The sequence below is a fragment of the Hyperoodon ampullatus genome, assembly GCF_949752795.1.
Source record: "Hyperoodon ampullatus genome assembly, chromosome: 4".
In the NCBI taxonomy this organism is placed as follows: Eukaryota; Metazoa; Chordata; class Mammalia; order Artiodactyla; family Ziphiidae; genus Hyperoodon; species Hyperoodon ampullatus.
The window spans coordinates 50312808-50384896 of NC_136917.1; the positions used below are offsets into that span (position 1 = coordinate 50312808).

Sequence of the window (72089 nt, forward strand, 5' to 3'; positions counted from 1 at the left end):
GGCAAGGAAATGACTTACTCTTTCCCACATGCATCTGTACTTTTATCGAAGTACAGAATTACCTTCTCCATTGAAGTAATCCAAGTGCACTTTTCATAAGCTGCAAGATACTCAGTCCTGACTTGTATATTTCAGTAGCATGGCATGAAGTTTAGGAGAAAACTCTTTAGGAACTGGTGTTCTCAGTGGGAAGCTTCCCCACTATCCCAGTGATTCATTAACACTGGTATATTCCCATTAATTTGTCTTCAACCCATTCATCTGTAGCCCCTTCTCTTTGGGAGAGGCAACAAGCAGCTAGCTTAAAGACTACGTTCTGGAGCCTATATTCCCTAAAGAGACTTTTTCCCTAAGAAAAAGGACATATATAAACTTGTTGCCAAACATACAGAGGTATGTTTTACAACTGGCATCTTAGACTTCAAGATATACATTGCCATATGCATCATGGAATAACTCCATCTCTGGCCTCCAGTGTTGTATGGCTTCAAGTCTGCTCTAGCTAGAGATCATCATGAAGAAGAGATTGGGAAATGTATGCCCCTGCTCCATGGAGATGAGATTTCTTTCCAAGAGGAATATGCATTTTGATTAAGTATCTATTATTATTTCATTGTTCCCCCCAAACTAGGCGCTAGTATGGTGTTTTAGACTTTTAACTGGGACCTATTTCTTGGCCCCTTAACTTCTGCTACCCACTTGCTGACCACGACTTCACCTACTCTCCTGCACATGTGCCCCTGGTATACCTATGAAGAAAATGAAGCCACACATAGTCTTCTGCTGAGTCCTTGATCAGAATTCTTGACTCCTGCCTTTTCCTTACTACCTATATTCTTAGAAAAAGAAAAAAAAAATGTTTGTAACCCAATGTATAAAGAAATGAAAGAGCACTGTGGAGGGCAGTGGGAGGGACAAATTAGGAGGTTGGGATTAAAAAACACACAACTATATATAAAATAGATAACCAACAAGGACCTACTGTATAGCACAGGGAACTTTACTCAATATTGTGTAATAACCTATAAGGGAAAAGAATCTGAAAAAGAACATATATACATATATATCTGAATCACTGTGCTGTATACCCGAAACTAACACAGCGTTGTAAATCAACTATACTTCAATTTAAATAAATAAATAAATACATGAAAGAGCAATGTATCTGCATTGAAGAGGGAATAGAAGATTCTGACTTGCTGGGCCTGCTTTTTCCTTATTGTGCTGTTTGGGCAACCCCAGAGGCTCCCAAGAGTTCCTTAGAATGCTGTTTGAGCTAAGGTTAAATAAAATGCAGAACTGTGGTTGTCTCTTGGAAGAGGAGGAGAGTCTGGGGGTAATTTTCTGGGGAGGTGGAAATATTCCATATCGTGAAAGGGTTGTGTTTTACCAAGGCATGTCCAGTTGTCAAAATAGTGCAGCTAAGATTTGTGATTTCAATTTATGTAAATTTTAACTAAAAGAAAAAAATAGTAAAATTAAAAGTGGTATGGGAAAAAAAAAAGAATACTGTTTGAGGACCACTGGTCTTCATGAGTGGTTCTTAAATGCTAGTACCTGGTTCAGATGAGACTTTTGGCCATTCTAAGGCAACATGAGAAAAAATAAGAACCATTTAGTAATAAAAATAGTGCAAAATTACAACTTATTATATTTCATATTATGAAATATATATTATGAAACAATTATGAAAGTGGATTATAATTTTTACCAATGTCTCTATAGAACAGAATTGGCAACCCTACATTAGTTTTCCTATTTTTTTCCCAGTTAAATTTTTTTAAGGTTACTGTTTATACTGGTCATTTTAGGAAGATGGGGGGGAAAAAAAAGAAACAAGAAAAATCAAAAATATTCTTATGGTATAACATTAAACAAATGGAACACAAAATTGTATTTATGATACTACTGCCCATATAGGAAACTCTATCTATATACAGATAAGTGATAAACTGATAGGCTTCCTAAAGATAGTGGGTGATTTTTTTTGTCTTGGATTTATATTGTACTTTTTACTTTAATTTGCGATAGATAATTATGAAAAAAGAAATTTAACTGGTCTGTGATACCCAGAAATCTCTGAATCACTGGATCAATATTTGAGGTCCTTTTTTTGACCAACATTTTCTGTCACAAGATGCCCTTGAGTCTTTGCTTTGCTTCTCGTGGGAATTTTCACAGAGAAAGCAGAAATATTCAGGCCATTGAGTAACATAATGCACTACTGCAGCCTGCATCACTTTCTCTATAAAGTGGGCCTCTGCCTTGGGTTAGTTTCCTAGTCTATTTAGGACTGTTTTTGGAGAGGAGTCAGTCTCTGTCCTTGAGAAAAAAAGTGTCAAAGAGGCATGTAGATATTGGAGAAGAAGGAATGCATTAAAGGTAAACATGTTGATCCTTTTCACTTAGCAAATCTCAAATTCAGAGCCAGTTTATACCTGAGAGCATCTACTTTTTTTTCTCTTTTTCCTCCTTGTCTTTTCTCTCTTTTGTCATATATCATACATGCAAGTGTATGTAATACACAGATACAGTTTAAAGAATAAAAATATTAACAACCACAACACAAATGCTCATATATCTATCACACAGTATAAGAAATAGCACAAGCTGTATTTTTGAAATCTTTTATATCTTATATGAAATCCTATAAAATAAGTCTTTTATATGCCTCTTTCCTAATTTCCATTCTTTTTTTTTTACTTGCTTTGAAATTTAGAAACAAAGTTTATTTAAGATCTGAAATACAATTCCTAAAATATCAACTTCTCAGGAAAACCGTGGCTATACAGTAATGCATTGCCTCTATCATGTGCATTAGACTCAAATACAAAAACCATGAAAAAAACCCACCATCCTTCAACAATTTGAGCAGAGATAGAATGCCTAAGAAACAACAAAGACTTACAGAGGATGGGCTGTTTTACTTCAAGCACCATGAAAAAAGAGCACAGATGCATGGGTTTTCAGGTATATACATTAAGTTGAACCTTTGGTACTAAGAATCAGGGCATCTTTTCATGTAGCATTAACACATATTAGAAAATTGTGTAGTGTCAAAGGGATAGAACCACCAGCATTCAAGCAGTGTTGTCAACTAGGCAATAAAATGTTCTAGTGAATGTTTCTTCTTTGTCGTAATTACTGCATACACTAGTAGCAACTTTGAAATGAGAACAGGAGCTTTCACTCCTTTTATTTTCTGTTTAGAACAAAACAGAAAACAAACTGAAACATAAACCCTGTTATACAGGAACAGTCTTAAAGGGCACCAATTACATAAGAAAAAGACTAAGAACAAAAAGAGTGTTTACAGATACCAGACTTAACAGTGAGTGGACAGTAGACACTCAGAGGGCTTTGCGGTGGTACTCAGCAGAAGCCACTTTATAATCACTGGCAGTAAACAGAGACGCAGCATTCTTTGCCACCAGATATTTTAGGAAATCATGAAGATAGCCCAACAATAATGCAAGGCTCTTCTCATCAAGGGGTGGGTATGCCAACACTGCTCCAGTTCTTACAAATAATCTCAATAGCTGTGGTGCCCCATAAACCTGGGACATCGGCACAACAGGGTGAGCCAAGAGGATTTCAACATCCTGGGGCCTCTCAAATCTGTGGAGTAGCTGAGTGCCCAGCATCACATTGAAATACTCTTTTGTTCCTGCCACAACTTCATTAACTGCATACTCCTTATTATCAACATTTCCCTGTGATTTCTTACAATTTGCGTACTCTTCCAGAATGGCATCTACATTTTTATCAGCAGGGAGTTGAAACAGCTGCTTCTGCCTGGTAACTAAGTCCCAGTCCTCAACAAGCCATGGTTTTAATTCTTCTGGAATCCTCGCTTTAACTTCCGTTCTATTCTTAAATGGCTCCTTACTTTGAACAGTGGGGTCTGCCCGGGCCATTTTCTTCTGAGGTGGCTGAGGTGCTTCACTGATGCTGCCACCACCTCTGTCCCCAGGGGTCCTCTGTCCTTTCTTGTCTTCCTCACGGACCCTGAAGGGGGTTCTCTGCAGAGCGCTCCCCGCCATCTACCTGGGAGTGCTGATTCCAGATTTCTGCTGGGGACCAGCTGTCTTTTTTTCTTGAGGAGGCCCCCTTCATCTTACTTCTCTGCATGTTGCTTCTAGTTGGTTTTTTGAAGTTGTCTTCTTCTGCAGTTTGTTGTCCACGAGTTTGAGAACCCTGCTTTCTGGAACTCACTCAACACTGTGTTTATTCCAACCAGTAATCCTCTTCCTTCTTTCCCTTCCAAGAACTCCTAACGTTTTCCCAGATGGAAACTTACAGATCTTCTGGGACGGTCTGGAGAGATGAGGTGAGAAACACAGCCCAAGACTCTGTAGTAATCAGGGATGTGATGCAATCAGGATCAGATCTTCTGATCCCCACTATACAGCTTACTTAGCTTTTCTGATGGTAGCCATTTTGTCCTGATCTCCAAGCAGAGTGCTCTTCAGGCAAGTACACACTCAGTTAATTTTCCAGAAAGTTCTCTGGGTGAGGATTATACCTTTTGAGGTTGCCACGAGATGCCCCTAATTCCCATTCTTTACTGCTACTCCTGCTGCCAGCTCCCACCTAATTCAACCAGCCTTCCCCTCCTCCAGCAAAGACAGTTATGCAGCCACAGACTCTAGAAACGTTTCTCTGTCTGTGGAGGAATTTAGTTCTCCTGTTCTCTGCCCTTTACTAATATTGGTTTCTTTTGTTATTTTCCGGCAGAGTTTAGTGTGGGACCCCTAACGCCATTAGGATGTTGAGTATGTGGCCTTGATTATATTCACCCGAAGTTTGTTCTAACATTTTCTTTCATGACAGGTTAAAAATGACATATATGATGTTTGTCAGGCACTGCGTACTATTTTTCAGGTAGTGGAGAAACAAATAGACAAATATCCATTTTAGACACAAGGATGAACAGGACCCAAACCCCTGCTCTTGGGGCTCAAAACCAAAAGATGTGGTTTTCTTTTTTTTCTTTTTTTTTTTTAAACCAAATATGAGGACCAGTTTTAAAAAGGTTTTTTTAAAGTCCCTGATGGAAGACTGTGTGTTTTTATTTCACTGCAATCAGAGCTACTTGGCTGACTTCTGTGGCTGTAACAGTGACGCTCTGCTCTAACAGGAGGTTCGTAATGCTGACTCTTAGGATGTGGTCAGGCAGGGGTGATACGGTGGGGCTGGGGAGAAGACAGTGAGGGGCCAGAACCTGAAATAGAACCACCCATTGTGCTTAGGGGACAAATTTAGGACAACCACATGTTTCTGTTGTTATTATTTTTTAACTCATTCATTTATTTATTTATGCTAATCATGTCCCAGGCACAATATTATGTACTGTATGTACATTGGTTTATACCAGTCTGTAAGGAACTGCTGTTGCCCCCATTTTGAAATGCAAGAACTGAAACTCAGAGGTTAAATCACTAACTCAAGGTTACTCAGAAGTAGCAAATCTAGATTTGACTCCAAAGTTCTCTATCTCCAATGCCCTGCATCTTTTTCTTTTGTTTCCTTAGGTTTTTTTTTTTTTCATTTATCTGTATTTTCTTAAAAACTGAGATATAATGGGCATATAATATTAGCTTCATATGTACAACATAATGATTTGATATTTGTATATGCGATTTTGCAAAATGATCACCATCTTAACCATTGTATCAAATAATTTCAGTCTGACAGGGAGGACATGTTCATATCTAAAGGGTGTGGCAGCAAGCAGATGGTAGTTCAGGCAATCTGTGGGCCTCAGAGATAAACAGGAGATACCTGGAGCCCGGACAGGCAGTCTAAATAGAGACAGGGGGACCAGGGAGGTGAGTACCACAGCAGAAGTCTGCCACTATTTTGGGGTGTCTGCCACTGGGCTTCATTTCTAGGAGAGGTAAAGCAGAGAGGAGGAGAGAAGCAAGGAGCACAACCTGGAACTGTAAAGAGCCAGAGGGTCTGGATGCTGGGCCAGTTACAGAGGTGGGGCCTCAGGCTGGGGTCTCCCGCATGAGGAATGTGATTCAGGAACTGGGAGCAGGGAGATTGAAACCCCAAAGCCAAATTGTTGCTGGATGAGTCACGAAGGACTTGGCTGGGCCTGACCTTAGCTGTTTTAACCTCAGAGCCTATTTTGAGTGTTAAATGCCTCACGTCCCAGGAAAGAAGTGCCTAGGAGTCTGGCAACTGGTAATGATCCAGTAGTTTCCAGAGCTCTCCATAAGCAACATTCAGAACTCTAGTTCTTTTCTAGGGTTTTTTTTTTTTTTTTTTTTTTACATCTTTATTGGAGTATAATGGCTTTACAATGTTGTGTTAATTTCTGCTGTACAACAAAGTGAATCAGCTATACGTACACATATATCCCCATGTGCCCTCCCTCTTAAGCCTCCCTCCCAACCTCCCTATCCCACCCCTCTATGTCGTCACAAAGCACGGAGCTGATCTCCTTGTGCTGTGCAGCAGCTTCCCACTAGCTATCTGTTTTACATTTGGTAGTGTATATATGTCCATGCTATTCTCTCACTTAGTCCCAGCTTCCCCTTCCCCCTGCATGTCCTCAAGTCCATTCTCTATGTCTGCATCCATATTCCTGCCCTGCCACTAGGTTCATGAATACCATTTTTTTAGATTCCATATATATGCGTTAGCATACGGCATTTGTTTTTCTCTTTCTGACTTGCTTCACTCTATATGGTAGACTCTAGGTCCATCCACTTCATTATAAATAACTCAATTTCGCTCCTTTATATGGCTGAGTAATATTCCATTGTATATATGTGCCACATCTTCTTTATCCATTCATCTGTCGATGGACATTTAGGTTGCTTCCATGTCCTGGCTATTGTAAATAGTGCTGCAGTGAACATTGTGGTACATGACTCTTTTTGAATTATGGTTTTCTCAGGGTATATGTGCAGTAGTGGGGTTGCTGGTTTATATGATAGTTCTATTTTTAGTTTTTTAATGAACCCCCATGCTGTTCTCCATAGTGGCTGTATCAATTTACATTTCCACCAACAGTGCAAGAGGGTTCCCTTTTATCCACACCCTCTCCAGCATATATTGTTCATAGATTTTTTGATAATGGCCTTTCTGACTGGTGTGAGGTGATACCTCATTGTGGTTTTGATTTGCAGTTCTCTAATGATTAGTGATGTTAAGCATCTTTTCATGTGTTTGTCGGCAATCTTTCTTCTTTGGAGAAATGTCTGTTTAGGTCTTCCACCGATTTTTATATTGGGTTGTTTGTTTCTTCGATTTTGAGCTGCATGAGCTGCTTGTGTATTTTGGAGATTAATCCTTTGTCAGTTGCTTCGTTTGAAAATATTTTCGCCCATTCTTTGGGTTGTCTTTTTGTCTTGTTTATAGTCTCCTTTGCTGTGCAAAAGCTTTTAAGTTTCATTAGGTCCTAGTTGTTTATTTTATTTCTCTAGGAAAAATAAAATATTTTCATTTCCATTTCTCTAGGAAGTGGGTCAAAAAGGATCTGGCTGTGATTTATGTCATAGAATGTTCTGCTTATGTTTTCCTCTAGGAGTTTTATAGTGTCTGGCCTTACATTTAGGCCATTTTTTTGTATGGTGTTAGGAAGTGTTCTAATTTCATTCTTTTACATGTAGCTGTCCAGTTTTCCCAGCACCACTTATTGAAGATGCTGTTTTTAATCCATTGTATATTTTTGCCTCCTTTGTCAAAGATAAGGTGACCATATGTGCATGGATTTATCTCTGGGCTTTCTGTCCTGTTCCATTGACCTATATTTCTGTTTTTGTGCCAGTACCATACTGTGTTGACTACTGTAGCTTTATAGTATAGTCTGCAGTCAGGGAGCCTGATTCCTCCAGCTCCGTTTTTCTTTCTCAAGATTGCTTTGGCTATTTGGGGTCTTTTGTGTTTCCATACAAATTGTAAAATTTCTTGTTCTAGTTCTGTGGAAAATGCCATTGGTAATTTGATAGGGATTGCATTGATTCTGTAGATTGCTTTGGGTAGCATAGTCATTTTCACATATTGATTCTTCCAATCCAAGAACATGGTATATCTCTCCATCTGTTTGTATCTTCTTTGGTTTCTTTCATCGGTGTCTTATAGTTTTCTGCATACAGGTCTTTTGTCTCTTTAGGTAGGTTTATTCCTAGGTATTTTATTCTTTTTGTTGCAATGGTAAATGGGAGTGTTTCCTTAATTTCTCTTTCTGATTTTTCATTGTTGGTGTATAGGAATGCAAGAGATTTCTGTGCATTAAATTTTATATCCTGCTACTTTACCAAATTCACTGATTAGCCCTAGTAGTTTTCTGGTGGCATCTTTAGGATTTTCTATGTGTAGTATCATATCATCTGCAAACAGTGACAGTTTTATGACTTCTTTCCCAATTTGTATTCCTTTTATTTCTTTTTCTTCTCTGATTGCCATGGCTAAAACTTCCAAAACTATGTTGAATAATAGTGGTGAGAGTGGGCACCCTTGTCTTGTTCCTGATCTTAGAGGAAATGCTTTCAGTTTTTCACCATTGAGAATGATGTTGGCTGTGGGTTTGTCATATATGGCTTTTATTATGTTGAGGTTGGTTCCCTCTGTGTCCACTTTCTGGAGAGTTTTTATCATAAACGGGTGTTGAATTTTGTCAGAAGCTTTTTCTGCATCTATGGAAATGATCATATGGTTTTCATCCTTCAATTTGTTAATATGGTGTATCACTTTGATTGATTTGTGTATATTGAAGAATCCTTGCATTCTTGGGATAAACCCCACTTGATCATGGTGTATGATTCTTTTAATGTGCTGTTGGATTCTGTTTGCTAGTATTTTGTTGAGGATTTTTGCATCTGTGTTCATCAGTGATATAGGCCTGTAATTTTTGTGTGTGTGTGACAGCTTTGTGTGGTTTTGGTATCACGGTGATGGTGGCCTCGTAGAATGAGTTTGAGAGTGTTCCTCCCTCTGCTATATTTTGGAAGCGTTTGAGAAAGATAGGTGTTAGCTCTTCTCTAAGTGTTTGATAGAATTCGCTTGTGAAGCCATGTGGTCCTGGGCTTTTGTTTGTTGGAAGATTTTTAATCACAGTTTCAATTTCAGTACTTGTCATTGGTCTATTCATACTTTCTATTTCTTCCCGGTTCATTCTTGGAAGGTTGTACTTTTCTAAGAATTTGTCCATTTCTTCCAGGTTATCCATTTTATAGCATACATTTGCTTGTAGTAGTCTCTCATGATCCTTTGTATTTCTGCAGTGTCAGTTACTTCTTTTTCATTTCTAATTCTGTTGACTTGAGTCTTCTCCCTTTTTATCTTGATGAGTCTAGCTAATGGTTTATCAATTTTGTTTATCTTCTCAAAGACTAGCTTTTAGGTTTACTGATCTTTGCTATTGTTCCCTTCATTTCTTTTTCATTTATTTCTGATCTGATCTTTATGATTTCTTTCCTTCTGCTAACTTTGGGGGTTTTTTGTTTTTCTTTTTCTAATTGCTTTAGGTGTAAGTTTAAGGGTTTTTTTGAGATGTTTATTGTTTCTTGAGGTAGGATTGTATTGCTATAAACTTCTCTATTAGAACTGCTTTTACTCCATCCCATATGTGTTGGGTCATCTTGTTTTCATTGTCATTTGTTTCTAAGTATTTTTTGATTTCCTTTTTGATCTCTTCAGTGATCTCTTGGTTGTTTACTAGCGTATTGTTTAGCCTCCTTGTGTTTGTATTTTTTACAGTTTTTTCCCTGTAATTGATATCTAGTCTCATAGCATTGTGGTTGGAAAAGATGCTTGATACAATTTCAATTTTCTTAAATTTACGAGGCTTGATTTGTGACCCAAGATATCTATCCTGGAGAATGTTCCCTGTGCACTTGAGAAGAAAGTGTATTCTGTTTTTTTTGGATGGAGTGTCCTATAAATTTCAATTAAGCCCATCTGGTCTAATGTGTCATTTAAAGCTATGTTTCCTTATTTATTTTCTGTTTGGATGATCTTCCATTGGTGAAAGTGGGGTGTTAAAATCCCTTACTATTATTATGTTACTGTCAATTTCTCCTTTTATGGCTGTTAGTATTTGCCTTATGTATTGAGGTGCTCCTATGTTGGGTGCATAGATATTTACAATTGTTATATCTTCTTCTTGGATTGATCCTTTGGTCATTATGTCTTGTCCTTCCTTGTCTCTTGTTATAGTCTTTATTTTAAAGTGTATTTTGTCTGATATGAATATTGTTTCTCCAGCTTTCTTTTGATTTCCATTTGCATGGAATATCTTTTTCCATCCCCTCACTTTCAGTCTGTATGTGTCCCTAGGTCTGAAGTGGGTCTCTTGTAGACAGCATATATACGGGTCTTGTTTTTGGATCCATTCAGCCAGTCTGTGTGTTGGTTGGAACATTTAATCCATTTATATTTAAGGTAATCTTTGATATGTATGTTCCTATTACCATTTTCTTAATTGTTTTAGGTTTGTTTTTGTAGGTCTTTTCCTTCTCTTGTGTTTCCTGCCTAGAGAAGTTCCTTTAGCATTTGCTGTAAAGCTGGTTTGGTGGTGCTGAATTCTCTTAACTTTTGCTTCTCTGTAAAGCTTTTGATTTCTTCATCGAATCTGAATGAGATCCTTGCTGGGTGTAGTAATCTAGGTTGTAGGTTTTTCCCTTTCATCGCTTTAAATATATCTTGCCACTCCCTTCTGGCTTGCAGAGTTTCTGCTGAAAGATCAGCTGTTAACTTTATGGGGATTCCCTTGTATATTATTTGTTGCTTTTCCCTTGCTGCTTTTAATAGTTTTTCTTTGTGTTTAATTTTTGTTTGTTTAATATGTGTCTCAGCATGTTTCTTTTTGGGTTTATCCTCTGTGGGACTCTCTGCACTTCCTGGACTTCATTGACTATTTCCTTTCACACGTTGGGGAAGTTTTTGACTATAATCTATTCAAAATTTTTTTCAGACTCTTTCTTTGTTTCTCCTTCTGGGATGCCTATAATTAGAATGTTGGTGTGCTTAATGTTGTCCCAGAGGTCTCTGAGACTGTCCTCCATTCTTTTTTCTTTATTCTGCTCTGCAGCAGTTATTTCCACCATTCTGTCTTCCTTCTCACTTATCTGTTCTTCTGCCTCAGTTATTCTGCTATTGATTCCTTCTAGAGTATTTTTAATTTCAGTTATTGTGTTGTTCATTATTGTTTGTTTGCTGTTTAGTTCTTCTAGGTCCTTGTTAAATGTTTCTTGTTTTTTCTCTGTTCTGTTTCCAAGACTTTGGATCATCTTTACTATCATTACTCTGAATTGTTTTTCAGGTAGTTTGCCCATTTCCTCTTCATTTATTTGATCTTGTGGGTTTTTATCTTGCTCCTCTGCCTGCAAGATATTTCTCTGTCTTCTCATTTTGTTTAATTTACAGTATTTGAGGTCTCCTTTCCCTCGGCTGCAGGGTCGTAGTTCCTTTTGCTTCTGTTCTCTGCCCCTGGTGGTGAGGTTGGTCCAGTGGCTTGCGTAGGCTTCCTGATGGGAGGGACTGGTGCCTGTGTTCTGGTGGTAGAGCTGAGTCTTCCCTCTGATGAGCAGGGCCATGTCAGGTGGTGTGTTTGGGTTGTCTGTGAGCTTAGTATGACTTTAGGTAGTCTGTATGCTGATGGGTGGGTTTGTGTTCCTGTCTTGTTTGTTGTTTGGTGTGAGGCAACCAGCACTGGGAGCTGCTGGCAGTTGGGTGGTGCCTGGTCTTGGATTCAGTTAGAGGCCTCCATAAGAGCTCTCAGTGATTAATCTTCCCTGGGGCCAGGAATTCTGTAGTGGTCCAGTGTCCTGGACTCAGTGCTTCCACCCCAGAGCCTCAGGTTTGACTTCCAGTCAAGTACCCAAGACCCCACATGTCACTCATTCTGGCAATAAAGGGGATTAAAAAAAAAAAAAAAAGACTAACAAAAGCCCAGACAAATGGTAAGGCACTCTTAAAAATCTTAATTTTCTATGGACTCAGAGTTTCTTTTCTTAAGAAATTCTAAAAAGTTTTCATGATGTGTTCATATGGGTGTTTTGTTGAGGTGTGTTTTATAGCTCTGGCTTCCATTCCAGTCAGTGTTTCAGCTTAGCTTTTGTTCTCTGAGAGAGACAGGAATTACCTTTTCCAGAAGGACCAGTTTATTTGATGTAGTAATACATGCTTTGCTTAAATATGAGGAAGAACTAACTAGAAATGAAACAGAGTGAGATTTCTTAGAATTTGAGTAGGGAACAGGTTTTGGCAATGTATCAATGTTTAATTTTTTACTTTATTTTATTTGGGTATCTTTAAGATTTGATTGCAGTTTTCTTTTCATGTTAAAAATGACAAGGGTTGACTAACAAGGTGGTGTTGCAAGAGATGACTGTAGAGGACAGGGATGTAATGGGGAGTTCCAGGCCGTGGGTGTTCAAGGTAACCACCATCTCTGTCACTCTTTGGCAGCCTCTACAAAAACAGTCATTGCTCTCTATTATTTGTGTATCTGTGGATTTTATTTATAGGAACTTGAAGAAACCATTCAGAGCTTAGGTTGGTGCGGAATGCAAACAGATGCTATACATTTCAGTTGAATCAGGAGTTGACATCTGACTTCAGGGTTATCTGGGATAAGAATGCATGGTTTGCTTCCTTACTTGTTGATAGAAGTCAAATTCAATTAATTTTAGTTTAGTTCACTTAATTTGTAAAGCATTCATTGAACACGTGCAGCATGCCAGCTGTGAGCTCAATATAGCAAAAGAGACAGATATTTTTAAAGCTAGTGAGAGTGTAATATGATACATGCTAATCTAAGAGGACCGAATACATAGGAGGAGATTTTTAGAAAAGATAACACTGGGGCTGAATCTTTTTAATGAGTGGAAATAGGTGTTGGAAAAGTGGGAAAAATAAGTGTAGGAAGAGGGACCAGCATGTGCAAAACTGCAGAGTGCATGCAAGGTTCTGAGAGTGGTAAGCAGTCCATATCAAAATGTGGAATGGGGAGGGATGAGGTTGCAGAGTGAGGTGAGCAGTACCGACAGAGGTGTAGGTGGTGTCACTCACTAAAGCAGTTTTTGCAGGCAGATGACACGATGAGATCAGTGTTTTAGAAATATCACTTTGGAGGCAGTTGGAAAATGGATTGTGAGGGGTGGCTCATAGAAGAGGCTTGGGAGGAAGAGTGGTTGAAAAATATGAACTGGCCAACAATTGTCGGTGTTTGTTTCTTATGTTCCGATCTTTTACTGTCATCTCTGCTTGGAATGATGCTTCTCACTTCTTAACGCCATGGGTACTGCCCCCCCACTCTATCCCCATCACCACCCCTGCACCAGAGATCTTTATCTTTCCCTAATTAGCCAGTCTCAACCATACACACACACACGCACACACACACACACACATATACATATATATATATTTGGTATCTTTTTAATATTATTATTCCTATGTAATCTTAAAGCTTCATGAAGGAAGAATGACCTTTTATATTTGTTTTCTCATTGATGCATTTCTAGCATTTAACAAAGTGATGCATTTCTAGTATCTAACAAAGTGTGGATATTTAATCAATATTTGGTGAAAAGATAAATGACATCTAAGTCAATATTTTCAATTTCTTTTAAGGGTTTCTTTGAGGAGTGCTTTTTAAAAAAACAAAAGAGAAAACAGAAGGAAATAATCACAACAAACACCAGGCTACTTGAATTCTTTGGAAATTAGCACAAGTCATTGTGGTGGACAGTCTTGGTACCTAAAGTTCTAATGGGTCTGTGAGATCAGAACACAGCTCGAATGGGCTTGACTCTAATTTCTTTCTCCCTCTTTGCAGAGATCACATAGTTAGATTTTTGTATGTTAAATGCTTATATAATGTGCCTCTGTTATAATCCAGTTGAGATGTTGCTTAATTTTGATTCAGTGTTACTAAACATATTTGTATAATATAACTTATATACAAAATGCTGTACTAAGCATGGCAAAGAATTTTTCCTCAGAACATAAGCTCTAGGAGGGCAAGACCAAATCTATTCTATTCACTATTGTATGCTACGAAGTCTAACCCAGACACAAAGTAGGCATTAATAGGTATGTGTTAATTGAATAGATGCACAAATAGATTAAAAAGTTTTGCAAGGCATACTCTCTGTTCTTTGGAACAAATAATATGATCTTTGGAACATATAATAATATGGTTTGGGGAATATATAATGTACTAGTGGGATAAGTTAAGTTTCAGGTCCTAGACCTGAGATCAAACCTCAAGGAAAGAAAAACATGGGAGACATCAACTAATTCATGGGAACTTACACAACCTTCCTGGCCACATTTCCTAGACACGTTTTACAGACATGTTCTCTGGGAAAAAATAGAGAGCAGTCTCAATCCAGGGTAGCTTTCAACGTCTTAAACACAACGGACATATAGCAAAACAGTATTTCCTGATTGTTGTGCTTTAAGTCTCCCTCTTTATCTGTTCATGCTTCAGGAATACACCAGAACTAAGTTATGCACAGGGGATGTTTTCCTGGCCTGGGCAAGAAAAGTCATCAGCTTTAGGTCCTTTGATTTTTCTGGTTCCCACTACTGGTCTTACTGGGCCCCTTTTCCCCAGGATGTGGTCCTAAGGTTGTCTGTTAGACATTACCCCAAAATTAAACAAATCTAGAAGATGAAACTCCTAAATGAAGAGTCAGACATATATTTGTTTTACTTTATTCTACAAGAAAATCAAGACATAATAGTGACAAGATTAGGCAATATGGCATAGATTATATGGGAGAAGAAATGTGTCCCTTGTGAGCTGTAATCACAAGATAGATTCAACATTCTCCAAAATGTACAAATTTAAGTTTGCTGTTAGTTTTCCTGTGGAGAGAAAATAGCAATAAATGAGAAATGCTGAGGCCATAGGCATTTCATTAGCATCCAAACCTCACCAGTGAACCCATCAAAATGTAGCCAAGTCTCGATGTTTTTAAAAGGAGTGACTGCAATTTAGGGATATTTTAGCAAGTGGTGCTGATTACGTAAGGATGAGGCTCATAATACCTCCCTGAAAGCATATTTTAGTGGATTTATTTATGTTTATGTCCCTGAAAGCATATTTTAATGGATTTTTTATTTAAAGAAGACACACACAAGCCTTTTTCATGAGAGTTCATAATTCTATTCATAATAAAAAAGAATCAAAACAATATGCCATATATATTAGATGCTTGTTCTCAGTCACGTTTATTTTGAAAATACTTAAAAGGAGCTATACGTTTCTATACACTCTAGTATATTATTCATCGTTTTGTGGTTTTTGAACTGATACTGATATATCTTTTGGATGATTGCTTTGTAACCTTTAAACTACTTTTGGCTATTTGATTTTCTAATTTAATTTTATTGTACCTCCAACATATATTTTGTTGAGAAACCATACTCAGAAATGGAACAAGTTCTTTAGGTTTTCAGATAGTGTTTCCTTTTGTACCAATCATTAAGGAGTTCTAATATATCCAAACTTAGTTGTTGAAGCTGAACAATAAACATGGCTCATTCTAGCAGGTGTGGATTGGCATGCCTGGGAGGAGGGATGTTCCTTGTCCCTGAAAATAAACCAAGCGTAGACTGTGAGCCAAACTGGTGAATTTTTGTGGAAGGAGTTTAAGCAATAGGTTAGTAGGTGGAAGTTGAACTGGATGACCCTTAAGTTTCCTTCCAACATAGAGATTCTAGGATTCTCTGATTCACTCTTACTGTCACAATATGTAGTGATACAGTAATACCAGGGACTCCCAAATCCTGTAAATTGTGACAGTTCTATTCATCAGAGTCAATGTGAGATGATTCACATATTCCTTATACCATAAACAACTTCTTCTACTTGAAGTACATTTGTCTTAACACATAATTATTAACACTTAAATATAGAAAAGAAAACTATTTCAATACTTTCTTAACTTCATAACAAAAGTAGCAATCATGGCTGTAAGTTTTGCCATCAGATCCATGAATTGGTGCATATACAGCATAACAAACTCTCTCTTTTACTGGTGGTAACCTTTTATAATTACAACAGTCAATCTGGAAATACATATAAAAAATCTTGAGTTCCTTAAACAAAATTTTTATTCTCAGGATTTAGGATTTTCCAAGCAAGTTCAGAAAGCTCTCAGTGCATTTGCTTCTTATTCCAATTGTCTGTCCTCATCTAACCCCTTTGAGATACATTAAATAAAAAGATTTTTTATATCACATATAAAATCATGAGTGATAAACTTCTTTATGGTAACTGGTAACTGAATCATAATTTATTTTAAAATAAAATCTTTTCCACCATACTGGTTGATGCATCAGTTCTCAACACACATGGCATTTTCACAGGTGCAGCCATTCCCATGGGATCCGTTTTCTACATGTCCTGCTACTTCTCTATCTGACTTAAAAAGTTCTATCTGAATGTAAGTATGAGATATATTATGATGTTAACTACTATAGTTATAAGAATTACTACATCTTAGCAATATTTACCATTAATTATTGGTAACAAGGTACTTGATACGTGCTTCACCAGCACATAGACAAACAAATATGTTTTAACATTGTAGTTGAGAACCACTGTTCTCAATTCCTGGAGCAAAGCTAAGGTGATAAGCTGCCTGCAGGAACAAGTAGGCAATTACCAAGAAAGAATTTTCTAGGTTTTTCATCTCTGAGCAAATTGAAGAGTGTGGACATTAAAGTCAAACACATCGAAATTCAAATCCTGACTATACGACCCTGGGACAATTATTTTTCCTCTCTAAGCCTTACTTTCTTTACCTGCAAAATGAAGGTGATAACTGTATTGTAAGGTTAAAAGTAAAACATAGGTAACTGAGAAGATATGGGTGAAATGCTTAGCAGTACATGGCGTGGAAAATAATGAATAAATGATAGCTATTAATTTTATTCCTTGGCTTTACTTCCAAGTCTACAGTAACTCCAGTTCCATACAGAAGAGACTACATTTCCAGCTCCTTCTGTCCCAGAGTTTCAGACATAATATTTTTCTTTTTTTAAAATTAATTAATTTATTTATTTTTTTATTTTTTTAATTTTTTTTATGCGGTATGCGGGCCTCTCACTGTTGTGGCCTCTCCCGTTGCGGAGCACAGGCTCCAGACGCGCAGGCTCAGCGGCCATGGCTCACGGGCCCAGCCGCTCCGCAGCATGTGGGACCCTCTCAGACCGGGGCACGAACCCGCGTCCCCTGCATCGGCAGGTGGACTCTCAACCACTGCGCCACCAGGGAAGCCCTTAAATTTATTTTTTATTGAAGTATAGTTGATTTACAGTGTTGTGTTAGTTTCTGGTATACAGCAAACTGATTCGGTTACATAGATATTAAATATAGTTCCATGTGTATACAGTAGGACCTTGTTGTTTATTTATTCTATATATAATAGTTTGCGTCTGCTGATCCCAAACTCCCAATCCATCCTTCCCCCATCCTCCTTGGCAACCACAAGTCTGTTCTCTATGCCTGTGAGTCTGTTTCTGTTTCATAAATAAGTTCATTTGCAGACATGACATTTTTCTAGTGGTTAAATATCTCCACTTGGATAACCTGAAATATGCTCAAACTTAAAGTTGAATTCATCTTCTGCTTCAGATATGTTACATTAATTAATTCATCCATTCTTTGAGTTACTATACTCCATGAACCTCCTAAGGTTTAGGGCTGAGCTGAGAGCTGCCAATACAAAGATTACTAAGCATGACATGATGGCAGGGGACTACAGAGGCTAGTGGAGCCTAGTGGAAAATGGAATTGCAGTGCCTCATGTTGGGCATATACCAGCATGACTTCACTTCTCCTTGCCTGCTCAAACCCCAGTGCCAGGATTTATGTCATACGCACAATCTGACCAGGCAACTACTAAGGCTTAATATTCATTAGCACCTTTCATTCTCTCACAGCTAATAAATCACGAAGGAAAGCTTGAACTCAGTCCTGACTCCAAATTTTATATTCTTAATCTCTTATTTTCTTTAACAGGGAAAACAAAAGACTCAAAGAAATGGAAGGAACTGCCTGGGCCTTCAGGGTCATGCAACTAAAAAGCAGTAGAGCTTGTCTAGAACCCCAATTGCCTGATGGCTAGCTTAAGTTTCTACTACCACACCTAGATTTTCTCAACAATAATAATTATTTAATATGAGTAATGAATAAAAGGTTAAATTAAAGTCTTTATTGTTTAAGATAGAGAACAAAGATGTGTGTGACCCATTTAAACATTTTAAGAGTCATGACTTGTACTTACTGAGCTTTACTATGTGTCAGGTACTGTGCTAAGCTCTTTTCAAACATTATGGCTTTAAGTTTCACAGTATTGTAAAATATGAGGCAAATGTTGTTTGCCATGGCCACACGATCAAAGAGCTAAAATTTAAGCCCAGGACCTTTTCACTCTGATGCTAGTGTCTAACCACTTTGTTCTACCACTTGCATTTAAGAAAGCCCCATCCACAGTGTTTTAAATAAAGCAGTTTTTGAAACTTAAAACATAAATCTTCAAACATGTAGAAATTTAATTAATACACAGTGGCAAATATTTTTTTTTTACTGATACTGGCTTTAAAATTACACAGAAGTAGTACTTTTATGTCGAGATGGGTGTACAGATCTTTTGATGGTATTTGGTACATTCTACATCTGTAAGATAAAGATAGAAGAAAGTCAAACTCTGGAAGAACCTAATCTTATTAGAAAAAATAATCTTTGATTTCTTTCAGCCCTCAGCCTATCATAAAGATATAAGATTCACTTCAGGGCTTCCCTGGTGGCGCAGTGGTTGAGAGTCCGCCTGCCGATGCAGGGGACGCGGGTTCGTGCCCCGGTCCGGGAGGATCCCGCGTGCCGCGGAGCGGCTGGGCCCGTGGGCCGTGGCCACTGGGCCTGCGCGTCCGGAGCCTGTGCTCCGCAACGGGAGAGGCCACAACAGTGAGAAGCCCGTTGTACCGCAAAAAAAAAAAAAAAAAAAAAAAAAGATTCACTTCAGGGCTAATGTGTATGAGCATAAAGATTGAAGCTCTTCACACAGAAATTTTTAGTTTCTTTTTGGGAGTGGGATTAGAATGTAGCCCAAAGGATGAAACAGCTGCTATAATAATGATGAGTTTGTCCTGTTCTTTCCTACTTCATAGTCAGAACTTAGAAAATATTGAAAAGCACTAGTTTTATATGTTGGAAGTATCTCCTGTAATAAGCCTAGATGGCAGAAGTTGGACCAGCAGTTGAAAATTCTAGTGAGACAGACTTCAACTCAATAATGGAAGAAGAATAATAGTTCATGCTGCCAAATAATGGATTGAACTGTTTTATGATGACATGAGGTCCCAGTAAATACTGATGTTAAGTCCAAGCATCGTTTGGATGAATACTTCCCCAAAAAGTTACACGAAATGTTTGTAAGGGTAAGAATTTGGCTTTAGTTGACCATTTAGGTCCACTTGGCCCCTGAGATGATATAATTTAGTGATTTATTGGTGGAGACCAAAAAAATGCATCTCAAAAATCTTCTCTTATTATATTTAATGTGTATATTCCAGAATTATGTGGCAGAAGATGACGTGAGCTGTCAGTATCAGGGCAGGGGCAGAGTTAGGAGGGAGATAGTCAGTGAAGATGGTTGTAAGCGCCAGAGCTGAGAGCAGGACAAATGCTGTTGCTCTCATGCTGCCGAAGTGGTCAAGGGCAGTCAGATGGAGAAAAAAGAAGTGACTTTCTGGTATCTGCCCAGCCCTGATGGTTTCTGCCTTATATATTGACAGGAGTTCTGCCTCAGTTGTGAAATAGCTATTTCCAGAAACAATTCTGGGAAGAGGTCAGAAACATCTACTAGGTATGGAAATCCTTTAATTGTGAAAGAGAGATGATTATGCATGACATTTTAATAGATAATCGGACCCGATAAAGTTGGCATTATTTCCTTACCTCTTTATGTACATAAAGGTTTGAGTGCTTTCACATCCGTTACACAGCTTGATCTTCAGAACACATCTGACAGATGCTATCATTTTCTTTGTTCTACAGATGAGGGAATGAAGTCACAAGGAAGTTAAGTAATTTCACTTGCTTTACTACATATTCTTCGTTGCACTACTTTTTCCAGGAAGAGTCATCAGCATGGCAGCTTTATAGGTTTTAACATTTTCTCAGGTTCCTCTCCTCCTCTCCCCTCCCACACCAAAGGGGAAATGTTGGCAGTTGAGACCCCAGACTGGGCACAGAACAAAGATATCAGGTTCCAAGTTTTGATTCAGCACAAACAAGCAATGATTCATGTTTTTTAGGAAGGGGATAATTTTCGCAAGAATCCCAAATTTGGGGGAGATGGTATAATGGGTGGAGCTGGTAAACTACCTCATTTACCTGCCAGATCTCTGGTGAAAGCATCTTTATCAAGGGCCCTTGGGAGGAGGACTTCCACAAAGCCAATAATAGTTATATGACCATCTTAACCAAGAACAGATCTAGTGGATGCAGTGGTTGGACTGTCCCTGAAATTTTGACTGTGATTTTCTGGTCCCCAAATGCAGGCTGATGGTTCAAGAATGAGATGTTAACTTTGCCCTGGCATGTAGTTACATACAGGGTCAGTGATATCTACTAATATAATAACTTTCAGTAGACAAGCCACAAGTCATTTGGTCATAATTTAAGTAAGCTTAATTGTGGGACTTCTCTGGTGGTGCAGTTGTTAAGACTCTGCACTCCTAATACAGGGGGCCCTGGTTCGATCCCTGGTCAGGGAACTAGATCCCACATGCATGTCGCAACTAAGTTTTCATGCCACAACTGAGGAGGCTGTGTGCTGCAAGTAAGGAGACAGTGAGCCACAACTAACAAGCCCATCTGCCACAACTAAGGAGCCCACCTACTGCAACTAAGGAGCCCGCCTGCCGCAACTAAGACCCGGCGCAACCAAATTAATAAATAAATATAAATAGATAAGCTTAATTGTGCTCTCATCAAACCATGCTTCACTTGAAGTCTTTGATAAAGGCTACAGGAACACGTTTTGGAATGTGCCAATTTCACATAGAGTGACTCTATGAGAAGACCTTGGGAGCAGCTCTTGCAGTTTTGGTAGACGGAGTTGGAAGACACTGTCTATACCAGTAATAGAGGTAGTGCCAAAGGCTGAGAGACTAAAATTCACATTTGTTTCCCTGGAACCTGTGCTGGAATGTTCTGGAGGGCAGGCATCATAATATTACTGAGAGCTGACACTCTATAAGTGTTTTGTTTTCTTTTTTCAAATTATTTCAAGCTGTTTTCCTTTCCTTTTATTTTGCTTTATTTATGTATTTATTTGGCTGCATTGGGTCTTAGTTGCAGCACGCGGGCTCTTCATTGCAGCGTGCAGGCTTCTCTCTACTTGTGGCTTGCAGGCTCCAGAGTGCGCAGGCTCTAGTTGTGGCGCAGGGGCATAGTTGCCCCATGGCATGTGGGATCTTAGTTCCCCGACCAGGGATCGAACCCATGTCCCCTGAGTTGGAAGGTGGATTCTTAACCACTGGACCACCAGGGAAGTCCCTCTAAGAGTCTTGCAGACCTGAATTCCTTGCCACCTCCACCATTCCCTATGTGACCTTGTGCAAATTATTGAACTGCTAAAAGCCTTAGTTTCTTTATCTTCATTTGCTTATTCAGTAATTATTAATGAATATTTACTCTGTCTTAGAGACTATAATACAACTTTGGTATACCATGAGTAATGAGAAACATTGTCACTGTCTTCATTGTAGCTTGACAAAGATTCCCTTCTTGACCAAACTTTAGTTAGGCTCCTCTGAGTTACCTTCTCAACTGGGCCTTGACCTCCCCCCACCACCTCTCCCTCCATCTCCCCTACACTTCATGTCTTTGGCCTGCCTAGCCGTGTCTTAGCATAGAATCCTGCTAAGTCATCCCCCTACCATTGATATCTGGTCACCCTTGATATCTTCATCCCCCACTTTTAATGTATAAGTCCTTGGTCTGCCTTTAGCAAGATTTTCCCCTTAATTTCTCCTATTACTAATTTTCCATCTACTGAACACTTAACCTGGCTCCTTGGCTAAAATCCCCACTTGTATTCAGAATTGAGTCCAGTCTCTCTCCCTCCCGTTGCAATAGGGGTATTACAGTAGGGATATTCAAGACTATACCTTGAATAATGTCTTCCTTACCATTTTAACAAGTGTCAAATAACTTCTTTAACAAACTTACAGAATAAAGTTAATAATGGCACCATATCATAAGCTGGTTATGATTTTCAAATGAGATTGTAAAGCACTTACTACGTATACATTGTCATTAGTATTTAATGACCATGACTGTGATAATAAAGGTAATGATGACAGTGATATGGAGCAGAAAGGACTCAGAAAGCACTGAGGAGCTATCTTAAAATAAGCAAATGATGTATCTTTGTGGCCTTACTGGAAATAACAGATGTTGGCATTTGATAGAAAAGGGAACTTAGTGATGATTAGAAGTATTTGGTAATGACAAGAGGTAATGAGAATCTTCCATTTTAAGTGTCCCGTTGGAGCCAGTGAATACCTGTCAGGAACCCTGCAGAGGTGATCCCTTTATTGAATTCGAAAATGGCCTCTATCCATATTTTTAGCTTTTTCTTTTTTAACAGCAAAATACTTTCTTAATAACAATAGCAATAACAGTAATGATATTTACTGAGCACTAATTATGTGCCTGGTACTGTTAGAATTGTCATATGAATATTAACTCATCTAAATTTTTTAAAAACATAGGAGACAAATGATATTACTGCTAAGACTTTACAAATGAAGGAAGTGAAGCACAGAAAGAGTAAATAAATTGTCGAAAGTCACAAGAATGAATGGTGGAGCTGGAAAATGTTATATGGAAGTATAATATATTAAACAGATACCAGAGGTGCTCTATTCCTTGAAGAGGGAATGTGGGAGCTTGGTTTGCCAGTCCCTGCCTTCCCATGATAGTCCCTGAGTCACATTCATGGAGTCCCCAGGGCTCCATGAAATAATTTAAATATCATTGGTCCAGATGAGAAGTTTCCAAATTCCACCATTATGTTGTGATAAAGTTTTAGTCATTATGAGGCAAAGTTAGAGAGATGTTTAATGTCACCAACTACTTTTTCTTTGGGAAATCTAAAATCTAAATCTCTTTAAAGTTTTAAAAAATAATTTTACTGTTTTGCAAGCTACTCAAGTGAGGGAAACCACTGGTATATGATTTCCTATCTCTGACTTTAAATTTCCATTATTCTCTGACCTTGAGAAAAAGTGGCCTTGACTCCTTGCCTACCTTTCCAGAGACCCCAGAGAAAGTATCCAAGCAATGTGAGTTATTTAGGAGCTTCCTTGTCAGTCCCAGTTTTCCCTCCATAGTGGGCCCAACTATTTAATTTAGTATACAATTTTAGAATAGTAGTATTTCTTGAGGAAAGATTCCAATAAAACTACATATTTCAGAGAAGAAAGGGAAAGCCTGTTTAATGTTGATAATTTTTTCTTGAGAAATCTTCCAAAGATCTGGTGAATTTAACCCCTATTATTTACTGCTACTCAAGTACCACTCTTTCAGTTACAGTCTTCCAAACATTTCCCCCTCATCTGTCATAGAAGCTCATCTAGCACAGATTTTAGAAGAACCTATAGGTATTACTATTCCCATTTTACAGAGGGGAAATTAGAATCAGAGAGGTTAAATAATTTTTCCAAGTTTCTGATTAAATGACTTGGTTTGTATTAGAATCCAGAGTAGTCATTCTCAAAAACTCTACTCTTGAACTCATACAATCCTGCCTCCCTTGAGAGGTGTAAGCCAGCTGGCAGGACTAGTTATCTTAAGGGCAAGCCTACCCAAAGATACTGGACCAGACAAGTAGCAGTCATCTAAGGCCCATTGTGAAATAATAAGTACGCTCTTATAAAAAATAAGTATTTCTCTGGAATGAGAAATAAGGGTTCAGTAAGGTAAGTACCACTCGAAGGAACTGTCTGGATCAGAGCCTCAGACACTCAGCTCTTGTTATAAGACTGTGAATGCAGAAGGGAGAAGAAGAGAGAGGGCGATGTAGAAGGAGAAAGTCAACATAGAGCTCCAGGGCCATAATAGGGGATGCTAAAGGTGAGGAAATAAGGCAGTTATCTGAACTGAAGCCCAAGATTTTAGACAGAAGATCAGAGGAGGACTAAAACAAAGGTGACTCTATGGAGAGTGTCAGAGGGCTCGGCCTGGTAGGGCTATAGTTTCTTAAACTTACTCTGCTTCTGATGAAGACTGTCACCAGAGTTTGGAGCCTATTAATATGCACATATGTGTTAAGTGTTCACCTCTGGGAAGAGTAATGTTGCAGCATCTGGGAACCAGGAAATCCTTGGCAGAAAGTCACTTGAACTTCTCAGAAATGTCTCTCTGAGAAGAAAAGACAACACAGTGGCAGTCCTTTCCTCCTATGTAAGCAAGATCTTTTAGTCAACCCTGATTTATACTGAAAAACAGCTTAAAATGTCACTATGAAATTGAGATTTCTTTTCCTAAGGAATTCTGAAATATTTTCAGTGAATATTAGGGGTGGAGGAGGTAGGGAGAATCTTATGGTTTATTTGAAAATTTATTTAAAAACTTAGCCTACATAGCATATCCTTTACATATTCTCTTGGTCTTTAACATTTTGAAGTCACTGATGGGCCTTGACTTTGCTTTCTTGGAAGAACAGTTTTATCAGATTACTAGAACCTGCTTTGCATAGCAATTAGGAAGAACGCATTTTTAAATTTTAACTTTTTATTTTGAAATAATTGTTGCAAGAATAGAATAACTTCTTGTGTACTCTTCACCTCAAGACTCTTAATTCAAATTTTACCATCTGTGCCAACAATGCCTTTATAACAAAATGATCCAGTCCAACAAGATTTAATATTGTTAAGATGGCAGTACTCTCTATCAAGGTTAGCCGCCCTTTTTGGAAAATGAATGAGCTAACCCTAAAATTCTAATGGAAATATGAGTTAGCCAAAACAATCTTGAAAAAGAGAAAAGATGGAGAGCTCACACTTAACAATTGAAAATTTTACTACAAGGTTACACTTATCAAAATAGTGTATAATAGAATTGGGAATCCAAAAATAAATTCTAATATATATGGTCAATTGATTTTTGACAAGAATGACAAAACAATTGAAGAAAGAATAGCGTTTTCAAAAATTGGTTCTGGGACAACTGGATATTCACATACAAAACAATGAGATTGGACCCCCACCTCCTTTTGTATTAAAAATCATAACATAAATTAACTCAAAACACTTAAATGTAAGAGCTAAAACTATACAATTCTTAGAAGAAAACGTAAATCTTCATGACCTTTGAACAGGCAATGGTTTCTTAGATGTGACACTAAGATTACAAGAAACAAAAGAGTAAATAGATAAATTGGACATCATCAAAATTAAAGACTTTTACACTTAAAAGAGTCCACAGAATGGGAGAAAATACTTGCAAATCACATATCTGATAAGGGACGAGTATCTAGAATATATTTTAAAAATTATATTTACATCTCAACAATAACCAAATAATTTAGTTGAAAACCAAGGGGATTGAAATAGACATTTTTCAAAAGAAAGTATACAAATGGCCAATAAGCACATGAAAATATGCTCATCGTCATTAGTTATTAGGGAAATGCAAATCAAAACCAAAATGAGATACCCTTTCCCATCCATTAGGATGGCTACAATTAAAAAAACAAACAGACAAGATGTTGGCAAGGATGTGGAGATATTGAGACTCTCATACATTGCTGTTGGGAATATAAAATGGTGCAGCTGCTTTGGAAAATAGTTTGGTAGTTCCTCAAAAAGTTAAATTTAGAGTTACCATAATGACTTAGCAATTCCATTCCTAGGTATTTGCCCAAGAGAATTGAAAACGTATATCCACCAAAAACATTAATGTTCATAGCAGCTTTATTCATTATAGCCCCAAATTGGAAAAAAATCCAACTGTTCATCAACTGATCAATGATTAAATGTAGTACATCCACAGAATAGAATATTATTCAATAAAAAGGATAAAGTACTGATAAATGCTACAGCATGGAATAATCTTATGGACAAAAGGCTACATCCTTTATGATTCTATTTAAGCATAATGTCAAGAATAACAAATCTATAGACAAAAGTCAGATTAATGATTGCCAGGGGCTAGGAGGATAGGGGAATGGGAGTGACTGCTAATGGATATGGAGTTTGTTTTGGGGGTGATGAAATGTTCTGGAATTAGATAGTGGTGATAGTTGCACAGTTCTGTGAGTAGACTAGAAACCACAGGATTATACACTTTAAAAACAAGAATTTTATGATATGTGAACTATTTCTTAATAATCATAACAATGGTAATAATTTGAAAAATCCATCAAGGATCTTGCATTGTCATGTCCTTCTGTCTTATTTATTTATCTATGTTTTTATTGTAGTATAGTTTATTTACACTTTTGTGTTAGTTTCAGGTGTACAGCAAAGTGATTCAGTTATATATATATTTTTTTCAGATTATTTTCCATTATAGGTATTACAAGATATTGGATATAGTTCCCTGTGTTATACTGTAAACTGTCTTTGCTTACCTGTTTTATGTGTAGTAGTTTGTATCTGTTAATCCCATGCTCCTAGTTTATCCCTCCCCACTTCTCCCTTTCCCTTTCAGTAACCATAAGTTTATTTTCTATATCTGTGAGTATGTTTGTTTTGTGTATAGGTTCATTTGTACTGTTGTTTAGATTCTGCATATAAGTGATATCATATGGTATTTGTCTTTCTCTGTCTGACCTACTTCACTTAGTATGATATTCTCTGGGTCCATCCTTGTTGCTGCAAATGGCATTATTTCATTCTTTTTTATGGCTGAGGAATATTCCTGTGTGTGTGTGTGTGTGTGTGTGTGTGTGTGTGTGTGTACACACTACATCTTCTTAAACCAGTTGTCTGTTGATGGGCACTTGAGTTGTTTCCATGTCTTGACTGTTGTGAATAGTGCTGCTATGAACGTTGGGATGCACGTATCTTTTTGAATTAGAGTTTTCATCTTTTCTGGGTACGTGCCCAAGAGTGGGATTGCTGGATCATACGGTTGCTCTCTGTTTAGTTTTTTAAGGAAGCTCCGTAATGTTTTCCATAGTGGTTGAACCAATTTACATTCTCATCAGTAGTGTGGGAGGATTCCCTTTTGTCCATACCCTATCCAACATTTACTATTTGTAGACTTTTTGATCATGGCCATTCTAACCAGTATGATTTGATATCTCATTGTGGTTTTGATTTCTATTTCTCTAATAATTAGAAGTTTTGAGCATTTTTCCATGTGCTGTGTTGGCCATCTGTATGTCTTCTTTGAAGAAATGTCTATTTACGTCTTCTGCCTATTTTTTGATTGACTTGTTTGTTTTTTTGACATTGAGTTATATGAGCTGTTTGTATGTTTTGGAACATTAATCCCTCATCGATTGCATTGTTTGCAAATGTTTTCTCCCATTCTGTAGGTTATCTTTTCATTTTGTAGATGGTTTCCTTTGCTGTGCAAAAGCTTTTAAGTTTGCAAATGTTTTCTCCCATTCTGTAGGTTATCTTTTCATTTTGTAGATGGTTTCCTTTGCTGTGCAAAAGCTTTTAAGTTTGATTAGGTACCGTATGTTTATTTTTGCTTTTAATTCTTTTGCCTTAGGAAACGGATCTAAGAAAATATTGCTACAGTTTATGTCAGAGAATATTTTGCTTATGTTCTCTTCTAGGAGTTGTATGGTGTCATGTTTTACATTTAGGTCTTTAAACCATTTTGAGTTTATTTTTATGTGTGATGTGAGGGAGTGTTCTAATTTCATTGCTTTACATGAGGCTGTCCAGCTTTGCCAACACCACTTGCTGAAGAGACTGTCTTTTCTCCATTGTATATTCTTGCCTTCTTTGTTGTAGATTAATTAGCCATACACCTATGGGTTTATTTCTGGACTCTCTGTTCTGTTGATCCATATGTCTGTTTTTGTGCCAATACCATGCTGTTTTGATTCTTGTAGCTTTGTAGTATTGTCTGAAGTCTGGAAGGGTTATGCCTCCACCATTGTTCTTTTTCCTTAGGATTTTTTTAGCAACTCAGGGTCTTTTATGGTTCCATATAAATTTCAGGATTATTTGTTCTAGTTCTGTGAAACATGTCATGAGTAATTAGATAGGAATCACATTAAATCTGTAGATTGCTTTCAGTACCATGGACGTTTTAAAAATATTCTTCCAATTCAAGAACATGGGATACCTTTCCAGTTCTTAAATCAACTTCAGTTTCCTTTATCAGTGTTTTATAGCTTTTAGCATGTAAGTCTTTTACCTCCTTGGTTTAGTTTATTACTAGGTTTTTTTTTTTTTTTTGGATGCAGTTTTAAATGGGATTTTTTTTCTTTCTGATATTTTATTGTTAGTGTAAAGAAATGCAACAGATTTATGTATGTTAATCTTGTATCCTGCTACCTTGCTGAATTCATTTATTCTAATAGTTTTTGTGTGGAATCTTAAGGTTTCTCTATAGATTATCATGTCATCTGAAAATAGTGACATTTGTACTTCTTCCTTTCCAATTGGAATTACCTCTAATTTCTTTTTTTTTTTTTTTTTGGTCTGATAGTTGTGGCTAGGACTGACAATATTGTATTGAATAGAAGTGGTGAGAGGGGGCATCCTTGTATTATTCCTGAATTTAGTAGCAAGAAGACTTTTAACTTTTCACTGTTGAGTGTTATATGGACTGTGGGTTTGTCGTAAATGGCTTTATTGCTTTGAGATATGACCCTCTACGTAGAACCCACTTTAGTGAGAGTTTTTGTAATGAATGGATGTTGAATATTATTAAAGGTTATTTTCTGCATCTATCAAGATGATCATATGGGGTTTTTATTTGAATTTTATTTTATTTATTTTTTCATACAGAAGGTTCTTATTAGTTATCCATTTTATATATATTGGTGTATATATGTCAATCCCAGTCTCCCAATTCATCCCCCCACCGCCATTTTTCCCCCTTTGCTGTGCAAAAACCTTTAAGTTTCATTAGGAACCATTTGTTTATTTTTGTTTTTATTTCCATTACTCTAGGAGATGGATCAAAAAAAGATCTTGCTTTGATTTATGTCAAAGAGTGTTCTTCCTATGTTTTCCTCTAAGAGTTTTATAGTTTCCAGTCTTACATTTAGGTCTCTAATCCATTTTGAGTTTATTTTTGTGTATGGTGTTCTGATTTCATCCTTTTACATGTAGCTGTCCAGTTCTCCCAGCACCACTTATTGAAGAGACTGTCTTTTCTCCATTGTATATCCTTTTCTCCTTTGTCATAGATTAGTTGACCATAGGTGCGTGGGTTTATCTCTGGGCTTTCTCTCCTGTTCCATTGATCTGTATTTCTGTTTTTGTGCCAGTACCATAGTGTCTTGATTACTGTAGCTTTGTAGTATAGTCTGAAGTCTGGGAGCCTGATTCCTCCAGCTCCTTTTTTTCCCTCAAGACTGCTTGGGCTATTCAGGGTCTTTTGTGTCTCCATACAAATTTTAAGATTTTTTGTTCTCGATCTGTAAAAAATGCCATTGGTAATTTGATAGGGATTGCATTGAATCTGTAGATTGCTTTGAGTAGTATAATCATTTTCACAATATTTATTTTTCCACTGCAAGAACATGGTATATCTCTCCATCTGTTGGTATCATCTTTAATTTCTTTCATCAGTGTCTTATAGTTTTCTGCATACAGGTCTTTTGTCTTCCTAGGTAGGTTTATTCCTAGGTATTTTATTCTTTTTGTTGCAATGGTAAATGGGAGTGTTTCCTTAATTTCTCTTTCATATTTTTCATCATTAGTCTATAGGAATGCCAGAGATTTCTGTGCATTAATTTTGTATCCTGATACTTTACCAAATTTATTGATTAACTCTAGTAGTTTTCTGGTGGCATCTTTAGGATTCTCTATGTATGGTATCATGTCATCTGTAAACAGTGACACTTTTATTTCTTCTTTTCCAATTTGTATTCTTTTAGTTCTTTTTCTTCTCTGATTGCTGTGTCTAGGACTTCCAAAACTATATTGAGTAATAGTGGTGAGAGTGGACATCCTTGTCTTGTTCCTGATCTTAGAGGAAATGCTTTCAGTTTTTCACCAGTGAGAATGATGTTTGCTGTGGGTTTGTCATATATGACCTTTATTACGTTGAGGAAAGTTCCCTCTATGCCTACTTTCTGCAGGGTTTTTATCATAAATGGGTGTTGAATTTTGTCAAAAGCTTTCTCTGTATCTATTGAGATGATCATATGGTTTTTCTCCTTCAGTTTGTTAATATAATGTATCACGTTGATTGATTTGTGTATATTGAAGAATCCTTGCATTCCTGGAATAAACCCCACTTGATCATGGTGTATGATCCTTTTAATGTGCTGTTGGATTCTGTTTGCTAGTATTTTGTTGAGAATTTTTGCATCTATGTTCATCAGTGATATTGGCCTGTAGTTTTCTTTCTTTGTGACATTCTTGTCTGGTTTTGGTATCAAGGTAATGGTGGCCTCGTAGAATGACTTTGGGAGTGTTCCTCCCTCTGCTATATTTTGGAAGAGTTTGAGAAGGATAGGTGTTAGCTCTTCTCTAAATGCTTGATAGAATTCACCTGTGAAGCCATCTGGTCCTGGGCTTTTGTTTGTTGGAAGATTTTTAATCACAGTTTCCATTTCAGTGCTTGTGATTGGTCTGTTCCTATTTTCTATTTCTTCCTGATTAAGTCTTGGCAGGTTGTGCATTTCTAAGAATTTGTCCATTTCTTCCAGGTTGTCCATTTTATTGGCATAAAGTTGCTTGTAGTAATCTCTCATGATCTTTTGTATTTCTGCAGTGTCAACTGTTACTTCTTTTTCATTTCTAATTCTATTGATTTGAGTCTTCTCCCTTTTTTTCTTGATGAGTCTGGCTAATGGTTTATCAATTTTGTTTATCTTCTCAAAGAACCAGCTTTTAGTTTTATTGATCTTTGCTATCGTTTCCTTCATTTCTTTTTCATTTATTTCTGATCTGATTTTTTAATGATTTCTTTCCTTCTGCTAACTTTGGGGGTTTTTTGTTCTTCTTTCTCTACTTGCTTTAGGTGCAAGGTCAGGTTGTTTACTCGAGATGCTTCCTGTTTCTTAAGGTGGGATTGTATTGCTATAAATTTCCCTCTTAGTACTGCTTTTGCTGCATCCCATAGGTTTTGGGTCGTCATGTCTCCACTGTCATTTGTTTCTAGGTATTTTTTGATTTCCTCTTTGATTTCTTCAGTGATCACTTCGTTATTAAGTAATATATTGTTTAGCCTCCATATGTTTGTATTTTTTACATAACTTTTCCTGTAATTGATATCTAGTCTCATAGCGTTGTGGTTGGAAAAGATACTTGATACAATTTCAATTTTTTAAAATTTACCAAGGCTTGATTTGTGACCCAAGATATGATCTATCCTGGAGAATGTTCCATGAGCACTTGAGAAAAATGTGTATTCTGTTGTTTTTGGATGGAATGTCCTATAAATATCAATTAAGTCCATCTTGTTTAATGTATCATTTGAAGCTTGTGTTTCCTTATTTATTTTCATTTTGGATGATCTGTCCATTGGTGAAAGTGGGGTGTTAAATTCCCCTACTATGAATGTGTTACTGTCGATTTCCCCTTTTATGGCTGTTAGTATTTGCCTTATGTATTGAGGTGCTCCTATGTTGGGTGCATAAATATTTACAATTGTTATATCTTCTTCTTGGATCGATCCCTTGATCATTATGTAGTGTCCTTCTTTTTCTCTTCTAGTAGTCTTTATTTTAAAGTCTATTTTGTCTGATATGAGAATTGTTACTCCAGCTTTCTTTTGATTTCCATTTGCATGGAATTTCTTTTTCCATCCCCTCACTTTCAGTCTGTATGTGTCTCTAGGTCTGAAGTGGGTCTCTTGTAGACAACATATATATGGGTCTTGTTTTTGTATCCATTCAGCCAATCTGTGTCTTTTGGTGGGAGCATTTAGTCCATTTACATTTAAGGTAATTATTGATATATATGTTCCTATTCCCATTTTCTTAATTGTTTTGGGTTCATTATTGTAGGTATTTTCCTTCTGTTGTGTCTCTTGCTTAGAGAAGTTCCTTTAGCATTTGTTGTAAAGCTGGTTTGGTGGTGCTGAACTCTCTCAGCTTTTGCTTGTCTGTAAAGGTTTTAATTTTTCCATCAAATCTGAATGAGAGCCTTGCTGGGTAGAGTAATCTTGGTTGCAGGTTTTTCTCCTTCATCACTTTAAATATGTCCTGCCACTCCCTTCTGGCTTGTAGAGTTTCTGCTGAAAGATCAGCTGTTAACCTTAATGGGATTCCCTTGTGTGTTATTTGTTGTTTTTCCCTTGCTGCTTTTAATATGATTTCTTTGTGTTTAATTTTTGACAGTTTGATTAATATGTGTCTTGGCATATTTCTCCTTGGATTTATCCTGTATGGGACTCTCTGTGCCTCCTGGAGTTGATTAACTATTTCCTTTCCCATATTAGGGAAGTTTTCAACTGTAATCTCTTCAAATATTTTCTCAGTCCCTTTCTTTTTCTCTTCTTCTTCTGGAACCCCTATAATTCGAATGTTGGTGCATTTAATGTTGTCCCAGAGGTCTCTGAGACTTTCCTCAGTTCTTTTCATTCTTTTTTCTTTATTCTGTTCTGTAGCAGTTATTTCCACTATTTTATCTTCCACGTCACTTATCCATTCTTCTGCCTCAGTTATTCTGCTATTGATCCCATCTAGAGTATTTTTAATTTCATTTATTGTGTTTCTAATCATTGCCTGATTCATCTTTAGTTCTTCTAGATCCTTGTTAAATGTTTCTTGCATTTTCTCTATTCTATTTCCAAGATTTTGGATCATCTTTACTATCATTATTCTGAATTCTTTTTCAGGTAGACTGCCTATTTCCTCTTCATTTGTTAGGTCTGGTGGTTTTTTATCTTGCTCCTTCACCTGCTGTGTGTTTTTCTGTCTTCTCATTTTGCTTATCTTACTCTGTTTAGGGTCTGCTTTTTGCAGGCTGCAGGTTTGTAGTTCCCGTTGTTTTTGGTGTCTGTCCCCAGTGGCTAAGGTTGTTTCAGTGGGTTGTGTATGCTTCCTGGTGGAGGGGACTTGTGCCTGTGTTCTGGTGGATGAGGCTGGTTCTTGTCTTTCTGGTGGGCAGGTCTACGTCTGGTGGTGTGTTTTGGGGTGTCCATGGCCTTATTATGATCTTAGGCAGCCTCTCTGCTAATGGGTGGGGTTGTGTTCCTGTCTTGCTAGTTTTTTGGCATAGGGTGTCCAGCACTGTAGCTTGCTGGTCGTTGAGTGAAGCTGGGTGCTGGTGTTGAGATGGAGATCTCTGGGAGATTTTCACCGTTTGATATTATGTGGAGCTGGGAGGTCTCTTGTGGACCAGTGTCCTGAAGTTGTGGACCAGTGTCCTGAAGTTGGCTCTCCTACCTCAGAGGCACAGCACTGACTCCTGGCTGTTGCACCAAGACCCTTTCATCTACATGGCTCAGAATAAAAGAGAAAAAGTAGAGAGAAAGAAAGTAGAAAGAAAGAATTAGTCGAAGAAAGAAAGAAGAAAGAAGAAAGAAAGAAAGGCAGGAAGGAAGGAGGGAAGGTAGGAAAAAAAGAGAAGATAGAGTAAAATAAAATATAGTATGATAAAATATAATAAGTTATTAAAATAAAAAATAATTATTAAAAAAATTTTAAAAAACAGACGGATAGAACCCTGGGACAAATGGTGGAAGCAAAGCTATACAGACAAAATCTCACACAGAGGCATACACATACACATTCACAAAAAGAGGAAAAGGGGAAAAAAATCATAAATCTTGCTCTCAAAGTCCACCTCCTCAATTTGGGATGATTCGTTGTCTAAAGGAGGGAAGGAAGGAAAGAAAGAAAGAAAGAAGATGAAGTAAAATAAAATAAAGATAAAATAATTAAAATTAAAATAATTAAGCAAAAAATTAAAAAGAAAAAAAACAACGGATGGATAGAACACTAGGACAAATGGTGGAAGCAAAGCTGTACAGACAAAATCTCACACAGAAGTATACACATGCACACTCACAAAAAGAGGAAAAGGGGAAAAAATCATAAATCTTGTTCTCAAAGTCCACTTCCTCAAACTGGGATGATTCGTTGTCTATTCATGTATTCCACAGATGCAGGGTACATCAAGTTGATTGTGGAGCTTTAATCCGCTACTTCTGAGACTGCTGGGAGAGATTTCCCTTTCTCTTCTTTAGTCTCACAGCTCCCGGGTCTCAGCTTTGGATTTGGCCCCGCCTCTGCGTGTAGATCGCCGGAGGGCGTCTGTTTTTCGCTCAGACAGGACAGGGTTAAAGGAGCAGCCGCTTTGGGGACTCTGGCTCAATCAGGCCGGGGGGAGGGAGGGGTATGGAGTGCGGGGTGAGCCTGCGGCGGCAGAGGCCGGCGTGACGTTGCACCAGCCCGAGGCGTGACGTGCGCTCTCCCGGGGAAGCTGTCCCTGGATCCTGGGACCCCGGCAGTGGCGGGCTGCACAGGCTCCCCGGAAAGGGGGCGTGGACAGTGACCTGTGCTCGCACACAGGCCTCTGGGCGGCGGCAGCAGCAGCCCCAGCGTCCCACGCCCTTCTTTGGGGTCCGTGCTTTTAGCCGCGGCTCGCGCGCATCTCTGGAGCTCCTTTAAGCAGCGCTCTTAATCCCCTCTCCTTGCGCACCAGGAAACAAAGAGGGAAGGAAAAGCCTCTTTGCTCTTCGGCAGGTCCAGACTTTTTCCCCCGGACTCCCTCCCGGCTAGCTGTGGCGCATTAGCCCCTTCAGGCTATATTCACGCCGCCAGCCCCAGTCCTCTCCCTGCTCTCTGACCCGAAGCCCGAGCCTCAGCTCCCAGCCCCACCTGCCCCAGCGGCGAGCAGACAAGCCTCTCGGGCAGGTGAGTGCCAGTCGGCACCGATCCTTTGTGCGGGTATCTCTCTGCTTTGCCCTCCACACCCCTGTTGCTGTGCTCTCCTCTGCTACTCCGAAGCTTTCCCCCTCCACCACCCGCAGTCTCCGCCCACGAAGGGGCTTCCTAGTGCGTGGAAACCTTTCCTCCTTCACGGCTCCCTCCCACTGGTGTAGGTCCCGTCCCTATCCTTTTGTCTCTGTTTATTCTTTTTTCTTTCGCCCTACGCAGGTACGTGGGGAGTTTCTTGCCTTTTGGGGGGTCTGAGGTCTTCTGCCAGCGTTCAGTAGGTGTTCTGTAGGAGTTGTTCCATGTGTAGATGAATTTCTGGTGTATCTGTGCCGAGGAAGGTCATCTCTGCGTCTTACTCTTCCACCATCTTCCCTATTTTTTTAATTTTTAAAAATAAATTTATTTATTTTTGGCTGCATTGGGTCTTCGTTGCTGTGAGTGGGCTTTCTCTAGTTGCGGCGAGCTGGGGCTACTCTTTGTTGCAGTGCACAGGCTTCTCATTGCGGTGGCTTCTCTTGTTGCAGAGCAAGGGCTCTAGGCGCACAGGCCTCAGTAGTTGTGGCACACGGGCTTCATTAGTTGTGACTTGTGGGCTCTAGAGCACAGGCTCGGTAGTTGTGGCTCATGGGCTTAGTTGCTCCGCGGCATGTGGGATCTTCCTGGACCAGGGCTCAAATCTGTGTCCCCTGCATTGGCAGGTGGATTCTTAACCACTGTGCTACCATGGAAGCCCTCCTTATATATTTTAGATGTTAACCTCTTTTCAGATATATGGTTTACAAATATTTTCTACCATTCTATAGATTACCTTTTCACTTTTTTTTAACATCTTTATTGGAGTATAATTGCTTTACAATGGTGTGTTAGTTTCTGCTTTATAACAAAGTGAATCAGTTATACGTATACATATGTTCCCATATCTCTTCCCTCTTGCGTCTCCCTCTCTCCCACCCTCCCTATCCCACCCCTCTAGGTGGTCACAAAGCACTGAGCTGATCTCCCTGTGCTATGCGGCTGCTTCCCACTAGCTATCTATTTTACGTTTGGTAGTGTATATATGTACATGCTACTGTCTCACTTTGTCACAGCTTACCGTTCCCCTTCCCCATATCCTCAGGTCATTGTCCAGTAGGTCTGTGTCTTTACTCCCGTCTTACCCCTAGGTTCTTCATGACCTTTTTTTTTTTCTTTTTTTCTTAGATTCCATATATATGTGTTAGCATACGGTATTTGTTTTTCTCTTTCTGACTTACTTCACTCTGTATGACAGACTCTAAGTCCATCCACCTCACTACAAATATCTCAATTTCGTTTCTTTTTATGGCTGAGTAATATTCCTATCTTTTCACTTTTGTTAACTTTTTTTTTTACTGTGATGTAGTCCTACTTGTTTACTTTTGCTTTTGTTGCCTGTGCTTTTGGTGTCATATCCAAAATAACATTGTCAAGGCCAACGTCAAGGACATTTTTCCCTGTCTTTGTTCTAGGAGTTTTAAAACTTTGGATACTGTTTTTAAGTCTTTAATCCATGTCAACTTGATTTTTGTATATGGTATTAGATGAGTGTCCAATTTTATTCTTTTGCATGTGGATATCCAGTTTTCCCAATACCATTTATTGAAGAGACTATCCTTTACCATTGTGTATTCTTGGTTCCTTTGTTGAAGATTAGTTGATCATATACATGTGAGTTTATTTCTGGGTTCTCTATTCTGTTTCATTGGTCTATATGTATCCATTTTTATGCCAGTACCATACCACTTTGATTACTATAGCTTTATTATAAAATTTGAAATCTGGTAGTGTGGGGTCTATAGCTTTGTTCTTTCTCAAGATTGCTCTAACCCTTCAGGGTCTTTTGTGGTTCCATATGAATTTTAGGATTAATTTTTCTATTTCTGTAAAAAATGCCATTGGAATTTTTATAGAGAGTGCATTGAATCTGTAGAATAGTTTGGGTAATATGGACATTTTAACAATATTAATTCTTCCAGTCCATGAACACAGGATATCTTTCCACTTATTTGTGTCTTCTTCAATATCTTTCATTAAGGTTTTAACAAGAGATAAAGAAGGTCATTATTTAATGATAAAGGGGTCAATTCATCAAGAAGATATAACAATCATAAATGTATATGCACCCAACATTGGAGCATCTAAATATATAAAGCAAATTTTAGCAGAACTGTAAGGAGAAATAGAGAGCAGTATAATAATAGTAGAGGACTTCAGTATCCTACTTTCAACAAAATATCATCCAGACAGAAAATCAATAAGAAACATTTGATTTGAACTACAGTGTACACCAGATGGACCTACGAGATGGACCAGATGAAACAGAACATTCCATCCAACAACAGCAGAATATACATTCTTCGCAAGTGCACCAAGAACATTCTCCAGCATAGATCATATGTTAGGCCACACAAAAAGTCTTGAAAAACTTACAAAAATTAAAATCATATCAAATATCTTTTACAATCACAATACTACTGAACTGGAAATCAATAGGAGGAAAACTGGAAAACTCACAAATATGTGGAAATTAAACAACACATTCCCCAAAAACCAATGGGTCAAAGGAGAAATCAGAAGGGGGGAAAACTTGAGACAAATGAAATTGGGAACACAGTATACCAAAACTTATGGAATTGTGCTTTCTTATGTTCATTCCTTTAGTATACACATCTTATCAAATCTAAAGCGTAGCTGTAGTGAGGTAAACTTGGCCTACAAGGACACATTTTTTGTCAGTTTAGGTCTAAATCTTTTCAAACTAAAGAAGGAAAAATCTGTTCAGCTTATTTCCCCTTAAGTCAAACTGCAGAACTGTAATGAGCCAAAATTCTGTAAAGTCACAAATACCAGCACTGGGAAAGAAGAAAGGAAAGTTTGAGAGAGACAGGGAACATTTCACTAAATGCCTATTTTAGGGTTAGTAGCCCTTTTGAACCGGGTCTTCTCAGGCTAGAGCTGTAGGCCCATCACAAAATTAACATAATTGTTCACATATTAGGAATTATGGAAGATGTATGCCACCCTCTTTACATATTTGTTTAAGCCTTTGTTGAATTACGACTACTTCCATTTCTGATGTCTCCAAATATATACGATATAATCCCTCTAATTTAACACTGATATCCAAGTCACTCAAATTACTATGATTATGTGAAAGGTAGTTTAGGAACATGGGGTTGGCATAACCATGTTGAGTAAATCCAGATTCTGAAACACACTGACTATAGGATCATGGCCAAATCATTTATATCTCTCTACCTCAGACTTCTCTTTTATAAAATGTGACTATAACTTCACAACTATTGCTAAATTTTAATGTGATAATGTGTGTGGGCTTATCACAGTGACCATGGGAAATAGTATATAGTTGGTTAACCTTATTAGTGGTGAATTATTTCAGTCTTTATCTTAGTTACTATTTTCTCTGGCCTTTTTTTCCCCTCTTGTTCCCCTTTTCATTTTAGAGTGTGTGTGTGTGAGTTTGTGTGTGTCCACTTCAAGAAACCTTTACATTGACACAGAAAAAACCCCAGACAAGCCCCCTTCACTTAAGCCTAATCACTGACACACCATGTCATATTTGCAAGGAATTTCACTTCAAAAAACCAGTAATGGAGAAGAGCTGAGAAGGACGTGAGTTGGCAATAGTTGGTGTGGAAAAAAAAACAAAACAAAACATGCCTGAGGATAGTTAGTGGTTATAAGTTTATTATGACCCAGTTTTGACAATGTTCCGATTGTCATCTGAAGGTATAATGATAGATATGGGTGTTCAGATAAAATAAATAGTTTTTTTTATGCTTTGAAGAGTACAAACTATACTTTAAACATTGTGTTCCTTCCTGGATATCACAACAATGAGGAACATAAACAGAATCATCAGTATCTGTTCCTGTTGGCAGAGTTTGTGTGTTTTAAAAAATCATTTAAAAAACACTTTTAAGGAAAAGTTTTAAACATACAACAATATTAAGATACTTTTACAGTGATTCCCTATAAACCCACCTTCTAGATTGAACCATTAGTATTTTACTACACTTGTTTCATCCCATATTGATCCATTTATCTATTCATTAATCCATCTTTGATGCAATTCAAAGTAAATTGCAGATACCAGTACCCTTCCCTCTGAGAACTTCACTATGCATGTTATAGCTAAGACTACACTACATGTTTACACCCTTTTCTTTTGATGTAAAATTCACAAACTATGATATGCATAAATCTTTAGTGTACATTCACTGAGGTTTGACAAATGTATACATCCTTGAACCCAAACTCCTATATTTTGAGTGTTGATTTTTATATATGACTTGCTTCTTCTTTCTAAGAAGCATATAATTGTTGGTCTTCTGTGGTTTGCTTTTTATATGCTTCCCTTTCATACCCAAAGACTAGCTCAGAACTAAACAAGAGATAGTATTTTGCTCACTTACTCAATTATGGCACTGGAAATAAGCCTGCAAATAAATAGTAGTCTTAAGATGTAGATAAGAGATTTGTATGAGGGAGAAAGGCAGGCAGAGTGACAGAAGGTGGTACAAGAGGCATTTCAGGCAGGAGAAGGCGAAGTGGTAGAAATGTAATTTTTGTGTGGACAGCTGACAGGAATCTGGCCTGGCTGGAGGTGAAAGTTCCAACAGGAGAAAGGAGGAGTGAGCCACGTAGAGAGGTAGTACTTCCAAAAATGTGAAGTGATTCAGTTATCAAAATAGACACAGCACTCTACATGTTGATGTTTGAGTAGCTAAATAACTTCAGGGAGTAGAAACTAAAGAGGAGAAAAGGGCTTAATTTCTCTAATGAGCAGCGAATTTAGTACACAGATTAAATTGACAGAAAAAAACCACCTCGTGAATTTTCAAAAATGTTAAATGAACAGAAGATAGACATTTTAAAAACTATGCAAATACTGAGAAAAAGAGCAAAGATGTCCTGACAAGTGCTTTATAAAGACAATATAATGCTGAAATTGAGGACAGAATATAATAATAAAAGTTACTGATGTTTGAGCTCTTGTTACATATCAGAGACTAAGTGCTTACATGCATCATTTTCTTAATTTTCACAGTACATTTAGGAGGTAAAGACTAGTATCCCAATTTTACAGATGAGTAAATCACAATACAAAGAAGTCAGATGACGTGTTCAAAAACACATACCTAATGTCAGAGTCATGACTCACATTCTGGTCAGTACAGTTCAAAGATCCACCCTCTTAGAATCACCTTATCCTAATTATGTATTATGTGGTTATTTTTCTTCAGCAAGGGAAGAGTGCAAATGCCACACTTGACAGAGGAGAAGGTATTTATTTTCCCTAGCACGACCTAATCCACTCCCAGGCTCTTTACCTAAATATCAAATGCATCCCCCAGTTTGGCTAGGCCCTCTTCAATTATATACATAAAGGGTAACATCTATTTGCATAAAATATAATTGAGATTTTACAAACAGAAACATGATCTTAATATCTATAGTTAACACACTTTTATACATAAGAATAAAAGAAAAAGTCTTAACAATGACTACAAAATCTTTCATGATTTGGGCTCATGCCTCTCTGACCTTATCACCTGTAATTTGCCCACACACTCACTCCTCTTAAATCACCATGGCTTCCTTGCTGAACCTTGAATAAATTAGGTGTGCTTCAGCCTTAAGGACTGTGTTCTGGCTTCTTCCTTTGCTGTTCTACAAGAAGTTTTTTGGCTAACTCCCTCGTCTCCATGTCTTCCTAGTTAGGACTCTTCTAACCATCTGGCTTAAAATTGCAATTGGCCTTAAGTATTACTATGTTATTATTATGGGGGGTTTTTGTCTATTTCCCCTTCTTGGAATGTAAACCTCATTAAGATAGGGATTTTTTTTTTCCTTTCTCACCCCTGTCCATCACTGGATTCTAAGCACGGAGAACAGAGCCTGCTTCAGAGTAGGCATCCAGTAAATGTTTGCTGGCAGAAGGATGATCACTAGAAAATGCATCTAGAGAGGTCTTCTGTGTGAGTTCACCCAGGAAGATGTTATTTGTAAATACATGCTTTACTGAATTAGAGTACTCAAAGGGAGATTTTTCAATACTTCCAACTGGATGGCTAAGAATGAGATACTTGTATATTCAACTTGTTTACCTAGGATTGAGCCAGCTACGTGGAGACTGAGCTAATTATCAAAAGAGCTATTTTTTTTTTTTTTTTTTTTTTTCGGTACGCGGGCCTCTCACTGCTGTGGCCTCTCCCGTTGTGGAGCACAGGCTCCGGATGCGCAGGCCCAGCGGCCATGGCTCACGGGCCCAGCCGCTCCACGGCATGTGGGATCCTCCCGGACTGGAGCACGAGCCCGTGCCCCCTGCATCGGCCTGCAGACTCCCAACCACTGTGCCACCAGGGAAGCCCAAAGAGCTATGTATTAACCTTGACTTTTCTACTAACTGGAGCTTTTTTCTTTGGCAGTATAAGTAAACTTTCTCTGGACCTTAAGATTTCTCACATTTCATCCAGTTCTCTCATTCCATGATTAAGATCAATTAACTACATTCTTTAATGTGCACACTTTCAGAAACTTTGCATCTATTCATTATTCATTGAATATATATTCACTTCTTTCTAACTGTTAGACCCTTCAATGTTGCTGGGAAACCAAATCGTGTCTTTATGTAATGTCTATTACGTAGTAATGTAATCCATCATTCCATAGAGATAAGCAAACTATGGTCCAGAGCGGATAAATGTTTTATTTTTATATAAAATACTCTTCCTGAAATTGGGAAGAACCTATAATTCATGATCTATGACTTAAATGGTAGATATTGTAAAATAATTATAAACATATGGTCATTTTGTTAAAAATCCTTCATTATTCACATTGAAATTCCAAGAATAAGAGAGGGAGAAGGGATTTTCCTAAGATCCCACAGTGACTGCATGGTTGATTTTGATCAGAAAAACAGGTCTTTTTATCCAGGTTTACGCCAGGTCAATATTCCGTATTGTATCTTTTTGTTTTCTTGATCACAAAGTAAAAACACGAACAGTACTTCTACAGAATTTACTTTATTGACAAGCGAATCAAGGGAAATATATATTGAACTCCCCAGGCTCAAGGTAGAGTAGAAGGTGTGTCTTTATAAATTGAAGGGATTCACTAGAGAAAAGTAAGAGCAGAGGCAAGAAAAGAAGGATGAGGGAGCTGGCAAGTCAGCAGAAAACACTTGTTCTGATTCAGCATTTTCCATAGTGCTTTAGGTTGAGCTTCCCACCACTTTTCCTACAAAAAAGAAAGACAAATGAATGCTCAGTGCAATATCATTAGTATCCCTCACAGAGGTTGGAAAAAGGTTTAACTCTGTCATAGTCCATGTAATCATTTGCTTTACAGGTATCCATGTCTGTGATTAGGCAGGGGTTATTTAAATGCACTCAGAGGTAACATCTGCCTAATTGCAGAAAGCCTGAATCTTAACAAACTTCAGAGTTTTACTAGGGTTTAGACTTTTTGGTTTTAACTGTTCATTATCTGAGAATAAATATGTATACAACTAGAAAAGGTAAAAGTGACAGGAGATATAATGGCAAGGAGACTATACTGTCATAGTTCTAACCTGATAGAAGATGTAAGAAGTTGAACCAAATATTCAGGCATTTGGCATTTTATAGCAGACATATATCAGGCCTTCTCAGCAATATGGGACCATTAAATCAAATCTCACCTTACCCTACTGCACTTTTCCTGGGAAGATTTTGGTATTGATTTTTCAGATATGTTATATAGAAATATAGGCACACATGTACTATGCATTGATTCATTATTTATTTATATCATTCTATGTGCTTAGCCCTGTTATTATTGATAGGGATTTATATAATCCCTGTGCTTAGGAATTTTATGGCTAAATTGACAGAAATTAAGGCATTCATAGAAGAAACTCTAATACAAGAAAATGATGACAGTGATAGAGGAAGTGAGGTAACTTATCTGGGTTAAACTTTTATCTGGGTTAAACCCCCTTTCTTTTAGAGCAATCAGACCAAAAGATTGATTGACTGATTGAATAAATTTATATTAATTATAAATTAATTTAATCAGGAATCTCACAGTCAGTTGGCTAAAATCTACAGCACCTGTTCTTTCTTGGAAACATGTAAATTCAATAAATATTGGCCCTTGATAGGATCTTCCTAGTATACTGTCTGTAAGTTTGAATGTCTGGATAATAAGGGATAATCCTCTTCTCTATTCTTTATTGAAAGGCTCTTTTCATCAGACTAAAAGAGAAGAATGAATGGGACTTGGTGCCTTAGCAACATATAATTTGTAATAAAATAAAATGTCTGAAAGTAATTTGGTTAAAGTAATATTTTTCTTGATAAATTTTCTTACAAGTTTTTCATGTTTTTGATTTTGATGAATTTTCAAACTCGACTGCACTTTAAAAAATTTCTTTCATCTTTTCCAAAATTATTAATAATAACAACAAACATAACTGAATGAAAATTATTGAAATTTTAATTAAAAATAAAGGAAAAAATAAGAAGCTGTGTAAAAATTCTTAAAGATGTATAAATTTTTAAAATAATTTTCCTGAGTCAAATTTAATAATAACAAAGTAAACTAACTGTTTATGTTTTCAAATAATTTAGATAATTTTTTTGGTTTGTTTTTGACCCATATGTTTTCTTTTTTTTTAATTTTTAATTGAAGTATAGTTGATTTAGTGTTGTGTTAATTACTGCTGTACAGCAAAGTGACTCAGTTATACATATACATACATTCTTTTTCATATTCTTTTAAATTATGGTTTATCACAGGATATTGACTAGAGTTCCCTGTGCTATATAGTAGGACCTTGTTGTTTATACATTCTATATATACTAGCTTACATGTGCTAATCCCAAACTCCCAATCCAAATCTCTCCCACCCCCTCCCCCTTGGCAACCACCAGTCTATTCTCTATGTCTGTGATTCTATTCCTGTTTCACAGATAGGTTCATTTGTGTCACAGACCCATATGTTTTCAAGCCATTTGCCTGCAGCTTATTTCTTCAGTTTCTATGGGTGGGTATGAGTAGAACTTTCTAGAATATCTCAAGGAAAGTGCCATAGTCTTATTCTGGAAGTTTGTGTTTGCAAGGAAGTTTTAGTGAGTATGATACTTACACCACTGCCTTACAGAAGGTACATTTATTGGCATATGTCCGGCCATCAGAACCACAGTGGGGATTAGATTCTCGAGTGCAGTGGACCTTGGGGTCCTGGAACTCACCACAGTCAATCTAGCAAAGTAAACACACTGACATTGATATTAGTGCATTCTTTCTAAGGGACTGTCCCTCAGGACAGAAGCTTTGGACAGCAAACTTAGAATTACTTCTATAGTATTGTATGTAGTTGTGATGTAAAGTTTCCTGAAATAGGAAATCACTTTCCTTTTCTAACTAGAATATATTAAACATAATTAAGACTTTTTAAGAAATAGGAGATACATGGCTATAATTACTGTATTCAGGAGTAAGATAATGATGTAAGCCAGATGTTTACTTATTACAGAAGGAGTAAGGCAAATGCTATAGGTATGACTTTTTGCTCCAACACTAAATTGTTCCAACTAAGAGTAGATTTTGGTCTTTAAATGGCATTTTTTTTTAAACTGTATTAATGTAACTCCAGTAGCACTCCTTCTGCATTGCTTTTTTTTAATTCAGTTTTTTTTTTTTTTTTTTTTTTTTGCGGTACGCGGGCCTCTCACTGCTGTGGCCTCTCCTGTTGCGGAGCACAGGCTCCAGACGCGCAGGCTCAACGGCCATGGCTCATGGGCCTAGCCACTCTGTGGCATGTGGAATCCTCCCAGACCAGGGCACAAACCCGTGTCCCCTGCATCGGCAGGCGGACTCCCAACCACTGTGCCACCAGGGAAGCCCTCTGCATTGCTTTAAAGATCAATGCTAGGAGCTCTCAGATGTTATCTGTTAGCTTGTTAGTTTTCCCTGTGGCTGCTACATCCATTTATTAACTCTTGAAAACAAAATTTCAATGTCATTATGTTAATTTACTCTGTCCCAGAGTGTGTTTGTAGAATTTGAACTTTTGTGCCTACTACAATAACTGAGTAATGGCTAACCTAAACTGCTCTGTTTTGAAGGATTCTGAGGTTGCATCAAGCCTTGGTGAGAACACACGCTATGACTGATTAATATCAAGGGCTCTATAGAAGGAATGATAGAGCTTATGCTACTAATATATCCCCTCGGTTCTAGTGGTCTCTCAGAAGTAGTCTGAAGTTTTAAGATTCTTTTCAATTCAGTGTCAGTTGAGTCAATAGCTGGCGTGCAAATAATATTTGAGCCATTTTATTCCAGGGTACAGGCAATATGCAGTAGGTAGAACTGAACTCCTTCAGATGGCAGCTATGTTGAATGAAGTGACATTTAAACGTGAATAAAGGGACCATTCTTTACCCCATCACAGTTCCATTAAAATAATACTGTCTTATGTTTATTAATTGCTTCATAATCTCCAAACTATTCTCATATGGATCAACTCAGTGGTCCCACAATAACCCTGAGATGCACACTGAACAATATTATACATATTAGCTAATATGTATAATTTTTTAAAATTATTTATTTATTTATTTATTATTTATTTTTGGCTGCATTGGGTCTTCATTGCTGCACACGGGCTTTCTCTAGTTGCAGCGAGTGGGGGCTACTCTTTGTTGCGGTGCATGGACTTCTCATTGCAGTGGCTTCTCTTGTTGCAGAGCAAGGGCTGTAGGCGTGCAGGCCTCAGTAGTTGTCGCACGTGGGCTCAGCAGTTGTGGCTCGCGGGCTCTAGAGCGCAGGCTCAGTAGTTGTGGTGCACGGGCTCCGTTGCTCCACAGCAATGTGGGATCTTCCCGGACCAGGGCTCAAACCCATGTCCCCTGCATTGGCAGGCGGATTCCTAACTACTGTGCCACCAGGGAAGCCCTAGCCAATATGTATAATTGATCCTCAGGAAATTAAGTGGCTTACCAGTGCCACACAACCAGAAGCATTGAGACCAGTGCTTGAACATACTCCTCATAGCTGACCCAGAATTTCCAACAGTATACTATGGTTGATTTCCAACACATCCTCATAGAGAGAAATAAAGACCAACTGTCATGGTATACCCTTGACCATGCTTATAGTCAGGCCACGTAGGCTTTTTTAAAATACCTTATTAGGGAACTGTATGGGCAGAGGTAACAGGAACCATTTGTTTAAAGTATTAGCAAACCATTATATACTGATAAAGGCCTCTGAAGGTTTGCATGAGAAAATGCCCAGCAAAAGAGCTATGTAACTGAGTTTAAAAATATTATCACATATATCAGATTTAAGGTACCTGAGACTCTTACGTATGCACTTTTTGTTGAAATTTGACATCTTGTACTATTAAGATTGGGTAGTATGGTGCTAACCAGAGATTTTCTTAGCGCACGGTCAGATAGGAGATACCTAGGCTTCTTACAGTCCTACCTACAGGCCCACTCTCTCCTCTGCTCTTAAAGATCACTCCATCCTCTCATACCACTTCCAGGAGGGTAATCTTTTATTTAGGTCTCCAGACAGAAAATAAAAGCTGGAAAATCTTTAGGATATTGTAAACCATAGAATGTATTTTTTTCAAAAGCTAATGCATTTTGTATTTATGTCATTAATATACACATTTGCAATTGTGTGCTTGAGTCAAGAAAATTCTTTAAACCACAGAATCATCATAGATATTTTCCTTTATTTCACAAAGAGCTAATGGGTAATTATTGATAGTATTTTGAAAACACAGTTCTGGGTGCTAGTGATACAAAGAGGAAGCGGTTATAAATATCTCAATAAGCTCACCGTCTTATCTGCATTAGGGAAACAGAGGGACAGGTAATTTCAGCACAACGTGTTGTAAATGCCGTAGTGGGACAAATAGAGGCAATGCGGAAGCTGAGAAAAGGGCATCTCAGTCAGAGATACGTGTGTCTCTACAGGTTCTAGGTAAATATTTTCACTATAAACTTCTTTTCTGTAAGCATCTTTGCCACAAACACTTTCATTGATAACTAGTTGACCATAAGGCAATTTTGCTGTAAAAGATAAAATTACTAAAAATAAAAGAGGGACATTAATGAGGATATAATGAAATTTATTTTTCATAGCAAAATTAAAAAGACTTCATTGCAAAATACAGCATGTTTGAATTCATTTAAAATGTGTGCAAATTCAGGGCCATATTGCACAAATACCTAATTTAATTTTGTGGGTTGTACCTAAGCATTTGCCATCAACGTCTTTAGTTCATAGTATTATATCTTTCTTTGGTTGATTCGTCTCCTCGTTTGGCATCGCACTGTTTCTTTTTTGCTAAAATTTCTGCCTTTATTAACAGAGGTATTGTTTTCCAAATACTAGGATGCACATTTGTAACTAAGCTTTGAATTGCCTTGTAAAAGCTTCTACACTGTTGTTTGTTCCTGGTATATTGTCAAGTAAGTATTATCACCATGTTTTCTATCGAGCCCATATGTGTAGTTTTTATCATCCACTATTTTAAGACTGCCAGTGTGCCCCTCACCGTCTAGACTATTATGAGGGCTCAGATTTATGTAATATAAAAATTGGAGTACTGAATCAATGGATAAATGAAACCAAACTGTCTACCAGTGGAAACCGAATCCGATCAACCTGTTAGTTTATCTTTTACGGCAGAATTGCCTTACAGCTAATTAGTTACCCATGGCTAAAACACCCGGGGCAAAGATGTTTACGGCAAAGACGCTTATGGGGAAGATACCGGAGGTGGCCTCTCAGGGCAGGTAAGGAAAAGAAAAAAAGAAAGTCTCTTACATGAAAGAGACGCCTCCTTAAGCCACCTTTCCCTGGCAGCCGGCCCTCTCATCTTGTGATGCAGCGCCTTTTGTCCTTTAGAAAGCAGATATGGAAGTGGCACTTGGGGAGGGTCTTCGCTTTGAGAATTTCTAGAACCCAGCTACCTCCCCAAACCCACTTGCCACTTCCACTGCCCCGTGGGAATGAGACTAGGAAAAGCAAAGGATTTCAGCGAAAAACCTAACCAACCAAACGGTATATGAACAAACCTCCTTAACATAGATACAAACCTACATACCTGTAAATTGCAGTGGCCTTTCATGATCCCTGAAGTAAGCTCAGGAATCATATTATAGAACTTGTTCTGCCATTTGCCATTGGCCAGTTGTGTTTTCTTGGACAAAGTACTCAATATCTGCACCTCAATTTTCTTTTCTTTTTTTTTTTTTTTTTGCGGTACGCGGGCCTCTCACTGTTGTGGCCTCTCCCGTTGTGGAGCACAGGCTCCGGACGCGCAGGCTCAGCGGCCATGGCCCACGGGCCCAGCCGCTCCACGGCATGTGGGAATCTTCCCGGACTGGGGCACGAACCCGTGTCCCCTGCATCGGCAGGCGGACTCTCAACCACTGTGCCACCAGGGAAGCCCTGCGCCTCAATTTTCTTAACCAAAAAATTATAGAAAACCCCAAAACCAGAAAACACAGCTGCCATGTCTCATTCCCAGGGTTTTTATAAGGATCAAATGTGGTCACCTGAGAGCTGTAGAAAGTCAGTGTGGAATATTTGAAATAGTCCTGGAGGAGGAGTGTAGAAAATAAGCTGCTCATTGTAGGCCTGCCCTAACTGTGTCTCTCATCACATTCTGAAAGGCTCTGTAACTCATAGCACATGCTAAGTACTGTCAGACTAGATAAACTCTAATGATGCTCCAGCTTTGATAACCCAAGATTTAGCTGTGACTTCTTCCGGTGGAGTAGCTTAAATAAAGCTGGGTCCCTAGTTCTGCAGTTGGGTGGGAGAACAGCAACTATTGCCCAAATGCTTCCTCCTTTATGTCTAAAGGATCCACTTCACTCACTGTGTGAAAATTTTTAGCTTGGTGACTGGGGGCAGAAAAGGACCACTCTCTGAGAGCCCCAGAGGTTGGGGGAGGTTAAGAATGCCTTTGTAGAGCCAGCCAGAAATCCCTTTTGTGAGACAAAGAGTGAGGCAGAGGAATATCAAAGTTGAGACTAGAAAGAGCCCACATCTCTCAGAACCAAAAAGAAGTAGGCTGATTTTGGAGTGTTGTGTCATTCCTCTGCTTAAATTTTCTCTCTTCTTTTGTATTTTTATTTTAGACTCCTTTAAACGGAATCCAAGCAATTGGCTTCTCAGTCCAAATTGAAGCAGGTCTAGACAAAGGGTGACAATAGGGTTATCTTTTCTCCTTTAAAGTGTCCTCCATGAGGCACTTGGGAGACCTAGGAGAGCTGAAGGACAACCCCTACCCCCCCTACTTAAAATGTCCTAATACTCTGTAATTCTAGGGAATTATCCTGAAGATGGGATTAGACTAACCTAAGTCTGAATTCTGTTTCTCCCACTTATTAGCTGCATTACTTTGTGCACTCAGTGTTCTGAGTTTAAATTTCTTCATCTTTAACAAGGGGCTGGTAATGCCTGTTTTCTAGGGTTGTTGTAACGATAAATCCTATGAAAACACTTTGTAAAGTGTCAAGTGTCATGTGTAAGATTACTGTCATAAGCACTAATAATGTAAATTGTATCACGTTCTAGAAATTTTGAGCCCAATATTTCTTACCCTAATTTACTTAGCTTAAAACAGTTTTTTGTTTGTTTGTTTTGTTTTGTTTTTTGCGGTACACGGGCCTCTCACTGTTGTGGCCTCTCCCGTTGCGGAGCACAGGCTCCGGACGCGCAGGCTCAGCGGCCATGGCCCACGGGCCCAGCCGCTCCATGGCATGTGGGATCTTCCCGGACCGGGGCACGAACCCGCGCCCCCTGCATCGGCAGGCGGACTCTCAACCACTGCGCCACCAGGGAAGCCCTTAAAACAGTTTTTTAAAAATTTTAGATTGGTGTTGAATTTAACAAGTGCCTCCATTTATTTCCTTAGATGTCCAGCTTTCAGATACTACTTCCAGGCATTGGGTGCCAGTGTTTAGTATCAGCCTGACCTCTTATGGTTCTTCAAAGAACTGTGCCTTCTAAAATATTTTGGAATGCAGTGACATTTTTGTTACCCAAATTAGTCATCTTTGCTAACAGTGACTACAAAATCATTTAACTTGGGTGTGAAGTGAGTTTATATGGTCACTAAATCAACTAAAGAGTCAGCATCATTGATATTTTAGTTTAATATTTTAATTCTACAGATAAAGCCAAAGAAAATTTGCAGACACACACACTTCCCTAGGATGTAGGACTTCATTTCTTCTTCCTTTTACTACCTATGTGGTTAAATCAATCCCTTTCTTTATTGTACCAGTTTTCCTAACCCCTCCCTGACTTGGCTTCTACTTTCCCGGTTTTCACGCTCCTTCCACACTACCAAAACTGGTCTAAAAAAATGACATCTTTCAGGGTACATCCATTGGCTATTTATAAAACGTTCATGATTTCTTTATATGTGCTACTCTTGACCACTCCCATCTTTTCAAAACTCTTTCCTGATTTCTGTATATGTCAGTACTCCAGTTCTTCAGCTATTTCTTCTCTATCCTTTTTATTGTCTTTTCTAGTTTCCTCCTGAGTATTCATGTTCATTTTCAAGAAAATTTTATATACTTGATTTTCTCTGAGAACATATGTTTTCCCAGATGATGCTAATGAGTCCTAGACTTTTTTTCTTGAGTCTTCATCAAAATCTCTAACTCCAATTTCTGTTTGTCAGAAAGGTACAAGACACCTTTAGTCAACAATCTGACTCATACTTAATATTCATTTATGACCAAAATATAACTCTTTATTTTTCCCTCCAAACTAGTTTTACATTCTAATTTTTCCATTTTTCATAACAGCACCATTCTTCAGATTCCTCAGCCTACCCTCAGATTAAAACATCACCATTTCTATCCCCTTGCAAGTGTTGTCTTTCATGTATTTCTTTATCTTAAGCATCTTCACTAATTCCAAATTTACTACCTATACCCATCCTCAACATTTCTGACCTGAGCCACTGCAGTCAATTCTGCTCTCTTTTCCTCCACTTCCTTCAAGTTTCAGAATTCCTTCAACATGTGGAGACAGGTTATCTTACTTGAAACTATTGTTTTAATTACTTCTTTGTTTAAGACATGAGGCTAGTGAACACTGTTGTGTATTTGTTAGACAATTATACTGCTCAAAGCACTTTCCTATGAACTGCACAATGGCTTTCTGTTGCTGGTTATAGGTAGCATGGAGCTGTGGAAGCTCACTCAGTATGGAGTCAGGGGTCCTGAGTTGTTGACTGCATAGCTTTACTGCTGTTGGTGAACTTGACTTAGCAAGGTCCTCTTTCTGAGGCTTCAGTTTTCCTCTGTAGTTAAGTTGTAGAGGCTGGTTAACATCTCCAAATTGTATTGGTATTCTCTCAGTATATTAATTATAAGTGAATTCAAGCTAATTAGGAAAAATGAACAGCCCCAAATATATTCTAGTCATGGAGCATTGTTTTACTATTAAAATTGACCATATATTTATCTTAAAATACAAATAAAACTGAACTTAGATATCCCCAAAATTATTGTAAAAGAAAATGGTTGCCAATTATTGTTTTTGAGAGGTTTGTTAATTCCAATCAAAAATATTCATTTAAACATCTCTTTAAGTATATGGTTCCCAAATACACAGCCTGATAGGGGAACTAAGAAAAATAAACATAGTATAGTAAGTGATTCTAAAAGCAAAATTTATCCAGGTTAAAGGACTATCCTTATTCTGAGATTATGACTTTCAAGCATTTGTTATTACACTACAATTTCTGTAATGAAGGGTGGTGATGGTAAATTGTAGTTTTTAAGTTATTTTTATTTTATTATTATTTTATGTTATTTAATGTTCCTACTTGGAGTTGTTAGCATATTAGTCATTTACATTTACAGAGAAATGACCATGAATTTGTAGGACCATGAATTCCAAAAGTCTCAGAACGTGCTTTTTGTTTAGCTCAAATAATATTTTTGAAAGAATGAGAAACTTTTACAAATCTCTAATTTAGACTGCTAGCTGTAATCTCCCATCAGATGCTTCGTAATGAAGAGACTTCTTGGCATGAAAAGATTGACTTGAGTGTTGGAAAAAATCATTCTTCCTTTCGTCTTGGCTGGATCAAACTTGGACAGGCATGCTTCTAAGTTTAGTTTCAACTCTTTCTGCCTGGCTTTGGGACTGTCACCCTCTTTCCAGGCATGCAGAAGAGAAGGGGTAGCCTTGATGTCATCCTAAAGGTGGTACCCTCTTTGCCCTTTATATTTGTGTATTTATTTATTTATTTTTGGCTGCGTTGGGTCTTCGTTGCTGCGTGCGGGCTTTCTCTAGTTGCGGCGAGCAGGGCTACTCTTTGTTGCGGTACGCGGGCTTATTATTGTGGTGGCTTCTCTTGTTGCAGAGCACGGGCTCTAGGCATGTGGGCTTCAGTAGTTGTGGCTTGTGGGCTATAGAGCGCAGGCTCAGTAGTTGTGGCACACGGGCTTAGTTGCTCTGTGGCATGTGGGATCTTCCCGGACCAGGGCTCGAACCCATGTCCCCTACATTGGCAAGTGGATTCTTAACCACTGCGCCACGAGGGAACCCCCTGCGCTTTATATTTGAATGGAAAAGAGAGCATTCTTCGCAAGGCATGCAGACTGATTCAGATACCTAAGCCAGAAGGGGCTTTAAAGATCATTAAATCCAACTCTTCATTTTAGAGATGTGGAAACAAAGGCAATGAGAAGGGAAAGAGACATCCTTCAAACTACACAGGCAGGAAGTTTTCAAATTGGAGCTCATCTATATAGTCTCCAACATACTTGAGCACTCCAAAGTCAGTGCATCCCAGCACTAGATTCTTAGAACGCAGATTCAAAACCTCCCACCTGGGATTATTATTCAGTAAGTCTGGCATGGTCCCTGAGGATCTACATATTAATATTTAGTAAGCATCCCCAGAGATCCTAAAGCAAGCAGATAGATTATTTTAAATGAACTTTAAGAACCACTAAAAATCTGGGAAACATTAACAATCTGGGAAATGAGAGCCCAAAGAAGGGAAGTGACTTGTGTGTTAATGAGAAAATCAGGATTAAATTCCATATTTTAAAAACCTATGTGTAATGGTCTTAATCATATTTTACTACCTAATGGGATATAAAATGTATTGGCTGGATCTCATGTCCTTTTCATGTTTCTTTGTTTGGATATTTAGCACAGGCTGTGCTACCATATGTATTTAAACATAAGAAATCAATTTAAAAATATACAATTATGTATACTAGTACAAACACACGTGTGCATGCATTAGACACACACAGGTGCATGCACACACACACTCACAGAGGCAATTAATTGTAAGATGTCTTTCATTGTAAGATACATTCCAATTTCTGAGATGCTAAAATTTGAAAAAAAAAAGTCTTATGCAATGTAGTAGGTATATTAGGGTTGGAAAATATTTTTCAACTTCTTTGCCAACTCCAATTAGTTGGCAGTAGTGTCTGGAAACTTCTGATGCCAAGGTTTCTTGGGCACAGCAAGGCAAACAACAACCAGTGCCAAGTCAAATATTAATGTTCAGTATGGACATGGGATGCTATTGGCAGAGCAAATACCTCGTTTCTGTTGCCTTTTTGATAGAACAAGAAAACTGGAAAAATGTTGGTGGATTAATTTGGAAAAAATCAGCCAAACAACAAAGATAATTTGTGCCCATTCCAATTTTTAACCCAAGTTGTATTTAAGTTTGATTGATCAGTTTGTGTATACTCAGTACAAAGCACTAAAGAAGTTTTCTGTCAACTCTTGGTTGCCTTACTTCTAAAAAGAATATAATAACCTCTGTCCTAACTCTTTCAGGAGCTGTTAATTATTGATCAATAACTAATCCTTTCATAGTTTTTGTAACTATGCATAATTTACCAAATGCTCCCACATAGTTTATGTAATTTAAGTCCAATTCTATGAGGTAAATAATATCCCTTTTCTATAGCTGTGGAAATTGTAGCTCAGAAAAGCTGAGTAACTTGCCTAAGATCACACAGTGAAATCAGTGAAAGAGCATGAATGTTACCACAAGTTCATTCTATTTTTATTTATATTCATTTTACTTTAACAAAATCTGGGAGTGGGTGTTTAGGTTCTTTTAAACTGAAAACAGTATTCTCATAAAGATATTGTAGTTAGAAAACTAAGTACTTCTGCTGTTTTCTTCATCTGGCCTGCTTGTCCATTTCTTTGCTCTTTTACCCATAGACAACCTCTTTGGTCAGGGAGTACCAGCCAAGAACCACTCAGGTCTGAAGGATAAATAAAATTATGTACTGACCTGAACTCCTTGACTGAAGACACCTGAAAAAAAAGCATAAAATCCAAACACTGTAATTTCTGAATATGCAAAAAGTGGGATTTGCAAAATTAGGAAATCCCCAAGCCTAGGATGATACTTGTTCTTGGTTCTTGGACATCTCAACAAGTCATGGCTTGGTTATTTTCTTTTATACATGCTCTTCTCTTAGGGAACAGTAGAAACTTGGAAAGTGATATGTGGATGTGGACTGTGATGAGGTAATATTTCTTGGAGGTTGGGGTGGGGTGAGAGAAATAGTCTAAGGATCTGGAGATTCATGTTACCATCTTGGCCCAGTCACTAATTTACTGTGGGAATGATTTTATCATTTCTGGCATCACTTTGGAGAAGTTGGGTTGGAAAGTTTCCTCTAACTCTGCCATTCCAAATTTCAGTGCTTTTGGTCCCTCCCCAAAGACTTTGTCACAGGCAGTTGAGGGAAGGGATTGGGTTTGATGTTTGTTCTTTGAGCCCTAAATTGTTCTTCTGCTTTCTATACTCAGCTTTGAAGACTTGGCCCAAATTTAGACTGGCAAGGACAAACTCATTTTCTTTGCTGTGACTCATTTTTCCTGCTACATCTCTCTAAATTCCCGAAACAGAAAAAGTCCATAAATACAGTCTTGCATCTTTATAATTGTATGTGTGATTTTAGGTTGTGGCTAATTAGCACGGTAGTTTAAAATCCTGAAATAATAAAAGTCTTAGCTTCAATCCTGGTACCAGCTGCTGAATTTTGATAAGGATAAGGAGAGAACAAAGCTTTTAAATTTGAAAAAAACTTAATGCTCATCTACTGTAGTGATTACCAACCTTATTGCAATGGTGTGACTGATTATTAAAAATACAGATTCTGGGCTTCCCTGGTGGTGCAGTGGTTGAGAGTCCACCTGCTGATGCAGGGGACGCGGGTTCATGCCCTGGTCTGGGAAGATCCCACATGCCGCGGAGCGGCTGGGCCTGTGAGCCATGGCCGCTGAGCCTGCGCGTCCGGAGCCTGTGCTCCGCAACGGGAGAGGCCACAACAGTGAGAGGCCCGCGTACCACGCAAAAAAAAAAAAAAAAAAAATACAGATTCCCAGGACAACCACTTGAAAAATTCCATTATATAAGACCAAATACGGTCTGGAAGTCTATAGTTCTGTAACCACTCCAAGTGATTTTTATAACCAGGGAAGACTCATTGTTACAATATTCAGTCATTTCTCAGCTGTACGGATCTTTGATCAGAAGAGGAGAGATTTTGCCCAACGTCTTATATGTATGAAATGTCAAAGTGGAAGCAAGCTTAAATAACAATGCCTGAGTCCAACTAGTACTCTTGTTATTAAAACTTAGTAATAGTAATATCAATAGACATTTTTTGAACACTTAATATGTTCCATCCACTATGTTAAGCACTTTACATGCATTTTCTCATTTACTTCCCTATTTAGGGCTAGTCCTTTTATATTCCCATTTTACAGATGAGGAAAATGAGACTCAGAAAGGTCACACAGCTATAAAATGGAAATGCCAGGACTGAAATTCATTTCTCTTGGTCTCAACATTAAGGCTCTTGGGCACTATGCATTCCCAAATGCCAACATGTCTATCAAGGGCCCTGTTTTAGTATTATCGATAGTATTTGTTTGTATTAGTCAACCAGGTCCAATTAAATAGATCAATTAGCCTTTCTAAAGAGAAGCAATAAGAGGATTATCAGTTGATTTGTGAGTCAGTCTTTGCAAGTAGATTTTAATGTAGTCAAATCTGTTTTTATGTCATCTCAGCAGTTGACTGAGCCACTTATTCGAGTTACTTGGCTTTAGTAGTCAAACTTACTACATAATATCACAGAAATCGTTTATCCATTTTTTTCATATTTCTGAATGGATTTGTTTATGAAAATATGACCAGTTTCCCATGAACAATGACTTCTTCACCTGCTCAATCTCATTGAAAAATTGTTGTTTTTACATGTTTGGGCATTTAAATTTCTGATAGCAGCAAAATTCAACTACTTTTGTCACAGAAAATGATACACCAGACCTGAAAGGTCCCAGGACTCAGTCTCATGTCTAGGATTCTAAAAATGAGAGAATCTCTCAGAGAGTTGAGCTGTTTCTCTGGTTGACACAGGATATTGGTAGATGAGATGGGCCTAGGTTTTGGGTCCAGAGACTCTAGTGTATATTTTGCCCACTACAATAGCATAGAGTAAATAATAAAGAAGGAAAGAAATAGATGCAATGGCCCTGTTCATTCACACAGATGATGATGTGATGAAAAACTTCAAACTGAAGTACAATTGTCCTTTGAACAATCTGAATTCATAGAATATATGACTATTGCTCATTTAGCTGGCCAAAGATACTCCCCTACTTGAAGAATTGTTTAGTTCACCAATAGCATATATGTTTCTGAATTCTAAGGTTCAATAACTTTTTTCTGAAGGATTCTCCAATTGAGTTACCTGTTTTCTGCTTGTTTCAATTTCAGTTGAGTCCTAGTTAGAAGAATAATGAGAACTGGAAAGCTTTCCCTTGTCTTGGAAAGCCAAGCTAATATTTAAAATAAGTATCCATTCTCCATACTATTTCTATGGAACAGACATCATCTGTGATGTCTAAAGACCCGGATTCAAATTCCAAATTCTGCTTACTAGTTACGAGTCCTTGCAATTTTCTTAACTGTTTGTGCCACAATTTCCTTATATATGGAATTTGGATATGAATACCTTGCTATGTGTATTGGAGATAATGCATCAAAGCCCTGAGTACATGCCTAGAATATAGTATATGCTCAACAAATGAAAGTTATTTCTGTAATTATTACAATCACCATTTTCATTATCACAGTCATTATGATGATCTCTCAGAATTGGTCTTTTATATAAAAATTGTTAGGATTTTGAAATATGGTGGACAAATTCATTTGTCATTTCCAGTTTAGTATAAGTATTGGATTTTAATTTTAAGGGAAAAAAAAACCACACAACTCACCTGAATAAAAGCAGAAAAGAGCCAGAGAGAGGAGCAGAAGGACACCTGATATTTTCATGGTGTTGGTTAGCTCACTCAGATTAAGGCTGCTTTGTCCAGTTCAGGTTCTCTGTCAGGACACTCCCCAGAGCTCTAAAACACACACTCAGACATATATATAGACATGATGAAGGGAGCTGGGATCTCCACCTTCTTTATAAACTCACATTCTAAAACCATATGCAATACTACATAGGCATTTATTGGAACCTGTCACCAACTTAAAGAAATGCTTTATGCTTCCCATCAATCTTAAAAATTAGGACAATTGTATGAGTCATACTTTAGATCTTATTATTAGAGGATGTCATTTTCTGCCACTAATCTGGGCTTTCCTAATAGCCAATACATCCTCCTTGCTCTTCCCTCTCAGGTTTTGCTGCATGAAATGAATGACTGGCTCACTGGTGGAGTCCCACTTGGTGCTACGTCTCTTTCATACAGGTCCTACATGTCTGTGATCCAGATGAGTAGCCACAGGGGAATGGAATCTTGGGTGTAACTTGGATTTTCAGAGTCCACGTCATCTAAGGTGTACCTGAAAGAGGTAGGTAGTCTACACTGTCACCAGAACTGTATCAGCAAAATCATTTTCTGGGCAGAAATCTGATTGTTATGTTTTAAAATATTCAATTTTGAGTCAAAATGAACAAGGGAGTCAATGTATCTTTTTTTAATTTGTAAAAAATATTTTTAACAGTTACTGAACTGAGGAATATTTGAAATGTGGAATATTTAATATTTCCCCATTTTCTGAAAAGTAAAAAAAATAGTCATAATAAATCTCTTTATGTTTTGACTACTTGAAAATATACTTTTCATACAAAGTTGGATGAATCCTACTGTCATGGCCAATTTAATTGCTAGACAGGTCAAAGAGTGGGATGCCAAACCTTTCTTTAAGGGAACAACAACAAAAACCCCCACAATGGTTATAGTGATAAACTATGAGAAAGTCTGTCTCAAAGCACAAACTGCTACTAAAAATATCATGAAGAAAAATATAACAATTTTGAGTATGGGAAAACTATGAAAAATGTGCCCAATTTAAACACAAGTGATTAATGCATTGTATAAATAACTAACTTAGAAGTTATATATCTAAATATTTGGTTTCCTTTTAAAACAGTCACTTTAAGAAAATATATAGAAAGTTCAGCTATTATTCCCTTTATTTCAGGATATTTGTTTTCCATTTGGAAGTTACATATTTTTAGGAATTTTACTTTGATTCATCTCAATATTTAGGATGAATTTTCTGTCTTTGAAAATGGTGACTATATTTCACTGAATTGATAATCAAATAAGATATTACTGTTTATTCAGAACTGAAGCATGACTGTGATAAAAACGAGAATTATTTTCTTTTCATTGCCTCCCTGACAATTTTTAAAGACTTGAACTTAAATGATAGAGGAGAGAGGAGTATAGATAGGATTGGGAAGGAAAAGTATGTGCCTGGCAAGTGTTAACCAAACCAGGTTTGGTTCACCCAATGCACAGCAAGCCAAATGCTGAGATGCTGAGGTTTGCAGCAGAGAAGGGGTTTATTCATGAGGCAGCCAAGCAAGCAGATGGGAGAACAGATCTCAGATCCACCTCCCTGAAGGCAGTGCTTGGAAACTTTGAAACATTGCAAAGGCTTGGTTTTAGGTATGGTGCTCCCTTCCTCTTCCCCATTCCACTCCCAATACTTGCGCTTTTGCCTTCTCCGTTTCTTTCTTCTTCTCTGTGATCAGAATATTTAGGGCCAGTCTAAGCATAACCTTGTGTTTCAAAATGAAAACAGTTCAAAAGAGTTAACAAAGAATGAAAAACAGTGGTAGTCAGTGATATTCCATCATAAAAATCTATGGTGTCCTTCCTAAGATATCTGCTTAAACTTCTCTCCTCCAAATTTCATTTATGGTAGTTGCTTCTGTACCTTGCTTTAAACTCTCAGAATCTCTGTTTACCTAAATGTTACTGTCTCTTCACCTTCCACTGTGTCCTTCCCTACCTCCCCCATCCTTCAAGAGCTTTCCTTCAATAGGTGCTTTGGTAGAATGATTCTTAGGAAGAATGAATCTACCCTCTTTTTCTGAATGTTTTCAGTTCTGTTTCTTCATCATTTACCCTGTTCACCACAACAAAGCTTGGGAGCATGAAAGCACAAATTAAATTTTGACTCTGGGCAGGTGTTGGGGAGGGAATATTGTATCAGTGGTATATATAAATATTTTAAGATATGTCCAGTATCTTGAACAATAATTTTTGTTAGGTTTTTGAGCCCATGTGAAAGATTTATTTTCTTTTCATACAACTTAAAGGGAAAGGTAAGAAACATACTATGGGAATCACTAAATTAGCTCCTTTACTAAGAAGCTGAGATAATAGAAGTTTACAGAGAAATTAAAGAAGCTAAATGCTAAAGAAGCTGTGTATTTCTAGTCTTTTGGCTACAAGTAAATAGATGGGAGAAGTTTGTATTTTGTTTTCTGTAATACTCTGAAAGGAATACAGGAAATCATTTAAGGGTAAGTTTCAATGAGTTGAATCATGTACACACACACACAAAATAAATAAAAGGAGGTATGGGAGAAGGCAGTAAAAGTCATGGCTTTTATATAGACGTAGTAGAATGCAATCCCAACATACATTCAGTTGACTTCCAAAAATTAGCTATGCACATTTTCTTTTATGTAATTAAGAGCAAAATCACTGTAAAATTACATTTTCTGTTACATGATGATACATTTACCCACAGGTATTACCATTCAGAGTAATATACACAAAATCATCTGTACACATTTAAAGAATTTTAAGGGTGATTTTGATTCTATAACTTTTGCTGCTTATTCTATAATATCACTTCATCTATTGAGGTGCAGCTTCATTGTTTTGAAAACGCTTAGGTCTGTGTCCAGGGACATACACATATTTGTGTTTGTATTTTTTGACATTTTATTTGTTAATATAAATTTTTCTTTCCCCAAGAGTCCTTAATATCAGATAGATAAAAAAGGAGTTGGAGGGGGTAGAGAAACAAGCAGGGAACACAGGGACCATGGGAGCCATGTGACATTTTGCAGCAGTTCATGGGGGGATTGAAGTCAATATCCAGGAACCAACTGGTAAGAAACACCTCACCAGAGGCCAGTGCAGATGAGACACTGTGCTGCAAGTGTCATGAAGCTTTTTTCCGGGTTTAGATGCTATCTTTGGGGAAAAGAAGAAGTGAGGAGAGCCAATGAGAAAGGGAACCAGAGACATGCCCATTTGGTAAAATGTGGGTCCTTAATGGGAGAAATTTTGTGGTATCCACAGGACTTTTAAATGTTCTTAGCAATTAATAGGCACTCAGAAAATATTTGTTAAATGACTGAGATTGAAATATCTTTGTTGAGACAAGTATTTTCTGCTGCTACTATGAAATGAAGAAAAGAATAATTAAAATAAGTTATAAACATTAGCTTATATAAAAATTGACCTACTCTACTCCGCATATTAGGTCCAAACTTCATTAATATTTTATCAGAAAATAATAAAACATAGACTTTTAAGTTTATTGTGACCTTAAAGAACATTTACTTCAATCTTCCACTCAATACAAAATACAATCTAAAGTTCTAAGAAATAGACATAGTACTTTTATATAGTTGGTGGTTCTGTGATGACTAAGAAAGACCATAGACTCTGATTCTAGATAGACCTGGAATGTGCATTCCACTACTGCCACAAATTCTGTGATTTAAGGGATGTTAATTAAACTTTCTGAGTCTTACCATTCTTAATACTAAAGATGGTTTTCTGGGTTATTTTCATGCATCTTATTTCTTTGACTTTCTTGGCTCAAAAACACCTTGACTGTTTTGTTGGAATTTTGCATTTAGTCTCTCAAAATTGTTTAGACTTGAGTATGTCATCACATTAGTGATCGCTCCCAACTTTGTATCAGCTATAAACCTAGTAAACGTCTTCTTGATCATGATCAATATCATTGAAAAATGTTGAACAAAAAAGGCTCGAAGATGTTTTACGAACTTATCTCCAAAGTTACTCTACTGAAATCAATGTTCATATTTTTTCTGGCATGCTACCAAGCTCTCACCCTTATGAAATACAGTAAAGTATATTTGGCATGACTGCTTTTAAAGAATCTCTGTAGAATGCTGATCATCCTCACCTTTTCCCCTAGGTGCTCATATTATCATATTTCCTGTTCCACATCATCATAGACTACACCTCTTCCAAAATAAGCTCTCCATAGTTTCTCATTTACTTCTATCACATTCCTATTTCCCGGCCTTAACTCGTGGTGTTGTCTTTGCTTGGGATCTTCTTTTTTTTAATCACTACACATCTAAATTCTATATATAATACAATGGGAAGTCCAAATTACTGAGTTCTTCACAGAACATTTCTTAATCCTCTAAGGAATTTATCCTAAACTAGTACCATGAAGATCAGTTCTGGCTTGTTGATATATTTTATTTGACCCACACAATGTTTTTTAATTTTTAAAAAATAGTCCACGACTTTTACAGTTTGAATATTTAACAGGAAAATAAAACACAAGTTTTTTTGGGGGGGGGGTCCTTCATTGCCGTGGCAAATGTCGGCTAAAGTTCAGTGGTAACTGCCACATTCAAATGTATTCTTTACTTGCTAACCCTAGAAGGCATTTGAGTTTGAGAATCTTGCCGTTTGACACTAGTAATACTTACTTTTCATAGTTCTCATGACATGTATCTTTGCTTTTCTTGTGAAACTATTCTACTTTGTAAAATTATGCCCATCAGACATATCCTCTATTTGTCTAGATGTTTCTTGTGAACAGAATCTATATCTTATTAATCTTTTATCCAAATTTTTGTCTTGTATTTAGCAATTCCACACTTATTCAAAAGAACAAATATGATTTTTAAAAAATAACTTGCACTATGTGTTCACCACAGGTCATTAGTTATTATTCTAGCTAACATTTTCCAAAATCTGTCTTCTTCCTTGTTTTAAATATGTAGATATTTGCTTATGTCTAGTTTTCTACCATTCCTTTAATTTCCTGTAGCCACATTTCAACAGGACTGTAATCTCACTTATAAACCCCTCTATCCTTCCCTGCTTCCTAATGAGATAGAAGGAATAGGTTCTAATACTCACTGACTCTCATTCAGGAGCACATAGTTAATCACATCATTGGGAGTCAGATTTTGCAATTTGCACGTTGTTGAGTGGCAGCTCTCTCTCCCTCTCTTTTAATTCATGTAACCTGCACCATTGATCACCTGTGCCCCATCATCCACACTCCCTTCGTATCCTATTTCACTATGATCAAAGCTATCTACACTTATTTGTATTACTTTAGCCACGGTGGAAATCAATCTAAGTCATAAAGTATAGTTTTCTATATAAAACTTTTGGAAGTTAACTGATGTTATAACTCTTTTTTTGAATTTTATTATATTTTTAATACAGCAGGTTCTTATTAGTTATCTGTTTTATACATATTAGTGTATACATGTCAATCCCAATATCCCAATTTATCCCACCACCACCCACCCACCCACCCCCCTGCCGCTTTCCCCCCTTGGTGTCCATACGTTTGTTCTCTACATCTGTGCCTCTATTTCTGCCTTGCAAACCGGTTCATCTGTACCATTTTTCTAGATTCCACATATATGTGTTAATATACAATATGCTTTTCTCTTTCTTACTTCACTCTGTATGACAGTCTGTAGGTCCATCCATGTCTCTACAAATGACCCAATTTCGTTCCTTTTTATGGCTGAGTAATATTCCATTGTATATATGTACCACATCTTCTTTATCCATTCATCTGTTGATGGGCATTTAGGTTGCTTCCATGACCTGTCCATTGTAAATAGTGCTGCAGTGAACACTAGGGTGCCTGTGTCTTTTTGAATTATGGTTTTCTCTGGGTATATGCCCAGTAGTGGGATTGCTGGGTCATATGATAATTCTATATTTAGTTTTTAAAGGAACCTCCATACTGTTCTCCATAGTGGCTGTATCAATTTATGATGTTATCACTCTTAATATTGTCTTAAGAAAATTCATTCAGAGATTTCTCTCTTCTTGATTTTCTTTCTTTATTGTTTTTGTATACTTCTACTTGAATTCATTTTTAAGGTTGCATTTTGTATATGTGTTTTTGTATTAAGCCTCCTCAAATCTCTTATTTTTAAATTTAAGTGTTACAGCTTGGCATTAATTTGGGTGAGAGAGAAAAAGAGATTATTATAGTATAGGTTTAGGGACACTATGGAAGGATGCCATTATCCTTAGGTGTCAAGAAAAATAGGTCAGAGTAATTTTGTTGTCTTCTTTGACATGGTAACTGGACTGGTATATCTAAGGTATATAGTAGACACATATATATTCAGTACCAGTTCAGGTTGGTACTGAATTGCTATGTTACATTATTTACTGATTAATTCTTGTTTGGTAGCTTTATCTACAATGTGAGATTATGAGATTATAATGATCCTGAGGGCAAGACAGGGTTTTATCTTACTTTTCTTCTAAATTTTCCTACTGATATTTTTGAATGAAAAAATGCAAACTGTTTTCATATTTATTTACATTTTTTTACTCACTAATATTTTGGTTACCTTAGCTTAACTGCCTCCTAATTTTCTATACCATTCTTTGAGTGTTGAAGCTTTTGAATGGTTTCTGTAGGTTTATTTGGCTTTGCTTCTTCTAGCTTCTCATAGCAATTTGCACATCTTGAATTTAACACTTATAACATTGTGTTATTCTTGTACTCAAGGAGCTCACAATTTAGCAAGTCATGTGTTATTCTTGTACTCAAGGAGCTCACAATTTAGCAAGTCAGATATAGACAATACAATTCAAATATAATGTAATAACATTCTAGAAAATATATTTTTCAAGGTGCTGTGAGTGCATAAAGATCCAATTAATTTTTCTAAGATAGTATCATCTTCTACATCTTTTCTAATGATAGTATCATCATAGAAGTTCTCATTAAAAAAATATACTTGCACAACTGTGAATCTTGAAAGAAAATAATAGTTCTGTAGCAAAAAAGACCGGATGATGAAGTAGAGGAAGAGGGCACACAGGTATAGATAAAATCAAGCTGAAATCTACGAGAATAGATATGAATGTGTGAAGACTACTGACTATATGAATACAAAATAGTTCAGTAGGCTGAAGCATAGGATACCTGGTAAAGATAGTTGAAAAGGAGATTGAAAATAGTCCAGCACCCAAAAGTTCGGAGTGTCGTGCTGTTTACAGAGTGTACAGTGGCCCAAGGTGATTCAGCTAGCTCTGAATCATATAGCATTAAAAATTTTTGCTGGCATACTGATTTTCTCTACCACCAAAATCGGAACCTTTATTCACCCTCTGGAAAATGTAATGGAAAGCAAGCTAGGGTAGATTGCATATTGGTAACAATAGGAAAACGGAAATAGTTTCAGCCCAACTTAATGTCTGACTTTGCCTGTTCCCTTTGAAGCTTAATTATAACCATCAGAGGAAGCCTCTTAAATGTTTGCTAATACATTCTACCATATGGGGGGAAAGTTTGCCAAAGTCTTTTAAAATCACAAGGAAGCAGTATTTCATAGGTCAAGTGATTTAGTTCGAACAAGGCATTATTAGGTTTGCCCTAAACTAGAGAAAAGCTTCTGCAAGAATTTTTATTTCTAAGTTCAACAATACCATTATTTCTGCTACACAGATTCTCTCCCATGTCTATCAGCTCTGGTCCAGACAAGTTACTCCAGGTAAACAGTAACTGGGAGTGCCTCCCCCATTGCTTACAAAGCTTAGCCAATAAAGTTGAAGAGATTTAGCTTGGGATTCAAGGTTCTTCTGTGATCTTGCCTACCTTCTGTCTCAATTTATCTCCTGGTTTCCTTTCCAAGCATCAGAGGCTCGTACCGCTAGACTCCTGAGTAATCTGTTTTTTCTCTTCCTGCACTTCTGTTCATTAATATTTTCTCTAAAACAATTGTTGCTACCCCTGCCTATCAGAATCTGATTCAACTTGCCTGAACAAGCTAAAATAAAGACTGTTCTGAAATGTTTTCCACAGTTGCCCTAGAAGGAATCAATCTCTCTCTTCTGACTTATAATAAAACATAACATTTTCCCTTTCATGGCATATAGCATGTGTTATATTATGAGTATATACCTAACTTATAGATGTTACTCGTTATTACTCTGTAGCCTTTGAGGGTAAAGATTTATTTGTCATATGCCAGTATCCTTCCTAAACACTAGAAAAAATAGTAGAAGCTACCTATGTTGGGTGGGAGGATCAATGCTTATATGACTCAATTTACAAAAGCTAGATTTTATTCAGTTATGTTATATATAGAAGTCAATATGTATGACTTGGTCTTGTTGCCTGAGTATACGAAAAACTGAATCCATCCTGTATCTGTCAGATAGTACAACCCAATACCTCCCTTATCTCCATACTCTTGATGCAGGTAAATTTCACATCATACCTTTTATTACAAATTGTGGCCGTGCTTTGCCGCATGTGGGATCTTAGTTCCCTGACCAGGGATCAAACCCATACCCCCTGCAGTAGAGGCTCAGAGTCCTAACCACTGGACCACCAGGGAATTCCCTAAAAATTGTTTTATGTAGGATAATCTCAGTTAATATAACAAATTACCCCAATGCATAATAACTTACACAGGAGGAGGTCTGTTTTTTCAATTGTTATCAAGTCCAGATGACTATCCCTGATTTACAGGCAGCTTTTCTCCAAGCTGTGATGAAGAGACCTAGTCCTCTTTCATTTCTGACTTCAACACATGGCTCGAATTTGCCATGCTCATTTGCATCAAGGTGATGGGAAGAATGTTATTGCGAAGGAGTCACACATGATTTTTTACCAACCTGGCTTAAAGTAAAACACAACACACTCATCATTGCTGAGAACTAGTCACATGATCACAGTTATATGCAATTTGGGGTAGAAAAATCAATTCCCTTGTTGGGCTTCCACTTCCCAGCAATAATTGTATATTCTAACAGTGGAGTATGAATTTTGTAGACAATTATCCCCTGTGACTACTAGATAACTTTGCACACCCTTTCCCCCACACTTAGGACATACTCACTCACTCCACTCCTCAAAGGAGACAGTATAAAGTGTTACCCAGTCACTGCAACCAGCAAAAAGTTTAGGATTACTGAAAGCAGCTCTTTATGGAGACCTATATATTATAAGGCATGTTGTCAGCCCCCATCATGTCCTCATACTCAGTATGTAATGGGGGAGCTTGAACAGGATCACCTTCTTGCTGTGTACCTTTTTAGAATGCAGCCATCATGCTGTAAGAAGCCCAAGTTACATGAGAGTGTCCCACATAAATGTTCCCGTCAAAAGTCCCAGCTGAACTCAGCCTGGTCAGATGTCAGAACCTCCAGATGATTTTACTTCCCAGTCATTCAGGTCATCTCAACCATTTGAATCTTCTGGAACTGAAGTTCCATGTCATGGACCAGAGAGAAATTATATTGCCTGTTGTCTGTTCCCTGCCCTGATAGAATCCATGAATACTATCAAATGGTTGTTATTCTATACCACTGATTTAAAGTTGGTTTATAATGTAGCACTAATAAGTATAACAAAATTTGGTATCTGGAAGTTGTGTGTGGAAATAACAAATACATATAACAAAAATCTAAACGTGGCACTGGCTTTGGGACTGAGTGGTAGGCAGAAGCTAGAAGGGCCTAGAAGAAACTATTAGCAGAAGGCTGATGAGCCTCAAGGAGGCCATTGGAGAGGGCTTAAATAAAAATGACAAAAATGTTACAAGAAGCTGGAGGAAAGGAGGCTTTTTAAAAAATTCAGTGATGAAAAGTTTAGCAAACATGGAAAATAGGAAAAATGTCATCTAATAAACTGATAAATCTTGCTAAGGAGATTTCTAGGTTAAATGTTGAAAATATCAACTGATTTCATCAAGAGGCACAGAAAAAAGCTGAGCTGAAGAAGGAATTGCTCAGTTTTCAAGCAGAATCTAGAGGGGATATAAAAACCTAGGGCTTTCTGGATTTTAAACAATAATTGTCTCTCATCCCTAGTCTCTTTCAGAAAGAGACTCGGGACAAAAATAAAAGCCTGGTTGCTTCCAGTAAAACGTCTCAAGGTGTATACAAGTATGAGACTATCAAACCCTCTTAAACCTCAGATAGTTTTCAGATAATCCTTCATAAGCCCCTTGTACTAGTTAGTCAGGACCTTCTAAGGACCTTAAGGATATATCTCATCAACTGTCTGTGAAACAATAGAGCACCTACTTGGCCTTGTCTGACAGTAACCATACAGGGACCAAAGGTTGAGAAGGACTTCTCTCGAATAGATTTGAAATGTGCCTTTTGTCCAGTAAAGTGTAATGCAAAATGGTATCTGCAGAACCCAAAACATTTTTGAAGAAACTAAGCAAGCCTAGGCTGAAAGGGACAGACAGTAAAAAATGAAGAAGGCATGTTTTGTGAAATGTGATACAAAATATTTATGGGCAGAAAGTAGGTTAAGAAAATTACTTAGCTGTAAACATAAGACATTTTTTTATGGGGGAGGGGGTTCTCCAGGGGAGGGGAGGGGATTCAGAGGGAATAACCAAGGGACCAGAGGACAAAATAAAAAACAACAGAGACTAGCTCCCAGGTAGGAGTATGGGGCCTTCATCAAAGAACTAACCTGGTTATTAGAGATTTATGATGAAGGAAGTGGCATGATAAAAATTCTATTTAGACAGAATTATTCTGGCTGAATGTGTTGTGTTGATGTACAATGTTGAATGCATACTGAAAGAGAGGAAGCGAGGATGGTATTTCGAAGATTATTGTAATAGTTCAAGTGAAACAAGACAGTGGCTGCACTGAGGCTTAGCAATGGAGGTGATGAAGAGTGGTTAGCTTTAGGGCATATTTTGAAGATAGAGCCAAAAGAATTTGCTGATGGGTCACATGTTGGGTGTGAGAAAAAGAGTGTAGTCAAGGATTTGGCTTAGCAACTGGAAAAACTGGAGTTGCCGTTTCATGAGTTGGGGAGCAATAAGAAAGAAACAATTGTAGGGGGAAAAATGTTAGGAGCTCAGTTTGGGACAGAATAAGTTAGAGATTCTCATCAGACATTCAAAATAAAAATGAGAGTTGGGCTGCTGTTTACAAGAATCTAGATTTTGGAAAAGAAGTATGGATTGGAGAAAGAAATCTAGATAGAGACTAGAGATCACTAAGAGAATAACTCTAAGTAAAATCCAGAATCAGTCCAAAGGCTGAAACACTGCAGCATTCCGGTGTTTTGTGATCAGCTGATGAATAGGAACTTGCAGAGACTGAGATGGAGTGTCCAAGAGGAAGTTATCTGGGAAGCCTAATAGGGGAGAAAACATGTTTTATAGAGGAAGAAGTATTTTCTTGTGTGAAATGCTGTTGATATGTAAAATGAAATGAGGGTTAAGACCATTGGCTTTTGCAACATGGATGCATCTCTGGTCTTGATGATAACAGTTTTGCTGTTGTCATGGATAGAACTTGATTAGAGTAGACTTTAGGGAAAATAGAAGGGAATAAACTGGAGTCAGTGTATGTAGCCTGCCCGTTAGAGGTATTTTGGTCTAATAGGAAGAAGTTAATAAAGGAAAACCAAAGAAGATGTGGAATCCGGAATTATTTATTTTCCTTTATACATGCGCTATATATATATATATATGATTTTTTTTTAATGGGAGAAATAGCAGGAAGTATATAAGCTACTGGGAGCAGTCCAGAAGAAAGAGTACATTGAAAATCCAGCACCTTGATATAATTGCTGAAACAACGTCTTTGAGAAAACAACAGTAGAGGAGACAGTGTGCATAGATGAAGGGGTTGGTGTTTTACTTTTTAACAAAAATTGTATTTAATGTATACAACATTATGATTTGATATACATATATATAGAGCAAAATGAATTACTATAGTCAAGCTAATTAACACAATTAATTAGCACATAGTTAACATTTTTTTAAATGAGAACACCTGAAATCTATTCTCTTAGCAAATTTCCAGTATTCAGTATGGTATTATTAACTATAGACATCATGCTGTACTTAGATCTCTGGACTTACTCATCCTATGTAATTGCAATGTTGTACACTTTGACCAGCATCTTTCCATTTCCCTACCCCTGGTAAGTACCTTTTTACTCTCAGCTTCTTTGTATTTGACTTCTTTAGATTTCACATATAAGTGGGATCATACAGTATCTGTCTTTCTGTGTCGGGTTATTTCGCTTAGCATAATGTCCTCCAGGTTCATTCATGTGGTTGCAAATGACAGGATTTTCTTCTTTCTTTTTTAAGGCTGAATGATATTCCATTGTATATATATATTCCACAATTTCTTTATCCACTCATCTGTCAGTGGACACATAGATGGTTTCCGTATATTGACCACTCTGAATAATGCTGCAGTGAATATGGTAGGTGCCGATATCTCTTTGAGGTACTGATTTCATTTCCTTTGGGTATACATTCAGAAGAGGGACTGATGGGTCATATGGTAGTTCTATTTTTGGTTTTTGAGGAACTTCAGTACATTTTTCAACAATGGCTGTACCAATTTACATTCCCACCAACAGTGTACAAGGGTTCCCATGTCTCCATATCTTCACCAACACTTGTTATCATTTTTTTATAATAGCCATCATAACATGATGAATAGGTATAAGTTTATATCTCATTGTGTTTTTGATTTGCATGATGAGAATGGGTGGTCTTTTAATTATTTTCTTTAATGTTTTATTGAGGTAAAATTGACCAGTAATAAACCACACACATTTAAAGTGTGCAATTTGATATTTTGACATTTGTATACACTCATAAAATCAAGCATCAAGATAATAAACATGGGGGCTTCCCTGGTGGTGCAGTGGTGAAGAATCTGCCTGCCAATGCAGGGTACACGGGTTCAAGCCCTGGTCCAGGAAGATCCCACATCCCACAGAACAACTAAGCCCGTGTGCCACAACTACTGAGCCTGTGCTCTAGAGCCTGTGAACCACAACTACTGAGCCCACGTGCCACAACTACTGAAGCCCACAGGCCACAACTACTGAAGCCCATGCGCCTAGAGCCTGTGCTCCACAACAAGCCCCCACAATGAGAAGCCCACACACCACAATGAAGAGTAGCCCCCGCTTGCCACAACTAGAGAAAGCCTGCACGCAGCAACGAAAACCCAATGTGGCCAAAAAAAAAGATAATAAACATATTCAACATCATCCCCAAAGTTTCTTCATGTCTCACCAACCCCAGATAACCACTGATATTCTTTCTGTGGCTATAGGTTAGTTTGCAATTTAAAAATTTATTTTATTTAATTTATTTTTTTAAGATTTGTTTTTTTGATGTGGACCATTTCTAAAGTCTTTATTGAATTTGTTACAATATTGCTTCTGTTTTATGTTTTGGATTTTTGGCCGCGAGGCATGTGAGATCTTAGCTCCCTGACCAGGGATTGAACCTGCACCCCCGTGTTGGAAAGTAAAGTCTTAACCACTGGACCACCAGGGAATTCCCCTGCAATTTTTTAAAAGAATTGACATAAATGGAATCATACAGGATGTACTCTTTTTTTGTCTGGCTTCTTTCACATATCATAATGTTTTAGATCCATCCCTTTGATTTCCAAATATACGTTTTTGGTTGGCTTATTTACCATCCATATATATGCTTTAATATGTCCATTCAGATCTTCTGCACATTTATATTTCATTGTTAGTTTTCTTTTTATTAAGTTTTGATAGTTTTATATGAGCTAAATTCCATTCTTTCATCAGATTTGTGCTTTGTAAAGATTGATACTTTCTCTAGTTTGTCTCATCTTTCTTCCTTAAGTGTTTTTAAAAAGAAGATTTTAATTTTGATGAAGTCTGTGTTACAAATAGTTATTTTATAGATAATGCTTTTGGTGTTGTATCTTAGACTTTTGGCCAACCTAAGGTCACAAAATATTTTCTTCTAAACTTTTTATAGTTTTATATTTTACTTCTAGGATCCATTTTGAATTAGCATTTGTATGTGATGTAAGCTGTGGATTGAAGTTCATTGTTTCTGCTTAAATACATCCAATCATTCTAGCACCATTGTTGAAGATTATCATTTTCCACTGCGCTGTCTTTGCATCTTTGTAAAAATTAGTTATCTATAACTGTATGGCTCTATTTCTGGATTCTCTATTCTTTTCCTTTTATCTATTTGTCTATTCTGACTCTAATACCACACTGTTTTGATAACTATAACTTTATAATAATTCTTAAAACCAGTTAGCTTTCAAACTTTGTTCTTTACAATGTTGTTTTGACTTTTCTGGGACTTTTATATTTATCTCAGCAAATTATTTTTTCAATGTACAGGACATGCACAACTTTCATCACATATTTCCTAATAGTTTGTATTTTTGATGCTGTTAGAAATAGTATTATTTTTCATTTAAGTTGATGATTATTTCCTCTTAGTACCTAGGAATAGAATTTATTTTGTATTTTGTTCTTACACCCTCCACCCTTGCTAAACTTACTAGTTCTAATAGGTTGCTTTGTAGATTCCATCATACTTCCTATATAGATGATCACGTAGTCTGCAAATAAAGCCAATT

At 37.4% G+C, this 72089-nt stretch overlaps 1 protein-coding gene and 1 pseudogene across 2 annotated transcripts; both read right to left on the reverse strand.

Annotated features, from left to right (window-relative positions):
* Window positions 1-3350: 3350 nt before the first annotated feature.
* LOC307051206 (mortality factor 4-like protein 2) lies at window positions 3351-4764 on the reverse strand (annotated as a pseudogene). The gene is made up of 2 exons: window positions 4760-4764; window positions 3351-4210 (listed from the first exon to the last, which is right to left on the reverse strand). The product of its transcript is annotated as a mortality factor 4-like protein 2 (transcript).
* Window positions 4765-42081: 37317 nt separating this feature from the next.
* SPINK6 (serine peptidase inhibitor Kazal type 6) lies at window positions 42082-57522 on the reverse strand. The gene is made up of 4 exons (XM_079702098.1): window positions 57399-57522; window positions 54394-54416; window positions 44203-44318; window positions 42082-42311 (listed from the first exon to the last, which is right to left on the reverse strand). Exons 1-4 carry the CDS (start codon window positions 57454-57456, stop codon window positions 42266-42268), a joined length of 243 nt encoding a protein of 80 aa, XP_079558224.1. The 5' UTR covers window positions 57457-57522; the 3' UTR covers window positions 42082-42265.
* Window positions 57523-72089: the final 14567 nt, after the last annotated feature.

Excerpts from the sequence above, each read along its gene's own strand:
- SPINK6 (XM_079702098.1), bottom strand. The coding sequence starts at position 57,456 with ATGAAAATATCAGGTGTCCTTCTGCTCCTCTCTCTGGCTCTTTTCTGC. Across the intron at positions 54,417-57,398 it reads TCTTTTCTGCTTTTATTCAG|GTGTCTTCAGTCAAGGAGTT; the intron begins GTGAGTTGTGTG and ends CTTTTTTTTCAG. Across the intron at positions 44,319-54,393 it reads TCTTCAGTCAAGGAGTTCAG|ATTGACTGTGGTGAGTTCCA; the intron begins GTCAGTACATAA and ends TTACTTTGCTAG.